Source organism: Prunus mume, linkage group LG8, assembly GCF_029339155.1.
Source record: "Prunus mume cultivar Tortuosa linkage group LG8, ASM2933915v1, whole genome shotgun sequence".
Taxonomy (NCBI): domain Eukaryota; kingdom Viridiplantae; phylum Streptophyta; class Magnoliopsida; order Rosales; family Rosaceae; genus Prunus; species Prunus mume.
The window spans coordinates 10,542,178-10,595,059 of record NC_142705.1 but is presented as its reverse complement, the minus strand read 5'-3'; the positions used below and the strand labels follow the sequence as shown (position 1 = coordinate 10,595,059).

At 37.4% G+C, this 52,882-nt stretch overlaps 7 protein-coding genes across 22 annotated transcripts; 5 read left to right on the top strand and 2 right to left on the bottom strand.

Annotated features, from left to right (window-relative positions):
- Positions 1-1,413: 1,413 nt before the first annotated feature.
- Positions 1,414-5,822, top strand: LOC103341761 (rho GTPase-activating protein 5-like). The gene is made up of 5 exons (XM_008245309.3): positions 1,414-2,440; positions 3,531-3,651; positions 3,865-3,984; positions 4,177-4,407; positions 4,974-5,822. Exons 1-5 carry the CDS (start codon positions 2,316-2,318, stop codon positions 5,595-5,597), a joined length of 1,221 nt encoding a protein of 406 aa, XP_008243531.2. The 5' UTR covers positions 1,414-2,315; the 3' UTR covers positions 5,598-5,822.
- Positions 5,823-6,983: 1,161 nt separating this feature from the next.
- Positions 6,984-9,775, top strand: LOC103341762 (4'-phosphopantetheinyl transferase superfamily). 15 transcript variants are annotated; one of them, XM_089042176.1, is made up of 9 exons: positions 6,984-7,131; positions 7,343-7,438; positions 7,532-7,709; positions 7,805-7,867; positions 8,005-8,106; positions 8,233-8,388; positions 8,810-8,929; positions 9,222-9,348; positions 9,461-9,775. In XM_089042176.1, exons 2-9 carry the CDS (start codon positions 7,362-7,364, stop codon positions 9,478-9,480), a joined length of 843 nt encoding a protein of 280 aa, XP_088898302.1. In that variant the 5' UTR covers positions 6,984-7,131; positions 7,343-7,361; the 3' UTR covers positions 9,481-9,775. The 15 variants fall into 15 exon arrangements, 14 of the variants coding, with proteins under 14 accessions (XP_088898302.1, XP_088898300.1, XP_088898297.1 ...); XM_089042174.1 differs by having other exon boundaries at positions 7,514-7,709; XM_089042171.1 differs by having other exon boundaries at positions 7,316-7,438.
- Positions 9,776-9,854: 79 nt separating this feature from the next.
- Positions 9,855-12,229, bottom strand: LOC103341763 (Pentatricopeptide repeat (PPR) superfamily protein). Of its 2 annotated transcripts, XM_089042163.1 has the most exons (2): positions 10,512-12,229; positions 9,855-10,416 (listed from the first exon to the last, which is right to left on the bottom strand). In XM_089042163.1, exons 1-2 carry the CDS (start codon positions 12,201-12,203, stop codon positions 10,396-10,398), a joined length of 1,713 nt encoding a protein of 570 aa, XP_088898289.1. In that variant the 5' UTR covers positions 12,204-12,229; the 3' UTR covers positions 9,855-10,395. The 2 variants fall into 2 exon arrangements, with proteins under 2 accessions (XP_088898289.1, XP_008243533.2); XM_008245311.3 differs by having other exon boundaries at positions 9,855-12,229.
- Positions 12,230-12,382: 153 nt separating this feature from the next.
- CPSRP54 (chloroplast signal recognition particle 54 kDa subunit) lies at positions 12,383-17,053 on the top strand. Its single transcript, XM_008245312.2, has 15 exons — positions 12,383-12,648; positions 12,769-12,904; positions 13,044-13,111; positions 13,188-13,289; positions 13,413-13,565; positions 13,686-13,763; positions 13,866-13,991; positions 14,111-14,213; positions 14,678-14,778; positions 15,441-15,578; positions 15,682-15,825; positions 16,054-16,129; positions 16,244-16,329; positions 16,465-16,590; positions 16,739-17,053. Exons 1-15 carry the CDS (start codon positions 12,466-12,468, stop codon positions 16,841-16,843), a joined length of 1,725 nt encoding a protein of 574 aa, XP_008243534.2. The 5' UTR covers positions 12,383-12,465; the 3' UTR covers positions 16,844-17,053.
- Positions 17,054-17,514: 461 nt separating this feature from the next.
- Positions 17,515-18,787, top strand: LOC103341766 (uncharacterized). The gene is made up of 2 exons (XM_008245313.3): positions 17,515-17,741; positions 18,368-18,787. Exons 1-2 carry the CDS (start codon positions 17,595-17,597, stop codon positions 18,515-18,517), a joined length of 297 nt encoding a protein of 98 aa, XP_008243535.1. The 5' UTR covers positions 17,515-17,594; the 3' UTR covers positions 18,518-18,787.
- A 1,270-nt stretch (positions 18,788-20,057) lies between these two features.
- ABCB29 (ABC2 homolog 12) lies at positions 20,058-24,350 on the top strand. Its single transcript, XM_008245314.3, is given in 11 exon segments — positions 20,058-20,392; positions 20,395-20,732; positions 20,830-20,916; positions 21,024-21,131; positions 21,280-21,546; positions 21,914-21,997; positions 22,417-22,633; positions 22,812-22,897; positions 23,418-23,605; positions 23,749-23,878; positions 24,064-24,350. Coding segments are annotated over 11 exon segments (1,935 nt in total). The 5' UTR covers positions 20,058-20,118; the 3' UTR covers positions 24,220-24,350.
- Positions 24,351-24,646: 296 nt separating this feature from the next.
- LOC107881802 (F-box/LRR-repeat protein At3g58900-like) lies at positions 24,647-26,468 on the bottom strand. Its single transcript, XM_016796596.2, has 3 exons — positions 25,440-26,468; positions 25,069-25,251; positions 24,647-24,910 (listed from the first exon to the last, which is right to left on the bottom strand). Exons 1-3 carry the CDS (start codon positions 26,466-26,468, stop codon positions 24,653-24,655), a joined length of 1,470 nt encoding a protein of 489 aa, XP_016652082.1. The 3' UTR covers positions 24,647-24,652.
- Positions 26,469-52,882: the final 26,414 nt, after the last annotated feature.

The window sequence follows — 52,882 nt, the reverse complement described above, 5'->3', positions numbered from 1 at the left end:
ATAATGATCATAAAAATATACGCTTCAATGTGCGGTTTTAATTGACGGTTTGACTCACATAACATGTTTAGATTGTACGATAACAAAATAAGCACCACTTCCACTTGTGTTAAAATAGCTCTCGCGAGAAATGAAGAACTGGTCCCCCAACCCCAAGTGTCTCCTTTAAAAATTACCAATTGTTCTGCAATTGTAAGATAAGATGGCATGTGTTTGGTGTACATAAATATGATATGAAGATTGTGATTGGATCTGCATCTGCACCAAAAAGATAAAAGAGAAGGTTCTGTATTCTTAAGCATAGAAAACTCTTTGCTTGTCTTGTACTTCGCTGTTGCTTATTCCTGTTCTTCATGTTCATGAGATTCATTCCTTTCTTTTTTCTTTTTCCCTGTTTTCTTATGTATAAAGATTGGGACAGTAAATTACCCAAGGAAAAATTACAAATTACTGTAACCTTTTGAAGCACTCATGAGAGACTTTGCCTCATCGTCCAACTGTCGATCTTTTGCTGAACAATATAATTTATCAGCTACCTTTGGCACCATGCTTAGTAATCACACTCCCTGTAAAATTACCACATGAATAAAAGAGGAAAATATATACTAAATGAAAGTGGGGCACGAGAAGGGGTAAGGTGGTCTTTTCCTTTGAGCATCACCACCTGTCATCATCAGATGGTTTTAGGTAATATAATCTTTTCTTTAAGAGATAAACCGTGTTATTATTACCTGTCATTCCACCCATAAACTACAAAACAAAAGTCTTTTGAATACTCCCAAAGTCCCAACATTCACATGCGTGTTTGTCAATTCCCTCAATTTCATCTCATGGACGACTTTGGTCCCATTTTCAGCACTGTCCTTGTACATTGGTAAGTAATGATGTGATTTTAATTCTGTCAACCAGTATATCCTCTTCATTAGAATTTTTATTTTTAAGATCTCCGAAAACAATGAGGGGAGAGAGTCGAATTCTTGTTCCAAAAGAATTATTAAAAATTACTAGAATTTTTTCAGAAAACGAGTAATTTCTTAATTTATTAAATTAGACTTTAAATGACATTAGTCAATAGAATTTAGTCCAAATGGAAAATGACATTTATTTGTAGATCAATGGTATCAAATTTGAACGTATTCGTAATGTGTGTGAGAAGTTTAGACAATCGATTGTATTCAAAGTATAAGTGTTAACTTAAGATTACTGCCAAAAGAGTGCTCTCAACAACTTACACATGGCCTAAGGGTGAGGGTAACAGACTTAAGATTACTGCCAAAAGAGTGCTCTCAACAACTTACACATGGCCTAAGGGTGAGGGTATTGAATGGCTACCAGAGAAGAGAACAATGGCAAAAAAGATTGAATCACTGTTAGAGCCTCAAAGCCTCATATAGCCCATAGACTTGCTCACAGTGAGTAGAGCAAAGCAAAGCAACACCAGCTCCATTCCTTTACAAAAATCAGATATATATTGGATGACTTTGCTGTGAAGTGGAAACAACCACCACCCACCTCCTCTTTTTCCCTCTGTATTCATGTAAAATCTCTCTAGAGGTCTACAATAAACAATTAAACAGGCCCTCTTCTCTTCTCTTATTATTTTCTCTTCTCTCTCTACTCATACGCCTCCATCCCCATCTCAACCTACCACTCCCTCTCTCTCTATCTCTCTCTTGCTTCTTCAACCCATTGAGTATCAAAGCCAGCCAAGAGAGAGAGGGAAAGACAGATATTAAAAAAAAGAGGGAAAATGAAGAAAAGTGATGACAGTCACGTCTCAACCTCCAAAACCTTTCCTTGAATCCAACTCCACTCAACATTCACAATCCAAAGGATTGGTCTTTCATAGTCCCAAATATAGTCAAAATCGCAATAAATTAGCAAGATAAACAAAAAAGACTGTTTATTTTTCCCTCCCCAAATTTGCCATTTGGGTCCAAAACATGACTGAGGTGCTCCAATCGCCATCCCCATCTCACTTCCCTTCACCCTCAAGCTCTTCCACACCATGTGCTCCACCTACACCCAATGATGGGCCATACCCACATGCCCTTATTAACAGTCCCACAATAGAAGACAGTCTCCAAGGCTATTTGGGCTCAGAGGAAGAGGAAGAAGAAGAAGAAGAGAAGAGGAAGAGGAAGAAGGAGAGGAAGAAGAAGAAGAAGAAGAAGAAAGGAAAAGGAAAGAAAGGGACAGAGAAGGAGATCAACTTTCGCTCTTGACACTTTTGGTGACTGGCTTTCAGGAGGTCTTTGATTGGGGGTTGTAGTAGTACTACTAGCACTGATACTGGTAGAGGAAAGCTGTCTTCTATGGAGATTGGTTGGCCTTCAAATGTCAGGCATGTTGCCCATGTCACCTTTGATCGCTTCAATGGCTTTCTTGGTTTGCCTTCTGAGCTTGAACCCGAGGTTCCCAGGAGGGCTCCAAGTGCTAGGTCGGTCAATTACAGATTTTGGTCTTTTTTATTTCGTTTCATGTATAATTCTGTTTTGATTGAAAGGGGTTAAAAGTTCTCTCTTTTTCATTTTTAGAATTGCGTTATGGGTTTCTGATAATTGGTTAGATCATGCTATTCTTTGAATTTCTTCTGTTCTGGGTTTCTATTATATGGGTAAGCTTCATCCTTCTTGAAAATTTTGTCATGGTTGCATATATCGATTGGTTTGCATTATTCTTGATAAAGGTGGCTTTTTTTTGAATTTGTCTCGAAAATCCCGTGTTAGGGTTTCATTTGGTCGGATAGCTGATAAAGCTATCTAAGGTGTTTTCTGGATTGTATTGAAGCTGCATTCAATGATTGGGAACCCGCATTCAGAGGCATTTTGTTCTTATATGCCTTGCTGGAACTTGCTTTTATCTTTGTTCTGTGTTGTCACATGCATTATTTTGCTTTTCCTTGCTGGGCATTTGGTGGACTTGATTCTTCTCTGGAGCAAGTTTTTCTTTCACAAAAAGTTCACCAATTATTCTACTTTATTCCATCAATAATCTTAGCCAAAATAATTTGGTGTCCTCCTATAAGCATCAAGAGGGATACAGTGGATGCCAATTTTCTGTGTACCTTGTAATATATGTCTGGTCTAGAATTTTCATCATGATTCAATTCTGTCAGATTTGATTACTTTTCTTGATGCTATGAGTGAATGAATGTGCTTCATTTTTCTCTGGTGTTGTTTTTTCTTCTTCTAGTACTTAGAAATTGTTGGTTGGTATGCATATTTTTAAAAGATGTTTCAAATTGTTATGAGTTACTGAGTTGGAGCTTTGTGCTGCTCAAGTTAGATGAGAAGATAATATGTATTCTTTTTTTCCAACTAAGGCCTGCAATAATCTTTGGACTCAACAATTTTTACATGTTTGTGCCTGTTTATGTGACTTTTTGAGTTGATTTGGCATGATACTTAATGTAGAGAAAATTGGGAATGGATATACCTATGTTCTTTATTGATCCTTGTAATCTGCTGCATACTTTTTAATTTTAAAATCATTTTCGAGGTTTGTATTGACATTGATTTCATCTGCAGTGCAAATGTTTTTGGGGTTTCAACGGAGTCTATGCAGCTTTCATTTGATGCCAGAGGAAACAGTGTCCCCACTATACTCATTTTGATGCAGAGACATTTGTATGCACAAGGTGGTCTTCAGGTATATCACCATTTTCCTTTTCTTCCTTTCGTCTGCCATGTCCAGGGTAGAGTGTAACTGGAAAACTACGTTGTCTCGGAGGGTTCGACATAATTTATAAAGTACAAAAGTTTGAGATTTCATTGTCGCATGCAGCTTAACATGTACAAGTTTGTGCATTTTGGTATAATTCAAACTACCTTTAAAAAAACTGAAGTTCACTCATACATGCAGGCAGAAGGAATCTTCAGAATTAATGCCGAGAACAGTCAGGAGGAGTATGTTAGGGACCAATTGAATAGGGGAGTAATACCAGAGGGCATTGACGTGCACTGTTTGGCGGGTCTTATTAAGGTAAGGCAGTTACCATTTGCTCATTTTAGTCTGATATTTATATGCCATCCATTGTCCGAACTCAATGGTTCTGGTTCATCGGTTGTAAATGCTCTATTCCCCCCTCCCCCAATCAACTGACGATGATCTCATCATTGAGCACTTTCATTTGTTAACATGAGTTTTGACGTTTAATGTCCTATTGCTTCTCAGGCTTGGTTTAGAGAACTACCAACTGGTGTGTTGGACTCTCTCACGCCAGAGCAGGTAATGCAGTCCCAGTCGGAAGAGGAGTGTGCTCAACTTGTTAGGCTCCTCCCCCCAACAGAAGCCGCACTATTGGATTGGGCAGTAAATCTAATGGCTGATGTTGCACAAATGGAACACTTCAACAAGATGAATGCCCGCAATATTGCGATGGTGTTTGCACCAAACATGACTCAAGTGAGTGAAAAGTATACTCTGTCTAAAATTTGAAGAAAAGGAAGGCCAAAAAACCTACTTTCATGCATAGTTTTCATTATTAGTGACATCACCACACCGAGACGTTCTATACTTGGGTAGGACTCAATTGGCTAGCTCAAATATCATACTCATGTCATCCATGCATTCAGCTTTAAAGGCGGAAGCTCATTATTCCTCCCAATTGTCATCTTGAAAGCTTGAAGGTATAGATAATTAATCAGAAAGGAATAAGAAGAGGTGATAATTTGAGGGAGATTTTATTCCAACCGTTGGTTTTTCTATTACATCCTTAATATGTTCTAAGACTGGATATGAGTCTTGTCATGAATCACACCTAGGAAAAACCTTCATTAATCTGATAACTACACAATGTTATTAATCTCTGCGTCCAATATCTTTTTTCAGTTTCCATTTAGGGTCTGATGTTATAGTCCTGTCCAATGTCGAGGGGTTTCCTTTCTTTAGTATGTTTTCATATGTTTAAGGCGACCACTTGTGGTCAAGGTAGGTTTAGTAACAGTTTCTGTAACTTCTATTTATCGCAGATGGTAGATCCTTTGACCGCATTGATGTATGCTGTCCAAGTGATGAATTTCCTCAAGACTCTTATTGTCAAGACACTAAGAGAAAGAGAAGAGTCTATGGTAGAAACAGCCCCTGTCCCCCGCCTAGAGCCTACTGATGAGGATGGGCACCAAAGTACTTTTCAACCATATCTCAAAGAGGCCAACAAGGAGGCTAACAAGGAAAATGAAGAGGAGAATGTATTTGTTGGTGAAGAACCCGATTTAGAAAGCCCGGCTCATTCTGCACAAGATGACTCTGCAACTGGAACTGGATCTCAAACTTTCCTATCTTCTATCAAGAATATCATTCCTGGAGGAAATTGGTTTCTGGCTGATAATTGTCCATGTGAGGTTGTATCCCAAGTTAACTCTTTGACAAATGGGCTCCAAGAAGATGGTTCAACAGGTGCAGGTAGAGAGGCTCAACCCAACATTTGGAAGAGCAAAACAGGTCAATCAAGCGGTTCGAATCTGAAGAAGGGATCCAAGAAGGTTAACGAGCAGCTAATGATTCAGACTGCTGGGCCTGCAGACAAGAGCAAGAGAACTGGAATTCTTAGCCGCATTAATTCGAGGACAGAGCTGGCTGAAGGTTGGCGTTGAAGAGTGTTTGGGGCTGTTTTTGGGTGTTGGGGAGTGGTGAAACAAACATGCCCCAAACATGTTTCTGTCTCCCATGTGGAAATATTGTGTATGTGTCTGTCTGTATGATCTCATGTGTGCTTTAAGTTTGTGTGTGGATGAAATTTCTTAACCTTGTCTTGGACATTTCCCTAACCCATTCTAACATGTTCTGTTTTTCAAGTAGAGATTGAAAGTGGTTGAAAATTCCTTGTTTCACTAACAAAGAAAATAAGCATATCATGGAAATGTTTATCATTTCAATGAATCAAATAATCATAGAACTACAATGCCTCTCCGGAGCTCAAAAATTTGTCTGCTCATCCAGCTCTATTGAATACCGGTGCATATCCCACATTTATTGACTACATCCCCTGCAAATTACAATGCTTGACAAAAATAAACATAAGTTACAATCCGTGAATGATTTTTAAGGAACATCCCCTGCAAATTACAATGCTTGACAAAAATAAACGTAAGTTACAATCCGTGAATGATTTTTAAGGAACGCATGATGACTTTTTAGGGCCAGTAACATCTTATTTTCAATCCGTGAATGATTTTTAAAATTTGTGAGGTGCAAGAGATTTGGTACCTTAAAGCATCTACAAGGGAGATGTCAAATACCAAACATCAAATTTAAATTTGATGGCTGATGTGGTAATTTGACATATTGTAAAACTCTTTATCCAACCAAGATGTCAAATATACATTTTATTTTATTATTTTTAAAGGCAGGTGGGCCCGATATTTAAGAGTAAAATATTAAATAGAGTTAAGAACTATACATGGAAACATTGAAATAATAATAAAAAATAAAAAGACATCTCAACATCTTGACGTCAATTTTGATAGCAAAATTGAAGGATGTCAATCCAACTAGGATTTGGCATCATGGTTGGAAGACTTAAAATGTCTTTTTCTTGGGTTAAAACTTGCCACGTTGAATTGGCATTTTGGTTGGAGATGCTCTTAGGTGGTTAAGAGCATTCACTCTTGCTCTTGTGCTTAAGCATTCAACTTACGGCTCTCCTAATCTCCACTTGTAAAAGGGAAAAAAATAAAAATTGGGGTTTACATATTCATTTAAGGCTTAATTATTGATTTGCCCCTTGAAACTCTATCTCAGTCTTATTTTGCTCTCTGAAATTCAAAATGACTCACTTTACCCTCTAAAATCCAACTTGGTGTCTCATTTTACTCTATTCCGTCATCTCCGTAAAAAACTCTGTTAATTCTTCTTATGTGGCATAGTGGGCCCACTTCTGTGCTTATGTGTTTGGCACGTAATTGCCACGTGTGCATCCATTGTAACTCACAAAGTAAAAGCTGGAGGTGACTTGGGTTCAAGATAGCCCAGCTCCATATTTTGTGTCATAAAGCCCGCCGAGCCCAAAACCCAACCTCCAAAGTTCCGAACTTTTCCACCTTCTCCGTCTTTGCTTTCGTCGTCGGAGCCGTCGGAGCAAGTTCGTTGTTTAATAAGCAGCCTCACAACATTTTCAAAGAATCCAAGGTACTCTCTCCTCGTTTCTTCTTTCTCTCAATTCTCAAAGCAATTCTTCTTTTGCTCGTATAGACCAGGAAAGTTCACTGCTTGCTTGAGAGGTAACCCAGTTTTTATTTTGCTTTGTTTTTCAGTCTGTTCATATTAAAATCGTGATTCTGTCCATGACCCAAATTTGGTTAGAGTGTCACAGATTGGTAGTATGCATGATTTTGTTCAGACGCAGAGCGTTTTTGAGAATGAATATTCATGGCCTCCAAAGCAATTTTTGCTCTGCTCATTCACCTCTGCTACCAGTGCAACCTCCATCTCGAATGTATGTATTTACCACACAAATTATTCAATACCATTGACTGCTTTGTTTAATTAAAATGAAAGATTTCCTTCTTAGAAATGATGGGTTTTGTAGGGAAAGTCATTTGTGGTATGTTTTACCTGAGGAGGTGAAGAGTGAAAGCCTTTTGAATCGGTACTCTGAGCTTTTGTCACCGTCTGAGAAAGACAATGTTTTGGGTATGCGTGGAGAGGAGCTCAAGAAAAGAGCCTTGCTTGCCCGGGCATTGGTTCGGACTACCATCTCTAGATATGTAGGTCCTCTCATTTTGCTTTAAAAAATGACAACTCATGTTGTTTATGTGGTTATTGTGAATGTTCTAAACATTGCTGTTTCATACTAGATCAGACAAACCATCGAGTAGATCCAAGATCCTTAAAGTTTAAAAAGAACAATCATGGGAAGCCTGAGGTATGCTTCTTTTTTCTTACCCATTGATGTCTCGAGAAAATTGTTTCTATGCTCCATTTACTTGGTTGATTTTTCTTACCATTGTGTTTTTTGGGTATTTTTTTTTTCTTTTCCACATTTTAATCTTCTTATTCTAGGTAGAGTGGCAAATTGCAGATGACTGGCAGCCACCACCACTGCATTTCAACATCTCACACACGTCTACCTTGATAGCTTGTGGAGTAACTGTGGATTCACCAGTAAGTATTGCGAGTATTCAAGGGGCCACGGATATTTTGGATTTAGTCTTTGGATTATATTAGAGTGTCTATGAGTATATATGTAAAAAATTGTTGAACTTACGAGATTTCCTCTAATTATTTTAGATTGGTATAGATGTGGAAGATAAGCAACGGAAGTTGAAGAACCATATCTTAGCTTTTGCTCGACGGTACTTTTCTTCTCATGAAGTGGAACATTTAACTTCTATTTCGGACATTGAAATTCAGCGTCAACAGTTTATAAAATTATGGACTCTCAAGGTCTGTGAAACTGCTTGAACAATGATAATGCATCAACTTCTATTTTTCAGAGTTGCACACATTTTCTTTTACTTGATTAAAATGGTACATTCTGCTGGGTATACATGGGTAGTTGTGTAATCTGTTAGCATTACACTGTTAATGCTTGCAATAAGCTTTTGTTTGTATAGTTGTCCAAAAAAAATTCCCTAGAGATTAGACAAGGGAAAGAAACTCTTGAAAGCACTTATAGGTATCATATGCAAAGTAGAAGTAGTGGGGATGATTAATAAAAAACATTTGAAAATAAGTATCAATAAACTTCAATGCGAACTCAAGAATATACTAAAAATGCATAACTCCTCTTAATTGAATTTTGAGAGTTACGTGTAGGTTATGTTTTTCTCAAGCTTTTTCTTATTGCCATGGATCTCATTTCCAGGAGGCATATGTGAAAGCATTGGGGAAGGGCTTCTCTTCTGCACCGTTTAAGACCTTTACCATTCGAGTGAGGGATGCAGCTAAGAGAGGCCTTCATCTTTCTGGGGACATAGATTCTGAGGTATGTCAGAGATGGAAAACAGAAATTTTATTGCAACATGTGGAGGCTTCCTAGGTATCAAACTCATAATTCATGTGATATAGAGTCCACAATTGAACATAGCTGTTTAGCATGCTATTCCCTTGGCTACAAAGATTATGAGCAGGCATTATGAGCCATGGTGTAGAGATATTATGGTATACTATTGCTTATGCAAAAATTACTTCTGGTCTAAAATATTGACCATAACTCGTAATATACAATTTACATTTTTAAAAGATGTTTGAGCCTCTGATTTTGTTGTTGTTGTTAGATATCTGAAATAAGTGTTGAGTCTCTTGGTCCCATGAACCTCACAACCAATTGGCAATTTTCGCTTCTAGAGTTGGCTGGCTCTCATTATGCTGCCATTTGCATGGAAAAACATAAAGCCGTTGGAGGTGAGAGTCTTATCTTTCTTTTTTCTTCTATTTAATCAAAGATTATTACTCTGGATTAAAATGAAAGTAGTGGGAAAAGAAAAAATCACAATTTATATTAAACCACTTGCAGAGAAAGGAAATGCCCCATGAAATTGACAGTGCGGAGAACGATTCCATTTGTTGAAGATGAATGTGTTACAGGAACTGATGCGGTTTTACCAATAGGCGGATTGAATTGTTAGTAGTTTTTATAAGTAATTCTATTATTCAATTGGAACTTATGTCCGAAACTGAAAATTCCAATCATGTCATATTTAACCCATTGAAAGGCAAAATTCTTTCTCTAAACAGTGCCCTCATGGCCCTTCTCCATTGTTTGTAACTTTGAATGTTGGAAACCAATATTTTTTTTTTCAGAAATTTAAATAATTTACTTTATTTTTAATTGACCACTTGGAAGATTATTTACTGACAACATTCATAAAACAGATATCTGTACAAACTGAGGGTTAGTGTTGCCTCTAGCAACTCTGAAAGTATGAAATATAAGTTATTTTAAGTCTGCAAATTACAAAAAAAAATCTTTTTCTCCTCATTGAAGAGTAATATTCTACCCTAATGACATGATTTTTCGGGCTTCTTATAAAAGAATCACCTAGAAACGTTTAACTATGTCTTGCCCCACTAGTATGGCATGAAAGTAACCTTGCCAGTGATTCTCTTTATTGTACTTTGAACCAATGTATTGTTACACAGAAAATCCATGAACACATTAAATTGGGATAGGGATATAAAATGGATTTTGCTCATCACTTGCAGGAAACTTGTAACCCTTGTCCTTTGCATTGTGTCTTCAATAACCAAAAATCCAATACGTAACGACGGACCTTGAAGCTATCTCAAGATTTTGAACCCAAGATCTCCTTTCCAATTCAAACTTTTGGAAACTTGAACCAATCTGGACGCAATGCACAATCAGAAGCATGCTGGGAACAGTTTGGAATAACTTTTTAACCAAAGCTTGTTGATTCAGAGACAGCTGTGAAGGGGTATCACCAATAGTCTTTACAAGAACAGACTCCATTCCTGAAATGATGAAAACGAGTTGCATCTCTGACAACAAACTGGCGATCCACAATCTTGCTAACCAACTTTATAAACAAGTGACAGTCACCACATACCCTCAAGTTCTTTATCACTACGATCTCGGTCCCCGGTCCGGTGTTTAAGAGCGCAAATGCAACTGCCAATTTTTCACTGTGAACATTAGCACCGATGAGTTGTTCTTCGTTTCTTCCTCGACCAGGTTCCTTCACTAAAGTTTCTAATTCTTCCAACATTTTGTATATTTCTTCTGCCTGACAGTGGGTTTTATCCCCAGCCAAGAAAACATGGACTCTTCCTTTACATTCAACATAGCTACACCCTGGCTCCTTCTTGAGCTTCCTCTCCCTCATCATAACTCGAACCTTTAGAACCCCCTCTAGATTCTTTGCATCGGAGTATATATTCGACAACAACACATAGTAACCAATATTGGTTGGTTCAAGCTCAATGACATGTTCAAAAGCTAACTCTGCTATCTCTACATTTTTATGTATTTTAGAAGCACCCAAGAGGGCACCCCATACTGCACCATCAGGCTTTACCGGCATTGACTCAATTAGTTCCTTGGCTTCCTGGAGTCGACCTGCGCGGCCTAAAAGATCTACCATGCAAGAGTAATGCTCTGGACCAGGCTGCAACCCACATCTTTTCTCCATTGCAGCGAAATACTCTAGCCCCTTATCCATCAATCCTGCATGGCTACAGGCAGACAAAATGGTCACAAACACTGCTTTGTCTGGTCTAATTCCAGTCATAATCATTTTATTAAAGAGCTCCGATGCAATCTCTCCATGTCCATGCAGCCCATACCCACCTATAATTGCTGTCCACGAAACTAAGCTTTTCTCAGGCATGGCATCGAAAATAGCATGAGCCTTCACCAAATTACCACACCTAGCATACATATTAACCAGAGCATTGTTCAAATACGGGTTGGAACCAAATCCACAAGACTCTATCCGTCGTTCTACCTCCCGTCCAACACCGTGTGCACCAATGTGAGTACAAGACGAAAGAACCCCAACTAGTGTCACGGGGTCAGGACTAACACCACAAGATTCCATCTCCTTGTACAAGTTCAAGACATGAGTAGCAAGCCCATTCTGCGCGTACCCAGAAATCATCGCATTCCAAGTAATCAAACCCTTCTCAGGCATTGCATCAAACAGCTTCCTCGCATGATCAAAAGACCCACACTTCACGTACATTGTCAGCAAACAATTCGTCACAGACAAATCAATGTCAAAGCCACACTTAACACTACAACCATGAAGGCACATCCCGAGACCCAGGTGCACCGGAGCCGCGCACCCCGGAACCAAACCTAACATCGTAACCGAATTAACCTCCACACCCGCCGCCCTCATTTGACGAAACAACGAAACCGCATCAGAAAATTTCGAATTTGAAGTGTGCCCAGATATCAAAGCATTGTAGCACACAGTTAGCTTTCTCGAGTGGGGATTTTCATCGAACACCCTACGTGCATCGTCGACCAAGCAACACTTACAGTACATAGAAATTAATGAAGTTTGCACAAATGGTTCGGGCTCGCAGCCGGTTTTGACGACGTGGCAATGGAGCAGGGAACCGGCCAAAGGAAGCGAGAGGGCTGCGCAGGATTTGAGAGCGAAGGGGAAAGTGAAAGCGTTAGGTGAGTGGCCATGGTGGAGCATTTGGCGGTAAACAGTGAGGGCTTCGAAGAACAGACATTGCTTCGATAGCTCTCGTAAGCGAGTGTTCCATGGAGTACCGGGTTGGGCCATTGTGGGTGGTGGTCATGGCGGTAGAGGGAGAGACGGTGCGTTTTGCTACAAAATCGAAATAAGAAATTACCGAAAACTCCCTCGCGGGAGTTACCGCTGTAATTGGAGGGCAAATTTAAATTTGTTCCGTGAATTTGGAGGGTCTATGATAATGCGGTGGTACGCGAAGCACCTAAGCAAACCAGACAAGCGGATAATAGGCCTGGATAGAGCAAGCATCAGCTTTGGTCCGGAAAACTGGAAAAGAAATATCTTAACGGCGATGGAGGCCGTACATTTCTCGACCGTTGTTTCCCGCCATTTCTCAACGACGTCGCATTCTGTGTCCACGAACAGAGGCTTCTACGATTCGAAGTACGCGGCGAGGAGCTCGACTGCTAAGCTGGGCTCTTCTTGGACTGCTTCACGCACTCCTGCCTGGCTCACTTCTCGAAACTTGTTCACTGTAAGTTCAAAGCCTCAAAGGGGTTTCGCTTTCTTTTCTGTTTGGTTCCCAAGAAAACGTAGGAAAAGAATTTAAATATAGCACTGAATGTTTCATACTTTTGGTCAAAATTGTTGATAGAGAGAGATATGGAGTTGGGTGAATTCCAAGCAAGTGACTATTACGAGAAAAGAGTTGCGGGGCATTGTGAGAGCTGAAATGTTTGGTCAATTGACAAGTGGCCTCGAATCGGCTTGGAACAAGCTTAAAGGGGAAGGTTTTGCTTCTTTTCCCTTTTTCTTCTTCTATGTTTTAATCAAATTGTCTAGTATCAAGTGGGGATTTTTATTAGTTTTTTTGGAAGCATTTGAAATTCCATAGTATGCTCACATTGATTGCTGTATTTTGTGCTGCAGAGGTTTTGACCAAGGAGAATATTGTGGAGCCTATGAGAGAAATAAGGAGGGCTCTTTTGGAAGCAGATGTGAGTGGTCTTTTGGATTTTAATTTCTATGTGTAAGGCAAGGTGGTTTATTTACATTTTCCTGCTGTGTTAATAGGTGAGCCTTCCTGTTGTAAGAAGGTTTGTGCAAGCTGTCAGTGATCAGGCTGTTGGTGTTGGGGTTACTCGAGGAGTGAAACCAGATCAGCAATTGGTCAAGGTCACTAGTTTCTCACGCTATACGAAGATAGAATTCTCTTGCTCGCTTCAGTGGAAAGCTAGGTAGTCTCTGTTGAGTGTTGACTTCTAATGAATTATGATACTCAGTTGGTGCTTCTTTCAGATTGTGAATGATGAGCTAGTGAAACTGATGGGCGGAGAGGTGTCTGAACTTGTTTTTGCAAAATCTGCCCCCACTGTTATTTTATTGGCTGGTTTACAAGGAGTCGGGAAGACAACCGTATGTGCAAAATTGGCTTATTACCTTAAGAAACAGGTGCATTTCCACAAGCATTCCTCATTCCTTGTTCATTAATATATGCATTGGAGCTATATGTAGTTTACTTTTTTGTTTCTATTTTCCTTTTTCTGACCCCATGACATACACCAATCACAGGGGAAGAGTTCTATGCTGATTGCTGGTGATGTATACAGACCTGCTGCCATTGACCAACTTGTTATTTTAGGTGACCAGGTATTGAATTTTCGTTGTCAACAAAGTGGCCGATTACATTTTCATTTTATTTTTATTTTTGGTATGTGTTCATTCTTATGTTAAATTCATAGCTTGTAACAGGTAAAGGTGCCAGTATACACAGCAGGGACTGACACTAAACCCTCAGAAATAGCTAGGCAAGGTTTAGCAGAGGCCAAAAAGAAGAACATAGATGTAGTAATAATGGATACTGCTGGAAGGCTTCAGGTAATTCTTCTACACATGTGATTATTAGGTAATTCTGATATGATGTCTTGCGAAAGTCTACTGGTTGGATTAACTTTTGGCTGGGGTTTCTTTTTGTTTTGGTTTCTTTTATTTAACAGATAGACAAAGGAATGATGGATGAGTTGAAAGAAGTTAAGCGGGTATTGAACCCCATAGAAGTTTTGCTTGTTGTGGATGCAATGACTGGCCAAGAAGCTGCAGGTGTTCAGACTTATCATTCAATTTTTTGAGTTTTTAATACTCTAAAGTTTAATCACCCAAATTATGCATATTCTATCTTCTTTTCCTTTCTTCCGTTATTGCTGCAAAATTGGATATAGAAGCAAAATTAGCACGTGTTACTGTGTATGATCTATCTGCAATATCATGTACACATAATAGTTCCACATAGGCAATTAATTGAACTTAATATTTGAGATTAAAATAAAAATAAAAATTCACACCTATCCAAATTAAATTATGAGTTTTGCAGCCACATTCGTTGATTTGAACCATATTGTTAACAATTTGCATCCCATTTGATGATCTTCGTGCATTCAAAACTTCAAATACACAACCAGCACAATTCCAGTTATTGATGTTCAGAAAGTGTAATATAACCATGTCACAAAGAGAATTATGAATACTTCTAGAAATAGGCTGACTATCTTCTTTGAGTTTTGCAGCTTTAGTCACAACATTCAACTTAGAGATTGGGATTACTGGAGCTATTTTAACAAAGCTAGATGGGGATTCCAGAGGTGGAGCAGCTTTGAGTGTTAAAGAGGTTTGGCTGTTGTTGCATTACTTATTTGTCATAGTAATCTCGTTTGTTCTGCCCCATTTCTTCATCATTAAATATCAGGGGAATGCAATACTAAGAGTAATTGATTTATGGTATAGCAGAATCATGATTTGAAAATCTCAAGAGTTGAGAAAATTAACTCTAATCTCAAGAGAAGAGATAGTTAACTCTCTCTAGAGGAAGAATCACTTATGATATTTAGTTTTGTATAATTTGTCATGAATTTTATTTTCAATATTGTTCGTGGAGTGTAACAATATTTTAACAAGATATAATATGTGCATTCCTCTTTAGCATTCAGAGTACATAATGTTGTGTTTTGACATGCCATCATAAAGTGGCTCCAGTGGAGGTTGTTCAGATCCTTTGATCAAGATGGAGATGTCTTTTGGAGTTGTTTTGTAAATTTGAGTGATGGGAGATAGTATTACTGCAGTCATTGGCTCATTGTGGGTTTCTTTCTTGGTGGCAATTATTGAGTTACTGTTGAAGATAGTATGACTAGAGTCATTTGATGTTTCTTGATGGCAATTCTTTTTCATAAGGAGTTTTGTTAACTGTTGAAGTATCTCTTCTTGCTAAAATAGTTAAGCTACCGGAAATATTTTTCTGTAATTGTTTTCCTAATAATGAGTTAATGACAGGTATCAGGAAAGCCAATCAAACTTGTCGGGCGAGGAGAGCGGATGGAGGACCTTGAACCATTTTACCCAGATCGTATGGCAGGACGCATATTAGGAATGGGAGACGTTCTCTCATTTGTGGAGAAGGCACAAGAAGTTGTAAGTTCTTTTTCTTTCTTTTTTGTTTTTTGGTTTGTAATTTTCACTATAGATTCCCTAAATATTTATATTGAACATAGTTATAATTGAGTTGTCAATATAGATGCGCCAAGAAGATGCTGAAGAATTGCAAAAGAAGATAATGAGTGCAAAGTTTGACTTCAATGATTTCTTAAAGCAAACTCGTGCTGTTGCACGCATGGGTTCTATGACTCGTGTTCTTGGAATGATCCCTGGTATGGGGAAGGTATGAAAGTTTGTTTTCCCATTTTCCTGCATTATTCTTCTGATAGGTTCTTTGGCTTTTATGTCTGTTGTGGCATACCTTGAAGGGGTGTTTTTAGAACCGCTCTTGTGGTGACCATTCTCTATGTTTACTTATGAACCTGAAAATTTGATAGTTGTTGAGATCCAGCAAGTTCCTTTTTTCGGTTGTATTTAATTCTTTGAACTTTCTCATTTACTTAATGAACAGGTTACTCCAGCACAAATTCGAGAAGCAGAGAAGAGTTTGAAGATAATGGAAGCAATGATTGAAGCAATGACCCCTGGTCTCTTGTTCTTTTTTATTGATTGAATCTGCCATTTAGTGATGATACTTTAAAGTTGCTTCGTGGTGCACTGTGGGTTATATTTAGCTTTCTGATTTTCATCTTTGATCACAGAGGAAAAGGAGCAGCCAGAGTTGTTGGCAGAATCTGTCACCAGGAGAAAAAGAATTGCTCAAGAGTCTGGGAAAACAGAGCAGCAGGTTTGAAGTGGCTATCTATGTTTGACATGTTGTCCTTGTATTAGCTTCCCTGAAAAGAAGGGTTTTATATGTTGAGTAATAATATAAAATTAGCTGCTACATTTAACCATATGCCCTTAATGATGTGAATATTAGGTGAGCCAACTTGTTGCTCAACTCTTCCAAATGCGAGTTCGAATGAAGAATCTAATGGGTGTAATGGAAGGGGGATCTATTCCTGCACTGAACAATCTTGAGGAATCCCTAAAAAATGAACAAAAGGTGCCATATTTTCCATTCAGCTTCTGCTCTGTAATCTATATGCATGCTAATGAACTATGTCCCTGCTTTTTAGTTTTTCCAATTGTTATAAACTTTGCTTGGGAGATGCTTGTTTATCAATGTTTTACGGTTTGGATTCTCTTATCAGGCTCCTCCTGGGACTGCAAGACGGAAACGACGAACTGATTCAAAGAGGCAGTTTGTTGGCTCGGCATCTCGGCCCAGTCCTCGTGGTTTCGGGGGCGGGAACTGAGTGATGACAGCAAGGGGGATTTCAGGTCAATGAGTTGCATACTCTAGATATGTTATTGTTAGATATCTTGGGGTACAACTACACAAGTTTAACTTTGTGAAGTTGATGCTCCTGCAATAGTCAGTGTATCAAGCACATTGTATATTCACTTTTCTGTACGCAGTCTATTTTTGTATTAATGAGAAATTCATGCATCATTCCTGGAGACCAGTCCAACCATTGCCTTATTGTAGCTACTTTTTCATAATTCTTAAATCTTGGCGATTATGCTATGGTTCATCACCCAGATCGGCTATTAATGTATGTGGAGTCCATAATGCATTAACACAAACTTAATTCCAAATCTAGATATTAGAGAAATTGGTTCTTAATTTGTTTTTGGGTCCGAGGGTTTTGGGATGTATTTCCCGACATATCCTATTAAGCAACAGGCACAAGCTTCAATAGTGAGATGTAGACTTGTCCCTCACCCTCTAAATATGGATAGGCCTAGAATGAGTCACCGAAGGTTTTGTCGGGCAGTTGAGGACAAAACAAGGCACTTAAATGCTGACACGTGTTTACCAATAGCAAAGGTACTGACACGTGCTTACCAATGAAAAAAAGTACTGACACGTGCCCCAGCCTTACAATTTCTCTCTCTCCTCTTTTTGTTTCTGATATCTCTCTATCTCCCTCCTTTGGAAAGAGAAGCAAAGAAAGCAAAAACTCTACCTTTGAAACTTAAAGGAAGTTTTCCCTCTGCAGAAAAATGGCAAGCCCAAAGCAAACAGACGCAGACACCGGAGATTCGAAATTTCCTGCTGCTAATGTGGATTTAGAATTGAATCCAGGCAAGAACAAGAATTTTGAAGAAGACAGTGGGCCATCTCTAGTAGCTACCTCCAAGGAGATTAAGGTGATATTTTTTTTCTTCAACTCTAACCCTGTCTTGATTTGTCTATATAAAACTTGAATACATATTTCATGGCGCTGAAAAGCAAGTATATCACTTCTAAACCAGCATGGGATGGAAGTAAAATGTTTGAATTTGTTTTGTCTAATACTTGAGCTATTACATATGGATACAAAGATGTGAAAAACATAAAAAATAAGGGGGGTGTGAAAATAGCTACCCTAAGATGAAGCAGGGGAGGGAAAGGCAAAATGCTTTAATATTGCGTAGATACGAAGATCAGAAAAAGAAGACATGAAAGTAAGGGGGAAGAGTGCACGTTTACAAAGTAAGACTGAAAATCGCTACCCTAAGATGAAATGGGATATGGGGATTGAAGGTTGATTCGAGGATCTTATGGAACCGGACCGGAGCTCTGATACCATGTAAAAGAAACCATTGAATCCTATAGATACCATGAAAAACCATTGAATCCTAGAGAACCTCTTAACAATGTTTCCCAAGCTAATGTAAACATTTTAACAATGGAATTTCATGAAAATGCTTGAAAGCCTGTTGTTCTTATGTGCCTCTCATACATGCACCAGCACTGTAGTGTTACTAAGAATGTTGCAATGCCTATTTTACAGGAACAAATAGAGGCTGAAGATAAGAAGAAAAAGGACCAGGAGAAGAAAGATGCAATCCAGACTCTCAAGAAAAGCGTTATAGTCTCGGCGGTGATCGTGGCTCTGGCAGGGGCAATTTTTGCCATAACCAAGAAATTGAGAGAGAAATGAACTCAGCAGCCAGACAATAGAAGCAATGCCAAATTTTGCACCCCCTTCCCTCATTTGCTTCTGTTGTTTTTAAGTTTTTCCTTCTCCTTTTGTAATGTCATGCATGCCCACATGGAAATACTGCTTCTGATGAATTTGATGTAGATTTTGGTGAACAATGCCCTCTTCTCTGTCAACGATACATGTATGAATTCTGTAAGGAAACATGTAATCTAATACAATGTTCCTTTTGTTGCGTTTCTAAGATTGAATAAATTTCAGTTTCCTCTATTCTGGTTTGGGCCATAATCACAAGATTGGTACTAGTGTTATGCATTGGTAGCTAATAATCGTTGATTGGTGTGAATCTCACTACTAATATCCTATCATTTCGTTCCGAGAATAATTTTGTTCATCACTTTTAATCATGTGATAACATTCCCACTCTTTAATTACACTATAGAGATTCATAGTGTTCCCTGAACCTAAACTTCATTAACAAAACAATTTTGCCCACAACCTTTAACCTATTCACATAAAACTCACCATGTAATATTTTATTAAGATTTTCTATTTAAACCTCACACTTCTCTTTGTTCACCCCAATATTTAAATCATTAAGCTGTAAGTTTTATTATTGTGTAAAAAGATAAAAAAAGGTCATTCAACTTAATACTTAAACCTAATACATCTATACACACACCCCCACACATCCCACCACTTTTATATTAAGTTTTAGAAAAATACAAAATCCTCTAGCGTAGTAAAAATATGGGTACTTAACCCTAAACCTTAAATCCTAAACCCTTTATTGGAAAGAAAGGTATGCTTTGTGTCTAAATTATTGCAACGATTTTATTAAGAGTTATGTCATGGAGTTAGTTTATTTTTGTTTCTTTGGGGTTATGCATATGAGGGCTGATTTTTGCAGGCAATTTTGTATTTTTCCTTTTTCTATTTTTTCCCCATCTATTTGGGCTCTCAAGGTTTTGGTGACCTTCTTGCCTGCATAAGAGACAAGAATATTCCACTTCAAAATATTCATTTTGTGGTACGAAACATATGCACTTTAAATTTGTAAACAGTAGAAGATTATTGTACCGTTGTGTAAGTAAATAGTAGATGATTATTGCACTTTTTTATCTACAATGCAAATAAATATCTCCTTATTTAATTTCTAATTTAGAAATCTTTATTTAGTCTAGGACCTTCATCTTCTTCTCAAAAAATAAGGGCCTTCTTCATCTTTTCCCCCACTATTTAGTTTAGATATATGCTTTTTTTCTATAGTTTGTAATAGGAAGATAGTGGGGTTTAAATAGAAAGACTTTTTATTTTTTATTTTTTCAACTTGGGGTTTATTTAAGGATAATTTGGGAAGATAACGGGTTTTAGAAATTGTGAAAATTTAAATTAAAAGTTGAGGAACTGAAGATGGGGCAAAGAGAGTATGGAGTTTAAATAGAAAATCTCTATTTTATTAGTCAAACACTGATTTTTTTTTTATATCATTACTTTTATAATTTAATCACAGTTACTATTCTGTACTGTTGTTAAGTTTGAAGCTGAAAATGAAACTCTGAAACCAATCATTTTCCAGAGGAAAAGAAAAATGCCCAAAAATGTCTCCGATTTCTCTGAACGCTCCTCCATCTCCACCGCGCTCCCTCTACCTCAAACACAAGCCCCTGCACCCCTTTCCCACTCTCCCAAAACCTAAACTTTCTCTGAAACCCTCCCTCCACAAATCCCATAATTCCACCAACGTCCCCTCTCTTCTTCCCGCCACTCCAAAACCCCAAAACGACCTCCCTTTTTCTCGGACTTTCCATTCTCTCACTTCTCTCAAACCCTACATTCTCTCCCAACACAAGCCAATCCTCTTAGGTTGGCTCTGCAGCTCGTCTCTGTCTACTCTCTCTCCAAAACCGTACCCAAAATCGGCAAATTCTCCACCTTTATCGAAAATTTGGACTCCATCACATTGAAAAATGAGGGCTTGGCCGTGGGGGTATTGGTCCTTGCGAGGCTTGTTGCTGTGTATTGGCAGCAAGCGTTTCTCTGGGACGCGGCTTTGAACGCTGTGTATCGGGTTCGGGCTGCTGTGTTCGAGAAGGTTCTGGAGAGGGACTTAGAGTTCTTCGAAGGTTATGGCGGTGTTTCGAGCGGAGATGTTGCCTATAGGATCACTGCTGAGGCCGCTGATATCGCTGATACAGTGTTTGCTCTTCTCAATGTGATTAAAGCCTTCAAGTTTTGATTGATTGTGTTGCCAGAGCGACTGTTAGTGTGTTGATTGATTATGTTGTTTTGATTGGGTTTGTGAATGGCAGACCACTGTGCCTAGTGCTTTGCAGCTGTTAGCTATGGCTGCTCAGATGTTGGCTATCAGCCCTTTGCTATCTTTGATTTCAGCTGTGGTGAGGAAGTTATGCTTTATCTTTTGTGCACCTAAAGCTACTGATTATGCTCTTGGACTTGGTTGAGGGTGTGTCTTATTGTGTTTTGTGTTTTGGTTTATGGGTAGGTGATTCCATGTATGGCTCTTATCATCATCAGACTTGGCGGTAAACTCCGTAAGATTTCTAACAAGGCCCATCTTAGCATTGCTGCTCTCTCTGCTTATCTCAATGAGGTATATGTTATGTCTCAATTTACCTGCCCTCTCTATTGTATCTTTCCAATGAGTGATCCACTCTGTGTCTCGCGTTAACATTTTGCTGGACTTTCTTTGTCATAAGCTGGCTGATTGTGTTTATTTCTCATATGTTATTGTCCTATAGGTCCTCCCAGCAATTCTTTTTGTGAAAGCAAGCAATGCAGAATTGTGTGAGTATGCTAGGTTTAGGAAGCTTGCTCACGATGACCTCTCTGCACATTTGGAAAAGAAGAAAATGAAGGCGCTTATTCCTCAGATCGTACAGATTATATATTTTGGAGTGTTGTTTATGTTGTGTGCTGGTTCACTGGTGTTTTCTAGGAGTTCTTTCGACAGCGGTGTCATGGCTTCATTTGTAACAGCATTGATTTTTCTGATTGAGCCAATTCAGGTAATATTCTGTGATATGAAGAACCTCTACCCTTCTTAACTTTGTTTGTGGGTTTTTGTCATATTTGATAGATTTTCTTAACATGGTTAGTGTATAACTGGAAGTTGCCTTTTTAGGTTTCTCAGTATTTCGGAGCATTATTTAATGACCTTGACCTCACCTTCTTGAAATTCAGTAGATACTAGTATACTACCTACTTACTCTGCTTTGTGCTATTTATGAGATGAAAATAGTTTCAGCAGTCTCTCAATAACTTATTCCAGTAGGTGTCTGAAGTGTATTTGCTAATCATTCTGTGTGTTATTATTATTGTCAGCTATTGAGGAGCTATCTTAAGTTATCAATCTGAATGTAAAGAATCACGCAGGGTGTTGGAAAAGCATACAATGAGTTGAAGCAAGGAGAACCGGCTATTGAACGCTTGTTTGAACTTACTAGGTTCAAACCAATGGTATTTTTTTCCCTGAATAGAAGAAATCAGTGCTAAATTATGGTATATTGGTCTCTGTATTTCAATCCTTAATGCGCGCACACACACATACATATATATTTCTTTGTAAAATTTAGTTCTACATTATTTAATTTTGAGTTAATCTTTGTGAAGTAAAAGGAGTTACTTAAAAGAGAGAATAGGATGGTTGCTAATAAATTTCTGAACAGAGGAAGCCAAATTTAGTTCTACATTATTTAGTTTTGAGGTCAGCATAGTGCAATCAATAATAATGCTCATTGGGTATAATTATACTAATCATTCTTTTGTGCCTTTGACAAGATGCTTCATGCTACTTTATTATAACTCAGTGTTGTGATCATTCAATGTAGTTATTATTCATGTTGCTTTGGCATCTATCAATTTATTCTTGAACACAGATAAAGGAGAAACTGGATGCTGTTGATTTAGACCAAGTTACAGGAGAGGTCAAATTTTGTGATGTATCATTTAAATACGGGGACAATATGGCTTATATTTTGAATGGATTGAATCTGCATATTAAAGCTGGAGAGACAGTTGCTGTTGTCGGGCCCTCTGGAGGAGGAAAGACAACCCTTGTAAAACTACTTCTTCGGCTTTATGATCCTTTATCTGGTGAGCTCTTCAATAAAGATATAGCTTTTTCCAAAACCAGGGAAACCACTATCCCACTCCCACCTCTTACCTCTAAAGCCCAAGGGAATTCTGCAAAATTTCTCAACTCTTTGTTGTTCAATTTTGGAATATGAATTTTTTTGTTGAGGCTGCTTATTGGATTTTCTCATTTTTACAGGTTGTATACTTTTTGATAACCACAACATCCAGAGCGTGAAGTTAAAAAGTTTGAGGAGACATGTTGGCCTGGTTTCCCAGGATATAGTGAGTGACGTATGATTATATCTTTTGGTATTTCTATTTCTTTTTTCTGAAAAAGAAATAATAAAATTTTACTACATGCGCTAAAACACAAAACTTTAACTCTACTTCCATGCGCATATAAAGTTTGCCAGTTACCTCAGGTTGTTTGTGCTATTTGAATTTGGAGTTGTTTGATCTGCTCTATATGTGTTACATATACTATTGTTTATGCACGAGATTGCAAAATGATAAATTGGTAAGTTCAACTAGTATTGGACTGTATTTTGCACTCCAAAGACTACTTGAAAATGTTATGAAGTTTAGGAGGCTATTCTTTTGTATAATAACATGGGCGTATGGTTAAGACTTGAGAGTTTATTTTAAGGGTATGATGTGAACACTAGATAATTAAAATGTCTGAAAGATGAGACCCATGACTCTGGAAATACAGTTTCTTTCTTTATTTTTAATAAATCTTTTATAATATTTTGTTGTTGTTGTCCAAATCATAATATTATCTTGGTAACTTTGTATGTATTAGACACTTTTTTCAGGAACTGTTGCTGAAAATATTGGGTACAGGGATCTGTTGGCAAAAATTAACATGGAAATGGTAGAGGATGCAGCACGAACTGCAAATGCAGATGAATTTATCAGAAATCTCCCAGATGGATACAAAACCAACATAGGACCAAGAGGCTCAAGTTTGAGTGGAGGTCAGAAGCAAAGGTGAAGCATCCCTGAGCCTAACATTGGTATTTAGTATGATTGTTAGGTCCAGCCTGGGAAAAGAAAAACTCATGTTGCATATGGTGATTTCCTACATGTTAAGTTTGCTAATCAACTTCTCTGTTTGCTCTCCTCTAATACAGACTAGCTATTGCAAGGGCACTCTATCAGAATTCTTCTATATTGATTTTGGATGAAGCTACTTCTGCTTTAGATAGCAGGTCTGAGTTGTTAGTTAGACAAGCTGTCCAGCGCTTGATGGAAAATCACACGGTAAGGATGAGCACGTCCTATCTGGTTGGTTTGCCCACTACAGTACAATCTTTTATCTAGATCTTGAATGAATACATTTTAATGAATCAGATCTTGGCTTGGTTTGTGAAAAATATCTTTTACATTTTTCACTTGCAAAATTATGTCGAGTGTCTAAATGAATCAGATATTGTGCTTATTAACAGGTCCTGGTGATTGCTCATCAGTTGGAAACAATTCTGATGGCTAAACGAGTGTTCCGTTTAGATGCCGGAAAACTAGAAGAGGTAACCCGCTCGAGTCTTTTGGGTGGTCAGCATATGGCATGGGGCTCGTCATGTGATTGCGATGGCAAACAGTAGCGGCATACATGTAGATAAATAGAGTGTGGATTTGTTTTTGTTTTTGTTCACAGAGAGTGAATTTGTTTTTGTTTTTATCAAAATTGTACCAAAATAACCTAGATATGAAAAGTTACTCTCATTACAACCTACTTCACCTTCACCACTGGTAGTAGCCATTTACTTGAGCTTTTAAGAGAAATTGGTCATTAATCCATACTACAAGGCAAGGAAAATTAAGAAACCAAAACATCAATTATGTTAGTATAAACACTAAACCAAATCAAAGATAGCGGTGCTAGTCTTCATACTAATACTGACAACAAGCACATAAGATAAAATTTAGACAACCAACAACTCGCAAAAGGTGCATTACTCTCATTCAATAGAAATCCCAACATCCTAAGACTTTGATATTATAACACACACAACATAACACAAATTCTGGAAAAGATCAAACCAGATCTCTATTTCTTTCCTTGAAAACAATTTTTGCCTTCGAAATATTCTTGCTTTTCTTTATCTTCCTCCTAACATATTGCTTCGGCAAATGAATTATGACCATCTTCTCCAAATTCTGAGCATGCGCAAGCATATACATTGCAAACTCAACTCCATTAGATCCATGCGAAAGCTCTATCGTAACCTCCTTCAGCTGTTTAATAAAAGCAAGGTTTTGCATGCTCCAGTGTCCCATAACAAACCCAGATGCCTGAAAAAGCAAGAAGACATTGAAATTTCCAACAAAAATAAGTTAAGAACTACCAAAATATAGAGTCCAATTGCTTTAACAAGGTCTTGATTAAAATGACAAAACTAAGCGTAAGAGAGAGACTGAGAAACAACATCCACTTTTAAGTCTTAACTTACATTATTAGATTCGGGCTCGACTAAAGGCGGGCTAGACTTCATGTATAAGGTATACAAGTTATGCAGTCCAGAAAAAAGAAAGACCATTGCTGGTACTAGGTCATTAATAAAGCTCCTAATATGAACACGCAAATGGCGAATATTTTCAAATGGAGCCGGCATGGATCCATCCCTAAACAGAGCCTGCAATGTTATAAAGGCACACAACATCATGCTTCACAATTTACTTTTCAATTCTATTGAACAAAAACTAAAAAAAAAAAAAAAAGAAGAAGAGTTTTCAATCTAGCTACCGCAATTTTCTTAATGTAAAGGCAATGGCATCCATAATTTTTAAAACAATAATGAAATGTATGAAGGGTTCACTTTACCTTAATGGTCTCTTCATTTAGATTAAGAAAGTTAACCTCGGATGAAGTGTAAACATCATCAAATACATACTTATAGTCATCTGCTTCAGGATCCAGAAAAATCCCCACTTCTTTTAAACATCCAGGGTTTCCCAGACTTGGGTTGCGCACAAAATTCCCGAACCAATAAAACTTTTCGAGATTCGGGGCAAAAATACTTAATGATTTATCATTAGGGGTAGCAAATTTCCAGTCTATGAATATTTCTTCAAGTTTCTCACCGGAGATGTTGAGGTGGCAGATGTCAATCAGCTTGTGACACTCAAGAGAAAATGATTCCAGAGACCAGCTTTCGATGGTGACATTTTTTGGCCCATAAACTTGGTGAAGGTTTAACTCCTTAATGACTTTGCAAGAACACGAGATCCATTTGAAGAACCCCTCATCTACTATAATAACCTTGCTCAAGTCCAAGTACTGGAGATTAGAGGAAAAAGTGGAGGGCACTTCAATCCTACACTTCATGTCCAACGATAGATGCACCAAAGATTCACAAGGAAAGACACAAGATGGAAATGCCATGTCCTCAAACATAGAGATCTCAAGATCAAGAACTTGCACTTTACACCTTACTGCATTGTGGATCCATGTCATGATTCTATAATACTCATCACAGAAGCATTGCGTGGCCTCATCAGCAGGTAATCGATGGCGAGCCCAACAAACACTAAACTTCATTATCTTATTATCCCCACGGTGAACCAAATACCTATCCAAACAGTTCATCAATTTCAGCCTTTTACCACACGTCAATGTATTTGCCCTGGGAAATTCATCAAAATGCAATACTGGAGACAACAGGTAGAGTTGTCTACATCTTTTTGACACACAGCCGAAACGAGTGAGGTCTTTTATAGAAAGGCGGCAAAGAATGCGAAGGGCAACTTCGTCAGGAAGATGACTAAATATGTCTACCCTTCTGCTCTTAGCATGCATTCGTGCTTGACCTGGCCTACTTGCAGTTGCCATTAGCTTGCTCTTGTGTTCCATTGGGTGTCTTTTTTGCTTTTGTAAGAGATGTTGGTTTCAGTCTAGCTACAAGGGAAATTGTAGAGTTACCGGATTGAATGCTAAATCATCAATTATACTTATATTTAATTTTGTAGTATATACATCTATACACTGAACCAAAAGAAATTAAGAAATGAACCCAAATAAACTCAGAGTAGCCTTGATAGGGGCACATACCATTCATGTATAGACATCAGAAAATTGGAATGCATCTTCCTTGGTCCAGACTACGGGAAGGTGATGGATTGCCAGTCCATTCAGACAGAGCTGAAAACCCTAATTTTGATCATTTGGGGCTGTGCACAATAACTGGGGTTTGGGTCTTTTAGGGTTCCTGATGTGGGTTTAGTGTAAGAAATAGTAAAAATTCATACTTTTGTAACCCCAAAATTTTGAAATTTGAAATTTAAAATTTAAAATTCTTATCGAGAATCTGTCAGAGCGTCGTTTGTTTTAGGAAAGCTCTTGACTACCTTTAGAGTAAACTTTCGGTGAGAGTGTGACAACATCACGTGATGTTACCAACTCATGTTATAACACGTGTGTGCTCTTATAAACCCATTACCCAACCATGTTTTGACTCGCGGATTATAGTAAGAGCATCTCCAACAACTGGAATGCTAAAATGGACGAGCCACATTAGCAAAACTCTCTTCCACAGACTTGTCAAATTTAGTCACCAAAGCTGCAACCCATTTCCCTCTCTTTAAAATTGACAATTTAACCTCGCCTCTTCAAAACATTTATTTTACCGTGGAAGAACAAAACCTACATTAAAAATGCTAAAAACATGAACTTTTTCTTTTAAAATAATAAATACATAGACTTTCTTCACCTGTTTTTGAAGAAACCTATATTGAAAATACTAAAATAACAAACACTACATTAATTGAATTCAAGAGTATGCTTGGGCATAAATTATTAAAGTAGCAAACAAACCTTTTCAAATTGTCCAATAGGTCAACCAACTTCAATTTGAAGAGTTTGGTTTGCTACTACTGTTGGAGGTGCTCTAAGATTTTGGTTGTGTCTCAGTTTCACACAAAAATTTCTCATACTTCTTATGTTACTTGGTAACAACCCTCCCCAAAATTTTGCCCGTGAGATTCTCAAAACATAGTTTATTTGGGTCTAATAATCAAGTGGATTTTTGTTATATTTGAGAGTATTTATTAAAACTCAAGAAGAAGTTATTTGGCTTTGATTGTTAATAGAGGTTTAATTGTATTTATGGGTGGAATGATCCTTTGATTAACTTTAGACCACTGGTGACAAACACATGGTTTATGTCATTTTGAATAGACAGTCTATGTAGGACTTCGCATGGGACATCTTACTCACAATAAGGGATTCTATTCTAGCTAGAAGCACACAAATCTGAATCTTCGTCAAAGACAGCGGTGGAATTGGAAGAAAATAGCAAGACAAATACATACGTGTATTTAGAATCCCAATAGTGATTTGATTTCTCTCCTCATTTAGCTCTTGGAAGAAAATTTCATGCCGAAGCTCCCTTTACCCCAAAAGCAACAAATCCCAACATCCCCAACCCATGCACTAGACAACTCTCCCTTGTCGCCCGCCCCCTCTTTCCTCTATATCTCTCTCTTCGATCTCCATCACTAGAGCACCATGGGTGGCTGAAGACCCCGAGGTCTCTAATCACCCACCCGGTGTTGGAATTAGGAGAGCGATGAGGAAGGGGGTGGCCGGCAAAAAGAGAGTCGCCTTCAACATGGGTGAATTGGGGGAAGGGGCAGTTGTCAGGCTGGGTGAGTTAGGGTAGAGTGTTTTTCTTTTTCGCATTTTTCTCTTAATTTATTTTATTTTGATGGGGCTTAAAATCAGCACTACGGAGGAAAAGAATTTGAGGGATTTTTTTTCTTCTCTGGAAATTGGGGGTGACAATATAATTCCGGTTAATAATATGCCAACTACATGGGCTTTTCAGACCAGTACAAATGAAAAAACAATACGCAGTGTGGGAAATGCAAAACACCACTTGGTTTTGGAAAAAAAAAGAAAGAAAAGGAAACTCGAAACACATCAAGCATTCAAAAGCATCAATACACTTTACGACAACTACTCGTTCAGTTAAAGCTAAATACAGTACAGAATTACACCAAGAAAACAAACTAAGGATAGCCATAGTCATCAAAGTTCAGAGACCAAATTGAGTCGAGAGAAAAAGGTCTCTGCAGCATTCGGGAAAACAACCAAAATGCGCGAGGCCCATGCTTTCTTGTCCCTCTTTCTTGATCTTCTTCAAAGACAACTATGGCATTGGGAGCTTTCTTGCTTTCATTTAACTTCCCTATAGCATTAGATTGCTCAGGTGAATGCACAATCGCCATTTTCTCCAAGTTCTGAGCATGCTCGAGGACATACCTTGCTAACTCGATTCCATTAGACCCATTGGAAAGCTCAATGTTTACCAGCCTCAGTTTCTTAATAAAAGCAAGGTTTTGCAATTTCCAGAATTCTGCGTCAAACCCGGATGACTGGAAAGGCAACAAGGAATCAAGCAGATCAGCTGAAAAATTGATGAATGTTTAAGAAAGAACAGATGGAAAAATGCACTAAAAAGAGATAGGACTTTTTACTTACTCTAGCTTCAGGGTGGAAGGTGATTTGGTCAGATTTTAGGTACAAAGTACTCAAACTTGGCATTCCTCGAAAAAACCAGACCATTGCAGGGACCAGAAAATCAAACAAGCCCTCCATGTGCATTTGTAAATAATGAATCCGAGCACAAAAGAGTGTTGGTATAGGACCTTCCTTTAACAGAGCCTGGGATGTTAAAAGGCAAACCCAAAATAGAAAAAGATGAAGAGAACCCAAAAATCTTCGGAGAATAGTAATCAAAACAACCAAAATCAAGTTGAACTCATTAATTGGTCAAAATAAAAAACGCATATATACCATGTATGTAATGTTGGTGTGACTTGTGGACCATTGACTTACTTTTCTTTCACACCAAGAATTCCTATTATAATTGTAATTAATTTACTTTAATTACTGATTTCCTATTGTAAATAGAAATATGAATTTATTATTTATTTTTCCATTAAAGTTCCGTTGTATTATAAATATGACCTCCTACGAGGAGAACAATACACAGAAAATTCCCACAAACAAATATTCTCATATTAGGTTCCATACAGAACAAATTGCAAAAAAGATTCTTCTTCCAAAAATAGAAAATAATTCATGAGCTTGAAGGTAGTGTCTCTTTAATTACCTTGGTGATCTCTTTGTGTAGAATAAGAACTTTAACCTCAGGCATGCTGCAGAGAATCTCATATATGATGTCGAACTCTTTTCCAGACTTAACTTTCAAAGAAAGCTCAGCCTTCTCTAAACGAGTTAATTTCCCCACATTTTGGTGAGAAAACAAACTCCCCGACCAAATCAAAGATTTAAGATTTGGAGCGAAAAGATTTAACAACGATTTCCTGTCAAGAAAAATATTTCCCCAATAGATATGTAAGCTTTCAAGTTTCTCTCCTGAGATGTTGAGATTGCAGTCAGCACTCAAACCGGGACACCGAAAAACAAATGATTCCAGAGAAGAACTTTCGATGGTGATATTTTGTACTCCATAAATATCATGAAGACGCAATTCCTTTATGCACTTGCAGCAACATGAGATCCATGTGAAAAACTCCTCGTCTACTATACAAACTTCTCTCAAATTCAGGTATTTTAGATTAGATGACGAATCGAGGGGCGGTGCTTTAAGAACACACTTCATGTTCACTGATAAAGACCTCAAAGAATCACAAAGAAACATGAAAGACGATAATGCTAATGGTGTCTCTTGATGCACACAGATGTCAAGATCAAGCTCTTCAACTTTGCACCTTACTGCATCGTAGACCCACGTCATGATCCGAAAGCTCTCATCACAAGAGCAGTCCTCCACGTAGCGGTTATGCGGAACCCAATGGATGTGGAAGCGTTTTAACTTATCGTTCCGGCGATGAGCTAACAACCTATCCAAAGAATTCATCACTTCTAACCTCTTGCTACACGGGGATTTCTTCATGTCGGGAAATTCATTGAAATTGAAACTCAAAGTTGGAGTTGACAGGTGAAATTGTCTGCATCTTTTGGACGCACAGCCCACTCGTACGATGTCTTTTAGATCAACGAAGGAAAAAATGTGGTGGGCGATAGGGTCTGGAAGATTACTCAATCTATCTATCATTATACGTTCAGCATGCACTAGTCCTTGACCTTGACGACTTACAGTAGCCATTAACTTAGGTTTGTGTTCCATGATAGCAACTACGGTGTTTTTGCGTCTGTAAGAGATTGGAGTTGGTTTCAATTTATAGCACTAGCCTAGAAGGAAAGAGGAATCAAACGCTACAACAATTATCATTTATTACACACTAAACCAAAATAAAGAAAAGTAGTAACTTTTGATACTAGTACTTACCACCATTCGTGTACACCTTTACTATAGTTAGTATGAGGATATGCGATCCAATCTAGTTGGATCGCTCCCATCTTCCTCAGTCCTGCAAATTTTGGATCGAATTTGATGAATTCGAAGAAGGAAACAAAGAACCCTAATTTTGTTAATTCAGATATCTTGTATAATTTGGGAGAGAATTGTACTTGCACCTGGTTGATGCTATGTATTACCACTTGGTTTAGTGAGTGGTTTTTGTTGTTTCAAGTACTACTTTCTCGAAGTGTGGAGAGAAATGTACCTGCAACCAGTTTATCACACCCCTTTCTCTCTCATCACTTGTATTGGTACATGGTTTTAGTGCTTGGTTTTTGCTGTTTCCTGAGCTGTTTTCTCGAAATGAGTTTATCTCTCACCCCTCTCTCTGATCATGTGTATTGGTACCTGATTTTATTGCGTGGTTCTTTTTGTTTCCTTTAGTTTTCTCGAAGTGTGTGAGAGTGAAATGTACCTGCAACTCATTTATGTCACCCCTCTCATCAGGTGTATTGTTGGTTTCAGTGTAGTTCTTGTACTGTTTTCTCAAAATGTGAAAGTCAAACATACCTGCAACTTTCTCCCCCTCTCTCATCACTTGTATCGACACTTTTAGTGTGTGGTCCTTGTTGTTTCCTTTACTGTTTTCTCGAAATGTGGGAGTGAAACGTACATGCGACTCATTTATGTCACCCCTCTCATCAGGTGTATTGGCACTTGGTTTCAGTGTGTGGTCCTTGTTCTTTCCATTACTATTTTCTCGAAATGTGGGAGTGAAACGTACATATATATACGACTCATTTGTGTCACCCCTCTATCTCATCATGTGTATTGACACTTGATTTTAGTGTATGGTTCTTGTTGTTTCCTTATTGTTTTCTCAAAGTATGGGAATGAAACATACCTGCAACTCATTTATGTCACTCCTCTATGTCATTACGTGTATTGGCACTTGATTTCAGTGTATAATTTTTGTTGTTTCTTGTACCGTTTTCTCAAAATGTGAAAGTAAAACGTGCCTTATAACTTTCTTTATCTCTCTCAACACTTGCATTTCATTTGATTTCAATGTAGCTCTTGTTGTTTCCTATTATGTTTTCTCAAAGTGTGTCAAAATATCCTTCGTGTGAAATTCTTATTTTACAGCTCCAAAAAATGTGCATAAAACAAAACTATTGAAAATGACAACACAAAGCTTATCATAATTCAGACAAATAGTTACGCCACACACTTCTATACGACTTTGACTAAAAGTACTCGATTTGTTAAATTAATAATTGAGACATCAAAATTGATGTGGGCTAGCATCTTGATAATGTACATAACAGAAAGTTTCTTCTTTTTTGTGGACTTAGAAAGTAAAAAATTATATATCAAAGTTAGGAATTTGTTATTGTTTGAAATCTATAATAACAGTACAAATCTTGAACATAAACGTTAAGAAGAAGTTTATAAATTATTTAAGTAAGTAGAAAAAATTATGTTAGAACTTTAAAAAATATTTACGCAAATAATAAAGTTAGCAAATATGAATCAATGAATTTAAAATGGTAAAGAAATTAAAAAAGAAAAAGAAGAAGATATAGCAACCAGAGACACTCTTAAGGCCCAAAACTATAGAATTAATAGTAAATTTCGCGTATCCTTTGAAATTGAATTTTCCTTAAATGCAACCATCACTTTTTGTTCCTATTAATAAAATCTATTTTTTTATAAATGAAAACTCATTAGTAGGATCCAACTCATCAAGTTACCTTATCAAGCTCAAGATTTAATTTATTATAATTTTTAGATTGTTCTGAATATCCAAAATATCCCCACGTCTTTGCAATTGTTGTTTTCTCAATTGATTGTTCTGAATATACTTTGAACATATTTGATGCAATTGTCATTAATATTCAAATGGTGTTTTTTTGTTGTTGGTTGAAATGAAGGATGATATATTATTAATGATAGGAAAGGATTACATTTGATCGGAAACTAAAACATCAAATGGTGTTTTAAATTTGCTTGAATTTAGGAATTTTTTAGGGTAAGTTTAAGTCTATTAAGAAACATTTAATATACCTATCACGTCTTCTTTTTTTTTTTGGTAAAAATACCTATCACGTTTTAACGTAAACTAATGTACCTATATATATTTTTTTAATGAATAATCTACATATCTTTTGTAACTCTACATGTGCCTATTTTAAGTACCTGTAAATAACATACCGATTTATTATTTTTTTGTTACCTAAATATTGTACCTATTTTGTGCATAGCCTAAAAATAAGTATGACCTACTAGTAATGGATAATGCTCTAAACTACTCTTATCGATAAACAAAATAACTGAAAAACAATTTTTAAAAAAATATTACCGTATCTAGGTAAAGAGTATAGCCGTGGGGATATACTATTTATAAATTTTTTTTTTGTTAAAAAAGGACCACCTAAAGCCGCGCGGCTATATATTTTTTATTTTAAAAATCCTGAGTATAGCCGCACGGCTACACAGTTTTTAAATACATTAAAAACAGGACCCACCCAGCACTTAGCTTGTGTTTTGGTCTCCATAAATAGAATATTTAAAATGTATCTCTATAAATAGAATTTTTAAATGGTATAGCCTCGCGGCTATATCCATTGAATAGAATTTCTGAATTTCTCTCTTTTAATTATGTTTTAATAATTATTTAATTAGTGAATAATTAGTATTTAACTATTGAAATATATTTTATTTTTATTCAATAATATGTGAGTATTTTGTGAATAATACGTGAATTTTATGTGTCTTTGAAAATATTGTGAAAAATAAGTGTTTTAAACATAAAAAAATACATATGTACATACATACACAATACGAGTATTAAACGTGAAAGTGCTAAATTTTTTATATGGCTAATAATTATGGAAAATAAAAAACTCAAAAGAGGAGAATACAGACTCGAGTAATGACCTAATAGTAATGAATAATTTTCTAAACCACTCTTATCAATAAACAAAAATCGGGGAAAAAATTATAAAAAAAAAATACAGTATCTAGGTAAAGATTATAGCCGCACGGCTATACTGTTTATAAAAAACAATCTTAAAAAACCCAGTAAAGCCGGACGGCTATACGCATTTTTATTACATTAAACACAGAACCCGCCCAGCGCCTAGCGCGTATAGCCGTGTGGCGATACCCTTTAAATTTTAACGTATAGCCGTGCGGCTATACCCTATAAATAGAATTTTTTAACAGTACTCGTTGAATAGCATTTTCTGAATTTCTCTCTTTTAATTACTTTAATTAGTAGTTATGTTTTAATTATTATTTACTTAGTGAATAATTAGTATTTAAATATTTCTCTCTTTTAGAACATAAAAATCCTGCAAGAACAATAATCAAAACTATACGCAATATTATGTCACCGACATGACCAGCCTTTACATGCATCCACGTTTTCTGAACCAAGAAAACTATATGCAATCATATATTATCAAAATCAAGTTTGAAAAAAATTGAATAAACCTGAAGGTAGCGTCTCTTTACCTTGGTTGTAGAACTAAGACAATTAATTACTCATGCTGCATAGAACCTGAAATAGGTAGTAAAAATCTACTCTGGATTCAGGCGACAGAAGAAGATCAACTCTCTCTATCTAAACACATTGAATTCCTCAGATTCTGGGGAAACAACAAATTTCCCCACCAAACCATATATTTAAGGTTTGGAGCAAAAAGATTCAACATTGCATCATACAGCATTGTAGATCCACATCTTGACCTAGAAAGTCTCATCACAAAAGCAGTCATCAATATCGAAAAGTTAGGGAGAATCCAGTTAATACGACAGCTCTCTATCTTATTATCCCCGCGATGAAACAGGAACCTGTCCAAAGAACTCATCTTTTGGACACACAGCCAACACGAATTACGTCTGTCAGGTCAAGGAAGGAAAGAGCGTGGTGGGTAACTTCGTCTGGAAGATGACTAAGTCTGTCTGACATCATACTCTCGGCCTGAACTCCTTGACCTTGACAACTTGCAGTGGCAATTAACTTAGGCTTGGGTTCCATGAGACTAATTATTTCCGTGTTGCTGTGTTTTTAAGAGAAGTTGGTTTCAATTCATATACTACAAACCTATAAGACAAGGGAAATTAAATACTAAAACATCAATTATATTCATTCGTACACTGAATTAAATAAAGACAAGTAGGTTGGTTTTGATACTAGCACTTACCACCATTGATGCACCCTTACTCTAGCTAGCAGGAGGATGCTTCAGCCAAACTGGGTCTTATATAAAATGGAGAATGGTGCTTGGCTGGTTTTGTGGGGTTTTGTTTAGGGGAAGATTTTGACACGCTCAATCTCACGTCTGACATTCTGTCTATGACTCACGAATAAGGAGTGCATGAGGTAATTTAAGAGTGATTTTGTCAAAATCACGCGTTTTTTATTTATCGTATTGGCACTTGGGTTTAATGTGTAGTCCTTTGATGTTTCCTTCTATTGAAGTTCATATTTTAGGAAAATGCATGTGACACACGAATCCTATTCAGACCAAAAGTTGGTTCAATTTTCTTCCTATTAGCCGAAGATTTGAATCTTGCATACATTTACTAATTTTTTTGTATTAATATGTAACAAATATTTATATGCTAAAGTTTGCAAAAAAAATTTATGCTTTAATTTAAATCTATGAATAACAATACAAATCCTTATTGTAAATGTTAAAAACAAGTTTATAAAAAAAATTAAAATAAGTAGAAAAAGATAAGTTACAAATGAACAACTATTCATCAAAACCATTCACTCTGTTCTTAAGTAAATTATCGTCCCCTGAAAATCCATCATGTGCACTAATGTTGGATTGTCCATGGAATTGATTTAACATATTTCCAGGGATAGAATTTCTGAGTTGGGTGGCAATCAAAACAGCCAAACAGGCTAGCAACAAAAAGCAGCTACAAAAAAAATCAAAAAAATATAAGCCAAATTATGTGGCTCTTAAAATATTGGAGGAACCTCTACGTAGTTTACTTTTGACTTAAAAAAAAAAAAGCACATGTATGGTCTAGGATTGTCAATCAGTACACAGTTGAGTTAAACAAAAATAACACGTACACTTATATTCCAAGAAAACCTCTAACAACATAGGGAAGACAGTTGATCTGATTGAGCTCTCTGGAAGTTTGGGGAGGCAACCCTTGATGACCATTCATCTGGTGAGCTGTTCAGATTATGATTATCTTCCTCTTTCTCTATCCTCCAAAAAGACAAGTTTGGCACTGGAAGCAATCATGCTTTTTGTTATCTTCCTTACAGCTTTCGACTGCTGAGGTGAATGAAAACCTGTCATTTTCTTCAAATTCTGAGCATGCTCGAGCACATATTTTGCAAACTGAATTCCTAGATCCAAGGGAAAGCTCTAGGTTACTTCCTTAAGTTGATGAATAAAATAAATGTTTTGCAATCTGCAATATCCCATATTAAACCCAGAACATTGCAGGAAAGGCAACAATCAACAAGCAAATCAGTTGAAATTTCCGCACCCAAAAAAAAAAAATATCATGAAAGAGAAGGGGAAAGAAATAGGCTACACTTTCACTTACATTAGTTTTAGGTTCAAAGAATTCTGGGTCAGACATTATTTCCAAAGTATTCAAATTACACATTTCTTGAAAAGTGGAGACCAATCCTGGGACTAGCATATCACGAAAGCTTCCAACATGAATAGACAAATAACAAACATTCTCTAATAGCAGCGGCATGAAATCTCCATAGAAGACAGCCTACAAGCTATAAACACAAACATAAGGGAACCGAAAGACAAGAATTACGAACCCTAATTAAGAAAAGAACTACCTGCAATATATTTGAGAAAATAAGTCGATGAAATAGTCGTTACTAACTAAAAGTTGAAACTATCATGGTTTTTGAAGTACTTGATCTTTCAAAGTACTATTACAAAGTTTCAGACTGACAATTCTAAAACAAACAAGAAACATCAACATGAAATTTCATTCTAGCCAGTATAACCAAATTAATGAAAAATATAACCAAATCATATTGCCATTAGTTTTCTGAAATTAACTGACCCCTATTGCCATGCTGGGAAAGAATATAACCTAAACAAGGCAAAATTGAAAAAACAAAAACCATTAAATTAAAAGAACATCTTGAAGAGTAGTGTCTAGTTACCATGGTGGTCTCTCTGTTTAGAGCAAGAGTTTCAACCTTGTTTATACTGTAGAGAACCTCAGACAATATTTTAAAGCAACGGCGATTAGATTCCAGAAAAAACTCGGCTTTTTCTAAAGACGTAGATTTCCCCAAACTTTAGCCAATCCATACATCATCCCCTGACAATTTCAAATACTTAAGATTTTGAGCAAAAATATCTTCAAGATGTAACTACTTGATGCACTTACATGAACATGAGATCCCTTTGAAAAACCCCTCATCTTCGGTGAAAACATCATCCAACTTTAAGTATTTCAGCCAATCGCAGTGTTTGAAAAATCGGCCTAGGCGGGCGGTAGGCGAGCGCTAGGAGGCTAGGTGGTTGCTAAGCGGGCGCTAGGCGGCTAGGCGGTCGCTAGGCGGCTAGGCAGTAGCTAGGTTGGAGCTAGGAGGCTGGGCGGGCGCCTAGGTGGGTTGGGTCTTTTTCCGGTGCGAACCCGGAGGACGAAGCGAATGCGATTGCAAGTTCCGTCCTGCGCGACTGCAAGCTCGAACATATTTAAAGAGTATAGCCGGTCGGCTATACCTTTAAAATATTCGAATGTATTTAGAAAGTATAGGCCAACGGCTATACGTTTAAAATATTCGAACATATTTGAAAAGTATAGCCGTTCGGCTATACCCTTTAAATATACAATTCTGTCATATTATTTTACGGTTTAGGGCTAAAATACCAAAAACATGAGAAGAAAGCTTCAATTGCACATCATATCTAATTCAAAAATCAACAAATTACTGTCCAACTTCTTAAATTACCGTGACAAGAAGATGAACTAGGTGTGCACAGTGCTGGAGGATGGTGATGGCTCCTTTTAGAAGGTATAAGGTAATTCTTCGTTAATAAGTTATAAAAATATGGAATGCAAAGTTTTTCACCATATAAGATCAAATTTACCTCGATACAGTCATATCGATGGATAATGCCAAGTATATTAAGCAGCTGCCTTTTTTGTACTCACGTATTCGCTTTGTCTGCACATCAAACATTGCATCTAAACTAACCTACAGTTGAAAGTGTTAAATTTCAGTGTAATCTATCAGACATACCTTCAAGACAAAAGAGAAAATATGAACAGGATAGAAGTTCTAAGAACTTGTGACCAAACCTTCACACCACTCATTGCTTCAATGTACTCAGCGAGCCTCATTTTGTTAACCTTCTTAACCTACAACATAAGCATATATACAACAGATTTTAATAATGATAATAAAAATACAAAAGAAGCCAAAAGCTTAATATACAACAAAGCATATTACTTATGTTTCAGAGTCGACGGGGAAAATATTAGCCTTTATGTGCAAAGTTCTCAAATTACGCAGTCCTTTCAAATACGAAACCACTGCTGGGATGATCTTATCAAGCAAGCCCTCTATTTCCATACGCAAATAAAGAACATCGATATCGAATGGTGTTGGCATGGGACCTTTCTTCAACAGAGCCTGCAATGTCATAAAGACAAAATCCAAATAGAAGAATCAATTGAACATAAAAATCCTGCAAGAACAATAATAAAATTCATACGTAATTTTCTGACATGCATCCACATTTTCTGAACCAAGAAAACTATATGCAATCATATATTATCAAAATCAAGTTTGAAAATATTGAATAAACCTGAAGGTAGCGTCTCTTTACCTTGGTTGTCTCTGTATGTAGAAAATACATACATTCTCTAATGGCATATCACGAACGCTTCCAACATGAATAGACATATAACAAACATTCTCTAATAGCAGTGGTATGAAATCTCCATAGAAGACAGACTACAAGTTATAAACACAAACATAAGGGAACCGAAAGACAAGAATTACGAACATTAATTAAGAAAAGAACCACCTGCTATATATTTGAGAAAATAAGTCGATAAAATAGTCAATACTAATTAAAAGTTGAAACTATCATGGTTTTTGAAGTACTTGATCTGTCAAGTACTATTACAAAGTTTCAGACCGACAATTCTAAAACAAACAAGAAACATCAACATGAAATTTCATTCTAGCCAGTGTAACCAAAATTAATGAAAAATATAACCAAATCTTATTGCCATCAGTTTTCTGAAATTAACTTACCCCTATTGCCATGCTGGGAAAGAATATAACCTAAACAAGACAAAATTGAAAAAACAAAAACCATTAAATAAAAAGAACATCTTGAAGAGCAGTATCTAGTTACCATGGTGGTCTCTCTGTTTAGAACAAGAGTTTCAACCTTGTTTATACTGCTGAGAAACTCAGACAATATTTTAAAGCAACGGCGATTAGAATCCAGAAAAAACTCGGCTTTTTCCAAAGACGTAGATTTCCCCAAACTTTGGCCAATCCATACATCATCCCCTGACAATTTCAAATACTTAAGATTTTGAGTAAAAATCTTGACACAGTTATGAAGATCCTAGTGAACAAGAACAAGTATTTCTTCAAGTTTTTCAGCTGAGATGCTAAGGCTAAGGTCAATACACACAGGGGAATCAAGCACAAAACTAAAAGATTTCCAAGAGGAGCTTTCAATGGTGATCTGATTTATTCCAAAAATATCTTCAAGATGTAACTCCTTGATGCACTTACATCAACATGAGATCCCTTTGAAAAACCCCTTATCTTCGGTGAAAACATCATCCAACTTCAAGCATTTCAGCCAATCGCAGTGTTTGAAAAATCGGCCTAGCGGGCATCTAGGCGGTCGCCAGGCTGGCGATAAGCGAGCGCTAGGCGGCTAGACGGGCTCTAGGCAGCTAGGCCGCCGCTAGGCAACTAGGCGGTCGCTAGGCGGCTAGGCAGTAGCTAGGTAGGAGCTAGGCGGCTGGGCGGGCGCCTAGGCGGGTTGGGTCTTTTTCTGGTGCCGAACCCAGAGGACGAAGCAGTGACTGCGATTGCAAGTTCTGTCCTCTGCGACTGCAAGCTCGAACATATTTAAAGAGTATAGCCTGTCGGCTATACCTTTAAAATATTCGAATGTATTTAGAAAGTATAGGCGGACGACTATACGTTTAAAATATTCGGACATATTTGAAAAGTATAGCCGTTCGGCTATACCCTTTAAATATACAATTTTGTCATATTATTTTACGGTTTAGGGCTAAAATACCAAAAACATGAGAAGAAAGCTCCAATTGCACATCATATCTAATTGAAAAATCAACAAATTACTGTCCAACTTCTTAAATTACCGTGACAAAAAGATGGACTAGGTGTGTACAGTGCTGGAGGATGGTGATGGCTTCCTTTAGTAGGTATAAGGTAATTCTTTGTTAATAAGTTATAAAAATATGGAATGCAAAGTTTTTCACCATATAAGATCAAATTTACCTCGATACAGTCATATCGATGGATAATGCTAAGTATATTAAGCAGCTGCCTTTTTTGTACTCGCGTATTTGCTTTGTTTGCATATCAAACATTGCATCTAAACTAACCTGCAGTTGAAAGTGTTAAATTTCAGTGTAATCTATTAGACATACCTTCAAGACAAAAGAGAAAAGATGAACAGCATAGAAGTTCTAAGAACTTGTGACCAAACCTTCACACCACTCATTGCTTCAATGTACTCAGCGAGCCTCATTTTGTTAACCTTCTTAACCTACAACATAAGCATATATACAACAGATTTTAATAATAATAATAATAATACAAAAGAAGCCCAAAGCTTAATATACAACATGAGCATATTACTTCTGTTTCAGAGTCGACGGGGAAAATATTAGCCTTTATGTGCATGGTTCTCAAATTACGCGGTCCTTTCAAATACGAAACCACTGCTGGGACGATCTTATCAAGCAAGCCCTCTATTTCCATACGCAAATAACGAACATCGATATCGAATGGTGTTGGCATGGGACCTTTCTTCAACAGAGCCTGCAATGTCGTAAGGACAAAATCGAAATAGAAGAATCAATTGAACATAAAAATCCTGCAAGAACAATAATAAAATTCATACGCAATTTTCTGACATGCATCCACATTTTCTGTACCAAGAAAACTATATGCAATCATATATTATCAAAATCAAGTTCGAAAATATTGAATAAACCTGAAGGTAGCGTCTCTTTACCTTGGTTGTCTCTGTATGTAGAATTAGACAATTAATCCTACTCATGCTGCATAGAACCTCAAATAGTTAGTAAAAATCTACTCCAGATTCAGGCGACAGAAGAAGATCAACTCTCTCTAAACACATTGAATTCCTCTGATTCTGGGGAAACAACAAATTTCCCCACCAAACCATATATTTAAGGTTTGGAGCAAAAAGATTCAATAATTTTATGGCCTAAGATGACAGAACCCGCCCCAGATTCCTCAGAATCCGAGACGAATCCCGTGGTATTTCCAACATCTTACCAATGCCGGGACCACTTATTAAGGACCGAGACTTTCTGCCTAAATTTTGGCAGAGTCTTCCCTGTAAATTGGACATTTACCAAATTTCTCAATCTGTTAAAAACACAGTTTATAACTCCAACTGGCAGCATACAACAAAAAGATTCAATCAGTTTACATAGATGGCTTCCACCTCACAAATCAAACCCTAGTACAGGCGATAACAGAGCATATCTAGAGAATTCAGCTTACAAATGAAAATGAAGTTTAACAAGAGAGAAATGAATAAAAGAGTCATACGAAAGCTCCGGGTTCGGAAGCATGCGACCCGTCTCTGCTGCTCAGTTTAGTCAACTACTAGCTAGGGGGTGTAAAACAGAAAAATGTGAGTAGATAAAAACAAAGTTTAGTTCACAATTGAAATCAACATAATATAACCCCTCTGTTTAGAAAAACGATGCCGAAAACCATATGCAAACAAACCATCAAGGATATATATATATATATATATGTATATAAAGTTTGGTCAAAACCATAATGAAATCTGAAGTCCCAAAAAGATAATTTGCTTCACAACCCAATCAAAACTTCCATACTAAACCCACACCATTCTCTCAATACGCGTGCCCGTTGGCACGACGGGTGAGGAAGTATCCTCACCGATAAATAATAATGAATGAATAGTTATATATATATATATATGTATATTGTAATATATACCAATATATAAATAAATATATAGGTATGACATCACCTAGTTTGTACCGGGGAAACAATCCCACAAGGGGATTGTTTCACTAGTCCACATGGAAGAATCCTTAATTGACCATGTGGCTAGGGAACGAGCCATGCAAGTAGACTAAGCTCATCAGCACGTACAACAGAATCCTCAATACTCGTACGCCTGTGACAAGTCCTACGTGCGCAGACTACCCTGCTAAGGGTCTACAAAACACCCCGTCAAAGGTGCTTGGGTTTCAACATATCCAAGTATATCAACAATCTTATAGCACTTCAAACTGACATAACTATAATCCACTCCTTTGCACAATCTCAAACCAACGTCCCATGTACCCCACACATAACCGATCATAGATAGCAATTCTCAAAAATATTATATATCAACTTAAAATATTCGAATGTATTTAGAAAGTACAACCGCACGAATATACCTTTAAATATACAATTTTGTCATATCATTCTAAGGTTTAGTGCTAAAATCCCAGTTTAGCCCATTGGGCTACAGTTATTTCTTCACTTATTTTATTTATACAAGGTGAGAATTTAAATTCTTTCCATACCTTCCATTCAGTGTGGATGAGGGTAAGGGTGGTGAGCTAGCCATCAGAAGGGAATCTGCATTGTTCAATTCCCCAAGTTTTCTCCGCGTAGTCTCGAATTGTTCTGTCGCTGCTAAATCTCCCCGACCTGTTGTGCTAAGGATGCTCATCTAAGTCCATTTATTTGGATCCACAAATGCTTTATCACCAGTAGCATGTAGTCATATAGATTCAAATCCCACGCACCATAGTAAGTTATACAACACCAAACTCAAAATGCATATGTATGATTTGGGTTGGGACTGCCAAGTAAACAGAAATAATTACCTCAGCCTTTAAATAGCTCTCAAAATCAGAACCAAGCAAATAGAAGTCTTTACCACCATCCATAGTATCACAGAGAGATTGAAACTAGTCTTTGCAAGTGCAAGCTCCGTCCTCTGCAATTGCAAGCTTTGTGTTCGTTTCGAATATATTTTAAAGTGTATAGCCACTTGGCTATACGCTTTAAATATACAAAATTTTCATATAATATTAGGTTTAAAATACAACTTTTGCCCATTGGGCTAGAGTTATTTCTTCAATTATTTTATTTATACAAGCGATATTGGAGAATGAAAATTTAAATTTTTTCCAAACCTCTCATTCTAATGATTTCCAGCTATCAGCCCATTCTAATAATTCAATCCTGTTACTGGACATTGCTCATAGAATATCTATATCGATCACCTAATCTAGAATATCTTATCCTAGACCTTGATCATATGTTGAACAGAGAAAACAACCCCTTCCATCCACCGGCGTTTGTGCCTACTTGTTTGTCTTCACACATTAGGATAATCTCCATGAAGGGGTTCCAAGGAAAACGTGGTGAGATGTATGCGACTTAGTATTTGTTGAAGTTCGGTTTAGTTATGAATAAAATGACTGCTTATATTGCAGCCGCTGTTGGTGTTGTCACTTCTCCCCGCTCGAAGGATGAGATATACAAGGAAATTTCAATGTTTGAATGTGATTTAGAGAGATGCAATGCAGGTCTCAATTTCACATAAAGGAGTTCAAGGATCTCTCCAAGTTATTGTTAAAGCATTATCGGTCTTTGAATTTGAAGTTCTTTCAATTCTTTCTGAGTTTGAAAGTGTACTCCATTTCTTATAGTACCTATCAACTGTTGAAATGTAAGCATGACATCTTGAAAATAAGGAAACAGGTGAAAAATTAAGAAAGTATTTGTGGAATTTAAACTTCTCTTCTTTAATTAACTTGAATACTGAACACAATTTAAATAGCAAAATAACAAAGCAACTAAGCTAAATAATAGGAACAACTAATGCATGACTAAACCATGACATTCAGCCACTAACCATGACAACTTGGACTCTCCTATTAACTAGCAACTAAACAACCAAGTCTCCCTATAGGGGCTTTTTTCTTCCGGTAGCTACTACGAGCCTGGGCTGCCGTAAAGAGCAAAAAGAAAGAAATTGCCCCTTGAGCCTGAGTTCGAAAATCAAGCCCCAAAATGCTTCGAAATGGCAGTAGAGCCTTAGGAAGCATCTTGGTTATCTTCACCAACCAAAACAACAACAACTTACAGATAAATTCTTGGCTTGACATGAGAAGCTTGTGGCATGGGAGCAAAATTGTCATGAGTTTAGCACTGAAGAGAAAACTAAGTGTTCCTAGGAGAAAGATGAGGTGTTAAGGTTGGAGAGAAAGAATTTTGCATAGAGGTTTGGTTGAGCACGAGGAAAAAGAGAGAAAAATGTGGCTTGAGTGTTTTTCCGGCAGCTTGACAGAGACTCTGTCAAGTGTCAGAACAGCTTGCTAAGAAGGAAAACTAAAGGAAAATGATGGGCTGAGAACAAAATTGCTGGGTTTTGGGAGTAATAGAGGAATCTTGCTCTCTGATGTAGTTCATGCTTGTTGGGTAAAAGAGGCACCCTTTTATAGCCACTGGAAGCTGACATTTTTTCTATCCAATTTGGCCAAGTCTTTCCCTTCATTTCTCCCATCATCTCTTTAATCATCCTTTTTTGGTGAAATCCATTCTACCCATTTGCACAAAATCATGGATTTTTGGGAGCTCAAGGCCCTCTTTCCCGCGGCTGTTTCAGACTCCTATTTTCAGCGATCTTTCTTCCTTCTTTTCTCCCCTCTTCCAAGGCTAGGTCTGATGAGGGAAAGAAATAGGTATGCATGCTGGTTCAAAGGGTGATTTGCGCTCTAATATCCCTTGGTCATTTGGAAGTTTTTGCTTGAAACGTGCTCCTTCCATGTGTTGGAGCTTCTCAGTAGCTTTTCAGACTTTCCTTCGTGGCTTTTGTTTTTCAGCAAAGTGCTGATGGTTTTGCAGGTCTTTATTTTACTTATGTGGGCCTTCTAGAACAATGGATTGGCTTATCAAATAAATGGGCCAACTTCACCAATGTTTGGCTTGAGGTGTTGGGCTTTTTGGTTGAGTCAATAGGCTATTTTGGTTGGAATATTTTCTCTTTGTGCTCACCCACATGTTTGGACCTAAGAAATGGGCTTGGGTTCCGAAGCTCCTAAGCAACTCGGAACCTCCATTTCTCGGCTCATCAATGGGCCTCATGACAACTTATTACTATCCATACCACAACCCACTCAAGCAAGTCCCATGCATCTTGCGTGGCTTGGGCCCACTTAAGCTTGTGGCGTTATTAGGTGCAGAATAATAATTCCTTGCATGGTGTGGCATGTGTGCAAGCGCATATGATGAACTTCCGCGTGCCCAAATTGGGTTTCTTCTCGGTAAAGTATCGCATTGAGCCGAGAATTTATTTGGGCCAAACCATGGATTTTTTAGGCCTCAACAATCCCTAAAGAATAGGACTTCCACAATTTAACAAGATAATCATAAACGTAATAAATAGAATAATAAATATTTTTAACACCCTCCCTTAAACTGAATGTTCTGCAAGCAATCAGTTTAAAGATAAAACTTCAATTCTTCAACCATCAGGAGCAACGAGTAACATCCTTCAAAGAACTAACTCCCAACATATTTCTCAATTTCACGAACACAGGAAGCTTGAGGGGCTTGGTAAAAATATCAGCAATATGTTTCAATTAACCTTCTCAGCCAAATGGCACTACATGCTGATGATAATCTTCTTAGTGATTGGATTGAATAACCTATAGGCTTTGGAATGGTCACTTACTCCAAGAAAAACACATTTTTCGCCCTTGTCATCCAATTTCTTCCTCTTCTCATCAAATACATGTGCATATGCAATGCAACCAAATATTTTGAAGTGATCTACAGACGGTCTTCGTCCACTCCAAGCTTCTTTTGGTGTCATGTTTTGAATAGAAAAAGTGGAACTTTTGTTCAATACATGAATACTCTAGCTCACTGCTTCAGGCCAAATTTTTTTTGGAACTCTCCCTTTTGCCAACATGCTTCTCACCATATTGAGAATGGTTCTGTTTTTTTCTCTCTAACACCCCATTTTGTTGGGGTGTATAGGTTGCTGTCAGTTGCCTTCGGTTGCCTTGCTCATCACAAAAAACCTCAAATTCTTTTGAACAAAACTCTCCTCCACAATCTGAACATAGTGTCTTAACGACTATTCCAACTTCATTTTCAACATGAGCCTTGAAACTTTTAAATGCTTTAAAAGCCTCAGATTTCTCCTGCAAAAACTATACCCATGTTTTGCGACTAAAATCATCAATAAAAGAAATAAAATATTTCTTTTTCCTATTAGATATTGGTTTAATGGGTCCACATAAATCAGAGTGTATCAGCTCCAGTGGCTTCTTAGCTTTCCACGCCTTGCCTTTGGGAAATTGATCACAGTGTTGTTTGCCAACAACACACTCTACACATACTTCAAAGGGAGGAGTGATCATAGGTAGACCATTCACCATATTCTTCTAATAAAGTGTCTTGAGCCCATTGGAATTTAAATGGCCATAGTGAAGGTGCCAAAGCCATGTCGGATAAGTCACCTTGGCCACCAAACCAGCTACAATATTCTTGATTTGTAATGGAAACAACCTATTAGTTGACATCTCCACCTGTGCAATCGCACCTCTTGCAGGATCATAAATCTGACACAAACCACCCTTGATGGTAATCACATACCCATTCTCTTGTAATTGGCCAACACTCAACAGATTAGTTTTCAAATCAGGAACATAAAAAACATTAGAGATAGTCTCTATGTTACCACACTTAGTGCTGGTTTGAATATCACCTTTTCCCATGACATTCACTATGGAATTATCACAAAAAGATACAGTTGTATGAAATACTTCATTTATCTGGGAAAAAGATGACTTACTATCACACATGTGGTTGCTGCAGCCCGTGTCTAGATACCAAAGGTTTGATGTTGGCTTCTCCTCTTTGACATGATATGCCATCAAAAGTGTAGCTTCGTCCTTTTTCTCAGCAAAATTAGATTGCTCCCCCTTCACTTTGTCTCTTCTGAATAGTAGTGACCAAAGTTATGGCAGTGGAAATAGGTAACGTTGGCCTTGTCATTTTGTTGACTGTTGTGATTTTGTTATCGGCGTCCTCGTCCTCTACTATGAGAGTTTGAGGATTGTTGATCATCAGACTTTCCAGCATATGCTTCATTTTGTCTATTTCCATCTTGGTTGCCTTGAATCCTCATCCTCTACCTTTGCCACAACCTCGTCCCCTTGAACTTGTAGTTTCCTTCTGACTGGTCATCCTAGTAGATTAAGTTGAGGCTTTCAACGCTTGCTCTTCTGCCGTGCCTCTGTTCAATTTCTGTTCATGGACCAGTAAAGAGCTCTAGAGCTCATCAAGTGACATAGTATCTATGTCATGTGATTCTTCGATTGAGCATACAATATAGTCTAATTTTGATGCTAGAGAACATAGGATCTTCTCAATAATGACCACATCTTGTGTGGCTTCACCATGAATTCGCATCTTATTTGCAATCCCCATGGTTCTTGCAAAATAATCTATCACAGACTCTCTATTTTTCATTTGAAGGGTCTCAAATCCCTCCTTAAAGCTTGAAGTTGTGCACGCTTCACTTTAGCTGAGCCTTAGAATTCCCCTTCATTGAGTCTCAAATTTGCTTTGAAGTATCTTTTTGGAGAATGGTCTCCAAAATTGCTAGTTCAATGGCTTGAAATAAGTACTTTTTCACCTTCGGATCATCTATCTTCTTTTGTTGTGCTTGTGTCAGCTCGCCTTATGGTTTGACAATGCCTGTTTCCACAAGATCCCAATATTCCTTGGATCTTAGAAAATTCTCCATGGGCATGCTCCAATGATCGTAATGACCTTCGAAACGGGGGATTGCTGGCTGCACAAAATTTTTAGGTGCTCTGTCAGACATATCCTTGAACTTGCCGTTGCAAGAAACACTGCTGCTACTCTTTGGAGATTTAAACGTCAGGCCCAGTGGGGGCTCTAATACTAGATGTTGAAAATATGGAAACAGATGAAGAATTAAGAACGTATTTGTGGAATTCAAACTTCTCTTATTTAATTAACTTGAATCACTATAATGAAAAAAAAAAAGTGGCAACAATTACCATTTTGTCACCAATTTTGGTGACTGTTGTAGGGGTTACTAAAGGCTTTAGTCACCTTTTTTGACTTTTTTGGTGGCTAAAAAGGCTTTCACACCTTTTTGCTTTTTAGTGACTAAAGAGCAGAGAACCAGTCTGGCTATACTATTTATTGAAAAGAAAAAACAGAGAACTCGTGCTTGGCCCGTGTTTTTTGAAAAGATATAAATAGAATATTTAGCCACACGGCTGTAATCTATAAATTGAATTTTTTTTCAAAAGCATAGCCGTGTGGCTATACCCATTACAATATCTGAGTTTCTCTTTTTTAATTACTTTAATTGGTAGTTGTGTTTTAATTATTATTTACTTTGTGAATAATTAGTATTTAAATATTTTTATTCAATAAAATGTGAGTAGAATTGACAAATCCACTCCAAAAACTTTCTAGGTTTTTCAAAAGAGGAAATCGTTCGTTCAAGGGCTTTAACGGTGGAATTGATCTTCGAGTAAAGGTATAAAGTTACTTCCCTTGATGTGCTTGATCTGTCATATATTGGTCGGCGGTTTGGAGTTTTTTGATCTCCAGAAAACTCCTCTAGACACCTGTCCGCGGTGGTGGCGCATCGGCGAGATGTCAAGGTTGGGTTTTAGGCGATTTGGAATTCTTTATCTTGTAAAAATAATCTCTGTCGATCATTGTGAGAGAAATCAAGAGAAAGCAGTTTGGCGTTTAGTACAATTTTTGTTAAAAGTGTTGTTGGTATTGATTTGAAGCAAAATCAGAAAATGATTGCCGCATAATCATTAAATCCAGCGCTTTTTCGAAATTGATTCCTGCATAATCAGAAAATTAAAGCACCTCATTAGTTGTTTTCCCTTATAGCTTTCTCTCACAGCAATTTTTAACAATAAGTGATTTTCTTATAGTTTACCAAATGAGTTGGGCTTCTCAAAATTTAAAAAAATCACTTATCACCCCAAATAAGCAATGTCAAACGGGCACTTAGTCCTAAAATGATCCCCACATCATCCCGAGCATGACATTATGTTCAGATTTCAATTTGGTTACCGCTTGACTATCGATCAGATATCACATATTAGGCGTTATATGGTTTCAATATGTTTGGACCATTGGATTGACTTCATTATCGAATATGTTGATCTATGCACCTCTAGGATCATGTAGGAATTCGCGGATCGAGAATCGGAGTCTCGAATACTCCAATTCAATAATTCAAAGTTTAGGTAAATGGTAACCATTCGACCGTGCGATTTTTAACGATCTGATCGTTTGATTCAGACCAAACTAGCAAGGCATGTTTAGTAAATTGTGTTGAACCTATAAGAACTCTCGGATTATTAATCGGAGGTTGTGGACCCCACAGGGACTGGAATGACCAATATGGGAATTTAATCGCTTATATAACCTTGGGTCTTTTCAGACCATTCCACCTGTCAGAAATGTTGAAAATGGGTCAAGGAACCTTCTTAAGTTACGTACACACACTTTTCAGGCATGAGGTCAGGGTTTTGCTTAAATATTTGTGGTTGAACTATTTTATTTATTAAATGTTTTAATCGCTTAAATAGGTACTCAGGCTTCGTTAAACTCGTAGGAATGACCCTCAAAGGGTCAAGCTAGCTTGGACGCACAGTGAGTGGACATTTGTTTTCTAAATAGTTTTAAGAAATTCTTGAACTGTGGTTATTAATTGTTTTGCTTATGGAATTGATAATTTATGATTTCCAATTTTCTAAATAGTATTTTATGCATATTCAAATTTAGTTTGAGAACGATTATGAAGGATATTCATCATGCTTTTAATATTTGCATCCCCAGGAAATAGTCGTGTACCAGAGCACCACTACAGGGCTGTCTTCACTCACCACTCATCCTTTCCACTATGTAGGATATACTCATGTATCCGTACTACTTTTGTAAATTAACTGAATTAGCATGCTTTGAAATTGCCTTAGGGTTTTCTGTAAGGCTTGAGGCCTCAAAGATTTGATGTTGGGTTCTGTGAATGCTAACATTGTGAATGCTGAACGATTGTGGATATTTGAACTGAGTTTTGTACATGTAAATTTGTTTTTTTTTGAAACAAGCAATTTACAGAGGAGACTCTGCCGAATTTTCGACAGAAGTCAAACCTAAATAGAAATTTTGAGTCTTAGATGGGCAATTTGGTTAAGTGTGCCCGGCATTTGCCAGGTGGAGGAACATGCACAGAGTTCGGTGCAGATTCCAAAGTGGAATTCGGGTCGATTCCTGTCAAGAGTACTTTAGAAAATACACGTTTAAAAAAAAAGAAAACATACAATACATGTACGTATGTATGTTTCACGTCTCATACACATGTTTTTATACAAAATTTTCAATTTCAAACAAAGATTTATGGGTATAGTTGTAAGAGATAAGGTAGTATTCTTCACGTAAAGTATTCTTATTGTATTGTTCATAGGCGGATTAACGAATTTATAAGAGATAGAGAGTGCAAAACCATTATCATAACTCAACAACATGGAGATCGACAACGGAGGTCGCAAATGTGGCTTGGTTGTGGAGGTTGCGAGTCGAGGATCTTAATGGTGGCTTTGCTGTGGAGGTCGACAAGGTCGTGATTGCAACTTGGCTAGGGTCTTACTAGGGTTCCAAATTGGGGGTTTAGCCTTGAGGTTGAAACCAACTGCAATTGTAAGAGATAGCTAGGAGGAGATAGGGTTAGGCGAGATGAGGTCGATAGTGGAGGTGGATTTTCTTTGAGGTTTCGTAGAAGGAAGAAGAAGAAGAGAAGAATACTAGAGAGAAAAGATTATTTGAGAGAGTAGCTCAAAACAAAAACAAAAGTGAGAACAGAGCAATAAGCTTGTGATATGATATATTTATAAGGGCTAGTTTTATAGGCTTTAAAAAAGGGGGTCATTTGAAGAATGTTTAGTTGATTCGGAGCTAGAGCCTCCTATTTTCCAAAAATTAATCGACTGTGTCTGTTTGATAATCATGTTAAATAAAATGTTAATACAATGCTTGTGTCAAGTAATGATTAAAATATTTTTTGTCAATAATAAGTAATCATTCATTCAAGCCTTTGAACTTCGTACTTACATATTTTCTTCATACGAGAAATGACATGTTTACTTATTATGAATAAGAGAAGTCATGAATCTTAGTTTTTGGAGTATTTGATTACATATTTAATATGCAACCCACATAATGGAAGTCAAAATTGAAATTATTCAAATACTCATGTATTTGCAAACAAAGGAGAATAAGGAATTTGGATCTTTCTAATATCAATTTTTGATAAGTAAGGAATTTGAACCATGCGAAAGTGGTGGATCTAACCAAAGCGGTAGTTTTGGACCCCGTTCTAGTGATGGTACAACTAGAGGCTCGGGGAGACAGTTGCAGATGGTATATAGTGGAAGGAGTCGCCTAATGTGCCTTGTGCAACAGATATCATACGGGCCTTGTCGTAGGGTGCATCAGGTGTTATCATTATGGACGGGGGCATTTTGGAGGAGTGCATCTGTTACTACAAGGTAGAAAAATTACTGGGCCAACCCAGGAGTGGTGCATAGAGCCAAGTGCATGGTACATATCAGTTTGTGGGAGCCTCATCCAGTAGTAGGGCCCAGACTATTATGACTAGTAGATGAGGAACTCAGGCATAGGGGACATGGTGGACGTTCCCGAGCAACCAGCCGAGTGTATAATATGACTCAAAGGCACAGGCATCACCAAAGGCGTCATCATAGATATGTTACCAGTCTTTGGAATTCCTGCACGTGTTTTGATCGACCCCAGGGCTACACATTCTTTTGTTGCACATAGTTTTGCCCATAATGCAGATGTGAGACTCACGACCTTGCGTGATGAGCTTGCTATTTCTGTACCCATGAGATATATTTTTATGGCTAGTGCAGTGTACGGGAATAGTTTGGTTTTAGTAGGAGATGTATTCTTGGAGGTGGACTTAATCCCTTTGGATATCATGGATATATACATTATTCTGGGTATGGATTAGTTAGCCAGGCGTCATGCTTCAGTTGGTTGTCCCGGATGACCTGAGGTAACTTTCTATGAGGAGTGTAGAGTTTTTCCATCTTGCCTCATTTCAGCCATGATGGCTAAACGATTCCTTAGAAAAGGATGCTCAGGACACTTGGCTTATGTGATTGATACACGAGATAGTGGATTGCAGTTGGAAGATATTCTGGTGGTACGGGAGTTTCCGGATGTGTTCGGAGAAGATCTTCCTGGATTACCTCCTGAATGAGAGATTGAATTCACTATTGAACTCGTCCCAAGAACGAATCCTATTTCTCAGGCGCCGTACAAAATGGCACTAACGGAATTGAGAGAGTTGAAAACTCAATTGCAGGAGTTGGTGGACAAGGGTTTCATCCGACCTAGTTTTTCTCCTTGGGGTGCACCAGTTACATGCTGTGAAGAAGAAGGATAGCACCATAAGGTTGTGCATTGATCATAGACAGTTGAACAAGGCCACAGTGCGGAATTGATATCCGTTGCCACACATTGACGACTTGTTCCATCAGTTGAAGAGTGCTAAAGTGTTTTCTAAGATTGATT

Excerpts from the sequence above, each read along its gene's own strand:
- LOC103341761 (XM_008245309.3), top strand. The coding sequence starts at position 2,316 with ATGGAGATTGGTTGGCCTTCAAATGTCAGGCATGTTGCCCATGTCACC. Across the intron at positions 3,985-4,176 it reads GTTTGGCGGGTCTTATTAAG|GCTTGGTTTAGAGAACTACC; the intron begins GTAAGGCAGTTA and ends ATTGCTTCTCAG. Across the intron at positions 4,408-4,973 it reads TTGCACCAAACATGACTCAA|ATGGTAGATCCTTTGACCGC; the intron begins GTGAGTGAAAAG and ends TATTTATCGCAG.
- LOC103341762 (XM_089042177.1), top strand. The coding sequence starts at position 7,287 with ATGACCCAAATTTGGTTAGAGTGTCACAGATTGGTAGTATGCATGATT. Across the intron at positions 8,930-9,221 it reads CTGGGGACATAGATTCTGAG|ATATCTGAAATAAGTGTTGA; the intron begins GTATGTCAGAGA and ends TGTTGTTGTTAG. Across the intron at positions 9,355-9,462 it reads TAAAGCCGTTGGAGGTGAGA|AAAGGAAATGCCCCATGAAA; the intron begins GTCTTATCTTTC and ends CCACTTGCAGAG.
- LOC103341763 (XM_008245311.3), bottom strand. The coding sequence starts at position 12,203 with ATGGCCCAACCCGGTACTCCATGGAACACTCGCTTACGAGAGCTATCG.
- CPSRP54 (XM_008245312.2), top strand. The coding sequence starts at position 12,466 with ATGGAGGCCGTACATTTCTCGACCGTTGTTTCCCGCCATTTCTCAACG. Across the intron at positions 13,992-14,110 it reads ATACTGCTGGAAGGCTTCAG|ATAGACAAAGGAATGATGGA; the intron begins GTAATTCTTCTA and ends TTTATTTAACAG. Across the intron at positions 16,130-16,243 it reads GATTGAAGCAATGACCCCTG|AGGAAAAGGAGCAGCCAGAG; the intron begins GTCTCTTGTTCT and ends CTTTGATCACAG.
- LOC103341766 (XM_008245313.3), top strand. The coding sequence starts at position 17,595 with ATGGCAAGCCCAAAGCAAACAGACGCAGACACCGGAGATTCGAAATTT. Across the intron at positions 17,742-18,367 it reads CTACCTCCAAGGAGATTAAG|GAACAAATAGAGGCTGAAGA; the intron begins GTGATATTTTTT and ends CCTATTTTACAG.
- LOC107881802 (XM_016796596.2), bottom strand. The coding sequence starts at position 26,468 with ATGGAACACAAGAGCAAGCTAATGGCAACTGCAAGTAGGCCAGGTCAA. Across the intron at positions 25,252-25,439 it reads TAAATGAAGAGACCATTAAG|GCTCTGTTTAGGGATGGATC; the intron begins GTAAAGTGAACC and ends ATAACATTGCAG. Across the intron at positions 24,911-25,068 it reads TCGAGCCCGAATCTAATAAT|GCATCTGGGTTTGTTATGGG; the intron begins GTAAGTTAAGAC and ends TTGCTTTTTCAG.